This window comes from Monodelphis domestica, chromosome 6 (assembly GCF_027887165.1).
Source record: "Monodelphis domestica isolate mMonDom1 chromosome 6, mMonDom1.pri, whole genome shotgun sequence".
In the NCBI taxonomy this organism is placed as follows: Eukaryota; Metazoa; Chordata; class Mammalia; order Didelphimorphia; family Didelphidae; genus Monodelphis; species Monodelphis domestica.
The window spans coordinates 287,893,507-287,948,125 of NC_077232.1; the positions used below are offsets into that span (position 1 = coordinate 287,893,507).

The 54,619-nt window shown below is 39.2% G+C and overlaps 1 protein-coding gene across 1 annotated transcript; it reads left to right on the top strand.

The window, feature by feature from the left end:
• Positions 1-7,220: 7,220 nt before the first annotated feature.
• LOC100024418 (N-acylethanolamine-hydrolyzing acid amidase-like) lies at positions 7,221-32,225 on the top strand. The gene is made up of 11 exons (XM_007495690.2): positions 7,221-7,481; positions 8,658-8,822; positions 11,799-11,925; positions 12,949-13,039; positions 15,521-15,597; positions 19,597-19,766; positions 24,649-24,714; positions 27,371-27,437; positions 27,809-27,837; positions 31,187-31,266; positions 31,911-32,225. The coding sequence occupies exons 1-11, from the start codon at positions 7,231-7,233 to the stop codon at positions 31,916-31,918; spliced, it is 1,131 nt and encodes a 376-aa protein (XP_007495752.2). The 5' UTR covers positions 7,221-7,230; the 3' UTR covers positions 31,919-32,225.
• Positions 32,226-54,619: the final 22,394 nt, after the last annotated feature.

Here is a 54,619-nt window from a genome sequence, read left to right on the forward strand (position 1 = left end):
ATCTATGGATTGAAGGGTTTTTTTTCTGTATTCAGAAGTTTTGGGTTATTTTTTAAAAATTATGGTTTCTGATGTTGTGGTGTTCAGGTTTTATGATATGTCAGTTTCTTCTGGGGGACCTAGTATCCCTAAGTTTTCTCTCTTCATCCTGCTTTTGAGGTCAATGGTTTTGGCTTTTATAAAGATTATGTGTTCTTTTATTGTTTGATTTTTCAGCTTCAACATTTTTGCATTCTAAATATGTTAGTCTCTCTTTTGTTTCTTTGGAGAAACTGTACTGTAGACTTAGTTCTTTCTGGTCTATTTATTGTAAGAGGCAACGGTCAGAAGAAAAATAAAGTAAAGAATTCTGTCAGTTAATTAGTCTTTATTAAGCACCTACTCTGTGACCTGGCACAGTTCTAAATGTTAAGGCTACAAGGAAAATCAGAAGACAACCCTTGCCCTCCTATAACTCACATTGTAACATGCAAATAAGTGTACAAATAAGATATAGGCAGGAGAAATTAGAGATCATCAGTCAGCTGAGGTTGGCAATGAATGCTAAAACCAACAAAAAAGGAATGTGGGATCCTTTTGTTTGCATTAGTAACGGCGGAGGCAAGAAAACAGAAAAATGTGAAAAGATCTACAAAAAGGTATGAAGAGTGAAATGAGCACAATCAAGAGAACATTATACACAACAGCAGGAATGTCGTTTGAAGAATGTCTTGTACAACTCCAGAGAAAGAACTGATGAATAAAAATAAGACAGCTTTATGTATACATATATCATTTTGTTAAATGATGCCTTCTCTAAAGGGAGGGAGGAGGGACAGAGTTAACCAGAGATTTTAACAAAACAAATAATTTTTTTTACCAAGTGGCCTTCTTTATCTGAGGAGTGAGCACACATGAGTAGGACACAATTTCTGGGAACTGCCAGATACCAAGACTTGCCCATTTTTTTTCAGATCATTCAATTTTGTTGTTTCATTCTTTTATGTTGTTATAGTCAATGTATATATTCTTTTCCTGGTTTTGCTTGGTTCTCTTTATTTAAAAAATTTATATATATATATATATATATATATATATATATATATATATATGTTTTAAAGTATTTTTCCATGGTTACGTGATTCATGTTCTTTCCCTCCCTTTTCCCCTCCCCATTCCCAGAGCCAATAAGCAATTCCACTGTTTGTTATACATGTGTTATCACTCGATACCCATTTCCATATTATTCATTTTTGTAATAATCTTTTAAAACCCAAACCCCAAATCATATACCCATATGAACAAGTGATAAATCATGTTTTTCTTCTGCATTTCTGCTCCCACAGTTCTTTCTCTGGATATGGATAGTGTTCTTTCTCACAAGTCCCTCAGAATTGTCCTGGGTCATTGCATTGCTCCTAGTAGAGAAGTTCATTACATTTGATTGTACCACAGTGTTTCAAGAAAACCCCAAATGGGATCACAAAATGTCAGACAGGACTGAATCAACTGAACTGGTAAAATCTGTGCTTCATGAATATCACTTTGACAGCTCAGTGGAGGACAGATTGCAGAGAGGAGAGACTTGAGGATGCGAAAACCTTTAGGAGGCCAAAGGCGGTGGCCATGAGCATGGAGAGAGGAGGACAATTGAGTCCAATAAGGAGACAGAACCAACAAAATTTGGCAATTGATTGGCTGTGTGCAGTGAGGGAGGCTGCATCAAAGATGAATGACACAGACATTTTGAAAACCTGGGTGGCTAGGATGATGGGGCTGTCACTGCCTCCAAAGAGCCAGGCACCTGCCACACAAAGTGATCTTCAGGGAAGAAGACAGAATTGTCCTAATCACACCTGTTCAGTCACTGTGAGCTAATGCCAGCTCTTCCCCAAAGAGCCAACCGTACACATTTCAATAAGAACATTTACCCATCAGAGACCAGCAAACATTACCAAACTCTCTGGATAATTGTCTATATTTAGAAAGTGATGGAGAAAACATTAATAATGTAGAGTAAACTTAAAAGTATGTTATACGCACTTTGGGGGGAACAGGATAGTTCATATTAAATATTAGTCAGTATACTCTGAGCTTCCATAGCAGAGGGAGGGTGGTGGTGGGCGAAAGGAATAAGAGCAGACTGGGGAGTGCTGACAAAGGGCCCAAGGTCAGGAGATTCACTTTTACAGTGCATGTAGGGAGCACCCTTTCTTCTCTCCCTCCAGTTGGCTGATCATACAGCCCTTGTAATCAGGAGACACTGATCCCCCACCAAGGCTGCCTTAACCAATCATAGGTTCTTGAGGGAGAAGACTTTCTCAGTATTCCTGAGGTCCAACATAGTGCCAAGCACAAAGGAGGTGTTTAATGTTTGATAAAATGAAACCTTTGCACCCAAGGCATGAGAATCACTGGGAACAAATGGTAACAAGTGGAAAATATGCCAACGAACTGTACTGCTTACTTAATTACTTTAGCATCATTCTAGAGTTATTCCAATGCATTGTACCTGCACAAAAACTTTTGGAACACTGTATATATACATATATACATAAACAATATAAATGTAGGGAGCACCTAGGTACCTCAAGGGATAGAGAGCCAGGCCCAGAGATGAAAGGTCCTGGATTCAAATCTGGTCTCAGATACTTGCTAGCTGTGTGACCCTGGGCAAATCACTTAATGTCCATTGCCTAGCCCTTACTGCTCTTCTGCCTTGGAATCAATGCCCAGTATTCACTCTAAGACAGAAGGTAAGAGTTAATTTTTTTAATTTAAAAAATATGTATATACATATATATAATGTATATATGCACACACAATGCACATACATATATGTATAGATAGCTAGATAGATGAACAGACAGAGATAGACAGATGATACATAGACAGACAGATAGATGATAAACAGAAATAGATAAATGGACAGATAGATAATTAATTAACAGATAGGTAAATAGATAGAAAGACAGATGGATAGACTGGTGACAGATAGACAGATGATAGACTTACTTTCCATTTACACTACCTATCTTGTATTTATACACAGTTATTTGCAGATTGTCTCTTCTATTAGAATGTGAATTCCTAACCCAAAGATCCCAGCTTTTGGGACAAGAACTGACTATTTGACAAAAATTGCTGGGAAAACTGGAAAACAGTATGGGGAAAAATTAGGTTTAGATCAACATCTTACACTCTATACCAAGATAAATTCAAAATGGGAAAATGACTTAAATATAAAGAATAAAATCATAAATAAATTAGGTAAACATAGAATAATATACCTGTCAGATATGTGAGAAAGGAATTTAAGACCAAACAAGAGATAGAGAACATTACAAATGTAAAATGAATGACTTTGATTATATCAAATTAAATTTTTTTTGTAGAAACAAAACCAATGCAACCAAAATTAGAAGGAAAGCAACAAACTGGGGGGAAATGTTTTTATAACAAAACTCTCTGACAAAGGTTTAATTTCCCAAATATATAAGGAACTAATTCAAATTTACCAAAAAAAAAAAAATCAAGCTATTCCCCAATTGACAAATGGTCAAGGGACAAGGCAGTTTTCATATGAAGAAATCAAAATTATCAATAAGCACATGAAAATGTTCTAAATCCCTCCTGATTAGAGAAAGGCAAATTAAAACAACACTGAGGTACCACCTCACACCTAGCAGATTGGCCAATATGGAAGCAAAGGAAAGTAATAAATGTTGGAGGGGTTGTAACAAAATTGGGACACTAGAGTTGTGAATTGGTCCAATTATTATGGAGGGCAATTTGGAATTATGCCCAAAGGGCTTTAAAAAAATACATATTCTTTGATCCAGTCATACCACTACTGGGTTTGTACCCCAAAGAGATAATAAAGAAAAAAATACAGGTACAAAAATATGTATAGCTGCACTATTTGTGGTGGCAAAAAACTGGAAAATGAGGATGTGTTCCTCAATTGGGGAATGGTTAAATAAATTGTGGTATTTGATGATGAGGGAATACTATTGTGCTAAAAGGAATGATGATCTGGAGCAGCAGTCCCCAAACTATGCCCTCCCCCACATGCAGCCCCCTGAGGCTACGTATCTGGCCCCCACTGCACTTCTGCCAGGGGTACTTCTTTCATTGGTGGTCAGTGAGAGGAGCATTGTATGTGGTGGTGCTGCATCACTCACATACTTCTGGTGACATAGTCCTTTGCGAGGGGCTGAACCAGGCACTGCATAAAGGATTATGTGGCTGCGCAATGGAAGATGTTAGCCTGTGATCTGGGGGAGGGGATTTCACACTGTGTATACTGCTGCCTGGTTAGGGTTAGATTTTATAGTCCAACCCTCCAAAGGTCCGAGGGACCCCCTGTGTAAAAAGTTTGGGGACCCCTGATGTGGAGGATTTCTATATAAACTGGAAGAACCTCTAGGAACTGATGCAGAGTGAAATAAGCAGAACCAGGAAAACTTTGTACACAGAAAGTGAAACACTGGGTACAAACCAATGTAATGGACTTCTCTACTAACAGCAGTGCAATGATCCAGGACAATTCTGAGGGATTTATGAGAAAGAACACTGTCCACATCCAGAAAAATAGCTGTGGGAGCAGAAATACAGAAAAAAACCATGATCAATCATGTAGTTAGATGGGAATATGATTGGGGTTTTGAATTAAAAGATTACTCTATTGCAAATGTATAACCCAGTGGAACTGCTTGTCAGCTCCAGGAGGGGGGGAGGGAAGGGGGGGATCGTGAATCATGTAACCATGGAAAAATAGGCTAAATAATTAAAAAAAAAAGAATGTGAATTCCTTGGGAACTGAGGCTGTTTTCTGCCTTTTCTTTATTTTATTTTTTTTTCATTTAATAAGCATTTATTGAAAGCCTACTATGTACAAGTGACATGTTGGAGAGGCAAAGATGACTGAGAAAACATTAAAGTCTAGTCATGGAGTTATGATAATGGACACATATTTACAATATGAGTGTAGAAGTGTCATGGGAACAGTGAACTGAGTGATACAGAAACTCAACATTGGTTGAAAGCCCTTCTGGTTGAAGTACAAAATAAAAAATTTTTAAGAGATGGACTGCTTTTACCCAAAACAAGCATGGTATAGTGGGAAGAGCACTGTGCCAAAATGTTAAAGGACCTAGGTTTAAATTTTAACTCTTACTATGTGCAGGGGAGATTAATTTCCCCCATCTGTTAAATTCAGGGATTGGGTAACATTTTTCAGTAAAGTTTTGGATTTGGAGTCAGAAGTCTTGGTTTCAAATCCTGGTTCTGTCTCTTATCTGTGTAATCTTGAACAAGTCATTTCTTATCTATGGGCCTCAGTTTCCTCATTTGTAAAATGGGATTTTCTTAAGGTCTTTTCCAGATATCAGTCTATGATTGTATTATTTAGCTGCTTTCTAAGATACACTATGAATTGATATATCACTCTTGTCTCTGACAATTGTCTCTGAGCTTGCCAATCTAATTTTACTTTAGTGATTCAAAGTAAGCCCAGTCAATTGGTATTAAGGAGTCTTGATCATGTTTCCATAGGCAAGAGATCCCTGAGGTGGAAGCCCGGAGGACAAGAGTAAGCCATTGGAAGGAGCTGGAAGGAATGGTGCCATTGATCTTTTGAGACTTAAATGCAGATGGGTTATTAGTCTTGGATATTTTATATAACCAGATGACAGACTAATTTCTCTATTCTAAGCATCATGGTAAAGGGCTGTTGCCACCAGACAAGGAAGCATAAACTTCTCTGAAATTTCTACCCTTCTCTGGTTCCTTCTGTCCTCATTCCTCATTATGTTATTCACCATATCTCCACATAAACTTCAAGTGTTCCTTCCTTTTGGAAGTCTACACCTCTTCACATAGGGGGGTTTCATGGTAGTCTCTTGTATTCTGTCCTCAATTCATGAGATCATAAACATAAGATTGGAAGAGACCTTAGAAGCCAACCCCCTCATTTTCCAGATGAACAAACTTCAACACAGAGATTTTAAGTGACCTAACATGGTTATACTGCTAGTGGATTTCTGAGATGATATTTGACTTAAGGTCACCTTACCTCCAACCCTCGTGTTTTTGTCTACATCACCACTAGGTGTTTGACTGATCATGGTGGGGAAGGAAGAAGTTCTTTGGGAATAAGGAATGAGAAGCCAACACCCTACCCATGAGATTTGTTTAAAGTGGAACAATTAAGAAAAATAGCACTAGTCTTCTAATCCAGATCTGGGATACAAAAAATGATTAAAATTGCTCCTTATTTCTCTGAAATGGTATTCATAGCCTAAGGCCTTGAACTGTAAATAATTTGTTTTGGGAGCAACTGGGTAGCTCAGAGGATTGAGAACTAGGCCTAGAGATGTGAGGTCCTGGGTTCAAATATGACCTCAGACACTTCCTAGCTGTGTGACCCTGGACAAATCATTTAATCCCCATTACCTAGTCCTTCCCACTCTTCTGTCTTAGAACCAATAGATTGTATTGATTCTAAGGTGGAAGGTAAGGGTTTAAAAAAATAATTTGTTTTAAGCTTTGGTTTATTTTCTCCTCTACTAGATTGTGAACTGCTTCAGGGCAAGCTGTGAGTATTGGAGAACTGAGCATCCTATCTAGCCCCTTGCACATAATGTAGACTCAATAAATATTGAAGAAACTAAATAGTATAGTCAAGACAATACTGGTCTGCAGTCAGTGGAGCTATGATCAAACCTGGCTCTATCACTTACTAGGTGTTTCTGCCTTTTCTTTATAACTCCAGTCAGCACAATGCCTGGCCCACTACAAATGAGCTCTTACTCAATGCTTGTTGGTTGACTGACTGACTGACTGGAGGAAGCATGGTACCAGTAACCCTGGATTTGGCGTCAGAGAACTGGGTTCAGATCCTGACCCCTCCATTTTCCCTACTTCCCTCCTCTCTAAATCCTATGCTCCCATGATCTTATTCCTGGACAACAAAGCGAATTCATCCCCAGGGACTGGAGTGCGGGGATGTCTTTGGAATCTGTGGCTGGGACTTTACTTGCCGCAACCTCTGCCTAGTGCCAGGGGTGGTTGATATCGGGAATGCTCTCTCTAAGCCCTGCCTTGCTCCCAGGTGAATTAAGTCTAGTGCATGCCCCCCCCCCCCCCCCCCCCGCCTCTGCCTGCCTCCTGTGGGCGGAGCTCCTCGACGGGCTCCTACTTAGAGTTACCCAGGTTGGGAGAGGTGTCCAGAGTGGTGCAGTCTGAGCCATGAGACCATGGGATGCTGCTGCTGCTGCGGGCGGGGGGAGGAGGATGCTGGGGCTGCTGTTACTGCTGCTGTTGCTGCCGCCGCCTTCTAGCACAACCTTCCCCCTTAGGAGCCGGCCAACAGAGAGTCCGGACATGATTCCGCCACGGGTGACGGTGAACTTAGACGAAGCCCCGGAGGAGCGCTGGCTGCCGTCGCTTCAGCGCTTCGACCAAGATACCTTGAGGGCGATTTTACGGAATGTGATCCAGTGAGGCAGGCCTGCGGGTGGACTGGCGGGAAAGGTTCGGGGGTGTCAGGCCGAGGCGTTTATCTGTCGCCCCGGCAGGCCCTGGGAATTAAAGACGGTCGCTTCTGGAATTTTATTCTAGAATACTAATTCTTGAATGTATTGTGGGGGAGAGGGGCAGGGTGGCAGAGGGGGTAGTTTAGAAGTGAGGAAGAGCTAGGGTAAAACCCCTCCTGTGCCACCTTGGCTGGGGGGTTAGTAAGTCCCTTAACCCCTGGGGGCTCCAGGAAACTCTCAAACTCTCAGTTACACAGGGCGTGACTATCTGCTTCTGCAGAGAAAGTTTCCATAGGGGGAGGGAGTTCCATGCTCTCAGCCGCCCTGTAAGACAAGGGTTCTCAACTTTTTTGTGTGGATCCTGGATCTCTATGGCAGAGACAAGCCCATGAACTCCTCAGAATAATAGTTTTAAATGCCTTGAAAATAAAAAGGAAGTCGATTATATTGAAAGATTGCTAGAAAGTTCCCATTCATCTTAATGAATATCCTGTAATCTATTTGTATACCTTGAAACTCGGGCTGCTCCAAGACTATTCCCCATTTCCTATTCTTTGGGAAAGTAGGGTAGTGAGGCTAAGAAAGGAACGAGAAAAGAAACCAGGGCTTCTGCTTTTTCCATTCAGACTGTGCCGGCTTTTCAGATTTCTGACCTGGGGAACTGTTAGATTAAGGGTAGATGGTACCTGGTAAAGGAACTATAGGGCTAGGAGTGGAGAGTCGGGGTAGGAAGGAGCAGAGGCGAGGTTTTGGGCTCTTTCCGTTTTCCTGTGCTACCTACCACCCTGTTAAGTGACTGGGAGAGTTGGACTTTTCTTTTCCCTTGGGGGCCCAGAAACTGCCTGGGATTGGATAAAATTCGACTTTTGCTGCCTGCCCAAAAGAAAGAGACTCCCATATGAGGAGTCCAAAGAATTAAATCTGAGGTTGAGTGTTTTATTCATAGATGCATAAAATGTGGGTTTTTTTTGTCCTTTGACAATTTTCTGTTTCAGTGTTATCTTTATCAGGTTTAATAAGGCTTTCTTCTTTTTCATTTTCACTTTTTCTCCCTGCATCCTTCTCTCATTGTTTCAATTTGCCCTCCTTACCCAGAGAAAAATGAACAAATGTTTTGACTTTCTATTTTTTTTCCCCTAGGCATCGTATCCCGGAATGGTTTAATGTTTTTATGAAGGAGTTTGTTGATCATTTGCAGGGATCTCTACTTGAACCCTTTGTCCGTGAGATTAGGGGAATATGCAATGCACTAAATTTGAGTTTTGTAGATGGCATGCTCATCAATATGATCTATGAATCAAGTATGTGAGTATATGCTATTATTCTAGTGTTGATTAATATAGAGGCTTTTTTTTTTCTGGGATCACCCTCTGATAAAGAAATGTGTTTTCAATTTGGATCAGAGAGAGAAAACTGAAATGACTGATACTGAGAGATCTGGAATGGTTCCTCCTGGCTTGTCATTTCAGAAGCAAACACACATATAAGTATACATATGTATGCTCATTTGTCTCTCATCTTCTTTTCACTTGATTGATTCATATGGTCTGCCATTCTCAAACAAGCATTCTTCTCTTTTCTCTAGTCTTTATTTATGGTGGGCTGCCTGGAATATTTTCCCCTTCTCTTTGACAATCTATTCACTTACTATTCAATTTCAAAATTATGCCTCAGAGCAGGCAGCTGAGTTTCTCAGAGGATTTAGAGCCAGGGGTAGAGACAGAAGGTCCTGGGATCAAATCTGTTCCTTAAACACTGCCTCAATTTGTGACCTTGGGCAAGTCACTAGACCCTCATTGCCTAGCCCTTACCATTTTTCGGAACCAGTGCATAGATTCTAAGACGGAAAGTAAGGGTTTAATAAAAATTATGCCTCAGATCTATTCCTTCAAGAAATCTCTTAACTAAGCCCTCTTGAGCCAGGCACTTTGATTATATTCATATCTTCCAGCAACTAACTGTGCTAGATCCCTATCCTTAGTTATATATAGCCCTGCATTGTTTCCTAGGGCAGTGATATCAAATCTTTTAGAGACTGTGTGCCATGCCCTACTCCCAGACCCTGTGCTGTGCCATACTCCCCCCCCCCCAAATGCTGAACATGCTCTGCCTCACCTCCTTACCCCACAGAGGGGAGGGAGAAAGTGCTCCCATTGGGCTGTTGGGCAGAGGGGTGGATGATTTGAAAAAATGTCAGGCACAGTGGAGAGGGAGAGGGGAGCAGCTCCTCCCAAGTCCCTCTGCCTTTCTAATAATGAATTCAAGGTGGGGGGGGTGCCCTCAGAGAGGGCTCTGCATGCTATCTTTGGCACATGTACCATGGGTTCACTATCACTGTCCTAGGGGCTCATCCTTGTATGTTTTTCATACTCTTGGTTCTATCTTCTCCATTTGATGGTGAGTCCCTTTGAAGATAGAATCAGAGTGTTGATTTATATTGTGCCTTTTTACCAAGCTTGAAAAAGATGGTTACTAACTTATGGTGAATGAGAACAAACCAACCAAGATATTGGTATTCATTATAATTGTTCCCTCTGCAATACTCAGTGTCCAAGACCAACTATAACAGCTCACATAAACATCCTCAAAGACAAAATTAAAGCAATTTCATGAAGTCTGTGAGTCAATGAATTTATTCTGTCCCTAATTACTTGATTCAGGCAATTGGCTCTACTCTATAGACTTAAATGTCTCTCTCAAATTTGTGCCCTTCTCTTTATTCACATAGCCAACTCCCTAGTTCAGGTCCTCACCGCCTCTTGCCAGGACTATTGGTCATCACTGCTAACTGGGACTACTGCTCATCACTTTCTAATTGGTCTCCCTTTCTCAAGTCTCTCCTTTCTCAAAACCACACAGCTGCCAAATGATTTTCTGAAAGCAGAGATATAACTATGTCATTCTTCTGCTCATTAAACTTCAGTGGCTCCCTAGTACCTCTAGGATCAAATACAAATCCATCTACTTAAAATGGGTGAAATTTAAATTTAAAAGCCCCATGCAACCTAGTTCCAATCTACCTTTCCAACTGTAGTATAATATTATTTCATTTCACATGCTCTTCCACCAATCAAACTTGCTCTTCTACTGTTCCTTAAACACAATACTCCATCTCTAAATTTTATACAAGCTGTCTCTCAAGGCTAGCATGCATACCCTCATCACTTCTGTCTTTTAAACATCCTTCATTTCCTTCAAAGCCTAGTTCAAATGTAACCCCCTTTGGGAGGTTTTCCTGATTCCCCTTAGCTACTGCTAGTGTCCTATTTCAGTGATCCTAAATTAATTTCTTATTTATTTTGTATGTACCCACAAACAAATATAAATGCACTCACATTTAGTGTAACTATTCTATACACTTTTGTATATATTGTGTGAATGTATATGTATATATATATAAAATGAGATCACTATATATACACATATATACACTCAAAGATGTATGTGTATATACATATATATGAGAAAGTCATCTGATTGAGGGAAAAGACTAATCTTTGTCTATTCCCAGTGCCTAGCACATTTTAATCATTTAATAAATGATGTCAATTGATTAATTTTTTAGTATGCATCTAATATCATGTGTCCAATATAATTAATGTAAAACTGGAAGAGATCATCCTGCCAAGCACTTTCATTTTACAGATGAGAAAACTGAGGCCCAAAGAGATGAATTGATCTACTTAGGATCAGAGTGACAGAGTAAAGATTGATCTAGATTGATTCAGATTCTCTGAATTCAAATCCAATGTCCTTTCTCTTGGTTCATGCTGCCTTCCCAAAACACTTACAGTCCCTTATAGCTAAATATTATTAGTATTAATAAAAGCTAATACATATAAAACACTTTGTTAATATTATTTCATTTTATTTTGATTCTTTCAAAACTTCTATGACATAGTTACTAATTATCTCTATTTTACATGTGGGAAAACTGAGGCTAAGAAATTCAGTGATTTGCCTGTGGTCACACAATGAAGGGATTTGAACTCAACTCTTTCTGACCTCCATGTTCAAAGCTCTTCCTCTTGAAGTTCATATTAGCTTATAATAGTGAGGAAAAGTACCAAGGCAGAGTAGTAGTTAGCAGTGATGATGACAATTTATTTAAAATTCTTCAACTGTTGTCAATTGAGGTGGTGGGATGTATACTATAACATACATTTTAACTTTTTAAGAAGTAAAAAATGTTCCCATTTTGAGAATATTTAAAAATTAATTTTCCTGTTTTGCTTTCTTCTTTTCATTTGATGTCTTTCTGACTCTGCCCACATTCTTCAGGTTATGTACTTCTATTTTGGTTCAAGATGCCAATGGCCATATTTACCATGGCCGGAACTTGGATTTTGTATCTGGAACAGGCTTACGAAATATTACAGTTGATGTCCAGTTCATAAAAAATGGGCAGGTAAGGTAGAAAGGTCTGGCATGAGTTGAGGTTGATTTCAATGAAAGTGTTAACCAGGAGTATAGCCAACAGCTCCTTCTGAGGTTAAGGAACCAGATGATAAAATGAGGAGAAATTATTCAAAGACTTTTATGTGGGAGAGGGATGAGATTTGCTGTGTTTGGCAATGGATAGACACTGGAAAGAGGAAAATTTCATCTCGATGTCAAGAAAATGTTTCTGAGAATTAGAATTTCACATAAGAGTAATAAACTCTACCAGGAGCCTGAGTCTGCATAAAACTTAGGACAGTGATGGCAAACCTTTTTGAGACTGAATGCTCAAACTGCAACCCTCACACCACATGTGAGCTCCCACCCCCACCTGATCCCAGACAAAAGAGGGAGGAAGAATTCCCATTGGACTGCTGGGCAAAGGGGTAGGTGATGTGAAAAATGTCCTCAGGTATGGTGGAGAGCAGGAGCGGAGCAGCCCCCTTTGGCATCCATACCATAGGTTCACCAATACAGACTTAGGAGATGCTGAACTTCCCAAAGTTCTTCAAACAAAGTTATGATGACCATTGACCAAGTATTCTGTAGAGGATCTAGGTGTGGGGGAGTAGAGTAGGACATAGCAATTATTCTAATAGCTTTCTACCAATCTCCATTGTCTGCCTTCCTTACCAATTACTATGCCACTGGGTCCAGAAACTTTCATGAGAGGCAGTTGGTACAGTTGATCTTGGACTCAGGAAGATCTGTTTTCAAGGCTTCCTCCTACACACTTTCTAACTGTGTGGTTCTGGGGAAATCACTTCTCTTTGTAACTCAGTTTCTTCATCTATAAGATAAGAATGTTGGACTAATGGCCTCAGCTATGTTAAAAACAAGTGGAAAGTTTTATAACTGATTTGTCTTTCAGGCACAATTTGAGAGTATTTTTTTAAATTCGCATTGAGTGAAAAGAAATGCAAATGCTTTAGGTAATTAAAGCATGTATCTAAGAAGAGTTATAGACTAATAGCTTACCTCCTGATTGCAGATCGCCTACACAGGAACAACCTTTATTGGCTATGTGGGTTTATGGACTGGACAAAGTCCATACAAGTTTACAGTTACTGGCAATCAGCGACGTAAGTAAAGTAAGCGTGCACAAAAATTATAACATTATTTCATTCAAATCCCTTAGGACTATTGCTCTACTCCTAATGTCATGTGAATATATTTTCTTAAAGTCACAACTATGGTTTGATTCAATTTTTCACTAAACTTTGGGTGCTATTGTTGATGTTATTTTGGAGGTGAGACATATGGAGGTGAGAGTATAAAAAAGTACAAGGAAAATAATTTTTAGTATAGGGTACTAAAATGCATATTTCTTACTTTATAAACTTAATATCTGGTTACAATGCCTGAGACATCATGGCTCTAGCCATCAAAGAAATGGACTGTTTCTGAAGACTCCTACGTTCTTTCATAAAAAGAGAACATCATGAGCATGGTTGCTTTCAAGACTCCCTACTGTGGAGCAATAGCTTTATATGAGCTATCAGGCATTGGATAGGCTGCTCTTGGCCTCACCTCAGAGGTGTTCCAGAGATAGTGGGGAGAAGAATAAGTCAGTCAATTAATTCACAGATACTTATTAGGTAAGCCACTCACTGAGCAACAGACTAGATTATAGAAACAAGAGTCAAACTGGATTAGGTCTCTTTTCTCAATTTCAGACCATTTTGGATGGTGCCTGATATTTGGGTCTTTATATTATTCTCCCCCTAGAGTCCTTTCCAGGGAGAAGTGAGAATATACTGAGAAAGCAATTTCCTTTTTCCTATAAAGATGCTACCCCAGGAAAATATGATAACTAGTTCTTCCCTCTGGAAATAATGACAATAATGTGCTTAAAATATGAGTCCGAAGCAAATTCTTAACATCTAAGTTCTCCAATCTAGTCCAACCTACACAAAAGTGTTGCTCTATTACCTTATTATGACCCGGAGGAAAAATCTGGGTTCTCAAAAGTAGTACTAGTACAGAGTAAGTCCTGGCTGGTCATACCAAGCTTTGAGTATAGCCATCAACCCACAAACATATATTAAATACTTAGAATGTTCTAGGCACTGTGTCAAGCTCTGGGAATAAGAGACCAAAGGCAGTACCTACTCATGAGGAACTTACAATCTAATGGGGGAGACTACATGCAAACAAGTATATACAAAGCAAGCTATAGACAGGAGAAATGGGAAATAATTAACAGAGGGAAAGCATTAAAATTAGGAGGGATTGGGAAAGGTTTCTTATAGAAAGTTGTAGTTTTTTAAACCCTTACCTTTGTCTTAGAATTGTATTGGCTCCAAGGTAAAAGAGCAGAAAGAGCTAGGCAATTGGGGTTAAGTGACTTGCCCAAGGTCACACAGTGAGGAGGTATCTGAAACCAAATTGGAACCCAGGACCTCCCATCTCTAGGTGTGGTTTTCTATCCATTGAGTCATTTAGCTGCCCCTAGAAGGTTATATTTTAAAATTGGAACTTAGAGAAAGCCAGAGAGGTCAGTAGTTGGAGGGGAGGCAGGAGAGTGTTCCAGACACAGGAGGCAGCCAGAGAAAATGGGCAGAGTTGAGTGATGGAGTGTCTTGTTCATGGAATAGTCAGGAGATCAGAGTTACTAGACTGAAGGATATATGTTGGGGAGAAAGGTGTCTTCATGGTGTTCAGTTTCAAAGCTTTTGTTGTTCTTTCAGTTTCCCTTGTTATAGTCGTTGGGTGCCTATTGTTTTCCTCATTCTGTTCAGTTTGTTCTGCATTATTTCATACAAGTCATCCCAGGCCTCTATTTCTTACACAATAACATTCCATTCCATTCGATTTCATTTACTATTATTAATGATGCATCCAAATGGTGAGGAAGTCTAGGAAGCCCCAAATTCAAATAGAGTGCCGGATACTGTGTGATCTTGAGCAGGTCACTCTCTTTGCTTAATCCATTGGAGAAGGAGATGACAAACCATTCCAGTATCTTTGCTAAGAAAATCACATGGACAGTATGGTCCATGGGGTCACAAAGTGTTAGACAAGACTGAACAGCAATTTATTGCTATCTATATACACATGCACATATATGGAAAGAGGGGGGAAGAGGAAAGAGAGAGAAAGAGAGGGGAGGGGGAGAGAGAGAGAGAGAGAGGGAGGGAGACAGAGAGAGAGAGAGAGAGAGAGAGAGAGAGAGAGAGAGAGAGAGAGAGAGAGAGATGCTGTGCTTTGCCATAAGATTCACCCCTAACTTCAGACATTAGGATGGTACCACATTTACTCTCCTGAATCCTTGCTGTTGATGTCCATACTCCCCACCTTTTAGCCACTTGAAACATGGGCAACAAAATGAAGAATTCAATTCAGAGGACCTTAAAAGTGATGTTTCTTAACTGCCAGCATAGTTTCACAAAAATTTCATTTATCCATATATTTCACTAGTGTAAAATGTAACCCCCTTGAGGGGCAGAAGTGTTGATACTTTTCTTTGTGTCTCCACCACCTGGCAGTGTCTGGCAATACTGGGTTCTTGGTAAATACTCCTTGATTTATTGATCGATTATAATATTTTTCCAATTTTTCAGAGAAAGATCAATGGCAAAAGAATGCAACAGAGACTCTTTTCAAAACACATTATCCCCCTGGATGGTTTATCAGGAAAGTAAGTACATTTTCTATTCATATTACTTGTTTATTAAACTTTAAAAGTTGTCAACTTAAACACTAAATAAAATGACTTTTCCATATATGGTATATGAATATGTGAAAAGGAAGCTTGCATATGAATTCTAAAGCTTACAATTTTTTAAAAATTTAAATTAAAAAAATTTAAATTTAGCAAATACTATACTCCCTGCCATATCCTTGTCCCTTCATTTGATGACTAAGACTAGGCTTTGCCTTCTCTAAGAATTCCTGGGTTGTGATTCAGTCTCCTGATGTCTAGAGTTTTAGCCTCTGTCCACTCTTTCTGCACTAGGAATTAGTTCCATCCCTTGCTTGAACCCTGACAGACCCTAACCAAATGTTGTTGATTTCACAGACCCTCCAAATGCCTTCCATTTGCCCTGATTTAATGTTTGTTCAGAGTTCCTTTTTACACAATCCTGGACCAAATATACCTGTTTCTTGCTGATTTTATTTATTAGTGTTCCTTCTGGTGATTTTTAGACCTTTACTATAGTGTTTGTAGAGCTGGGCTCCTCTACACCCTAACCGACCATGATCTTCCCCAATCCCCTACTCCTGCCTTAGTGAAGGCATGCCATATGTGCCCTGGCATGCCAGAGGGAGCTGCTCCATTCCCCCTTTCCTCAGCATCTGAGGACATTTTTCACATGCCCTGCCCCTCTGCTCAGCAGCAAATGTGAGCACTTCCTCCCTCCACTGTCTGGGGTAATGAAGGGCAGGAGCTCATAGGCTTCTTGAAGGTGCAACTTGGGCACACAGTCTCTAAAAGGTTCACCAATGCTGCCCTAGTCTATTCACATTAGCTTTTTCTTCTGAATTGAGAGGTCATAAAATAATTTTTATAAATCATATTCATATTTTATATGACATTTTATTTGTATATATTTTTATATAATATAATTACATAATATAATTTTATAAAACATGTTTTATAGTATAAGAAAACAATAATTAGTAAGCCTTTAAGCCATACCTTTGGTATTTACAAAATGCCTAAAAGTCTTTGGGGGTAGTTTTCAAATAGCTCATTGAGGTGGTTAGATTATTATTATCATCTTAGAGCCTTAGATAGGGAAGGTATCTTCATGATAATCTATTCCAAAGCCCTTCTTTCAAATAATGGGACTGAGTCTCTGTGAGGATAGGTAACAGCTTCATAATGAAGAAACCAGACTCTGCATCCCTAGATGTCCTATTCTATTCTGCCATATTTGGAGCCTTGATTCAGTTGTGGGTGCCATATTTTCAGAGAAAAAGGAAGAAATTGGCATATGTCTGGAAGAAGAAAGGTAGATGGCCAATATCCTTGTGCTTTTTCTGTACTTTCCATATATATCCCACTCTAATGTAAGAGTTTAAATTTATGTTTTATGCTAAATATGAGAATTCTAAAGTAATATCATGGTTGCCAATTTAAAAATATTATAGCAAGTCAAAATGACTTTTAGCAGCTTTATTTACAAAGAGTTGGAAAGAGTGAAAGTGAGCAAATGTAACTAAAGAGACAGATTTTAACAATCCTACCATCCCTTCTCCAGTGGAGTGAGGCTCAGCCCATTAGGGGCCTCCCCATGTCCCTTGTCCCCCTATGGATTCAGCCAGAAGTCCTAGTGGTATCTTCAGTCAGAGTTCACCCAGCAAGCCAATGCAGGATCCAGGGAAACACTCTAGTAAGTGACTTGTGAACTCTCATACTTAATGGTAAGTAGGGATGCTTTAAGTTCTTGATTTGATTAACTAAAAATAGACAAGGGGAGAGTTAATCCTGTCTTCACACTAAAAAAGTCCACCATATTACCAAAGTATGACTATACGAAATAAATGCATAAGAGGAAATGATTATTGAAACTGCAAAAAGGATCATGGCAGGATTCTTCTTAAAAGCAAGTTCCTCTACTGTATATAAGATATAATTTGATTTGCCCCCCCCATTAGTTTAGAAATTTTCAGAAATACAAATATTCTGAATATGAAACACATATGTTAAATGCTTCCTATGTGCCAGGTTCTGTGCTAAGCTGTTGGGGACATAAAGTGAGACAGAGCCATAATCATTCCCTTCAAAAAGATCACATTCAAATAGGGGAGAAACAACACAAAGATAGTATTTGAAAGCTCTTAGCATAGTGCTTCTCACAAAATAGGCATTTAATAAATACTCATTTCCTTCCTGCCTTTTGCACACCCTGTGTGTAGAAGGCTCTCTGTCCTTTCCTCTACTTTATGGAACCTCTAGGCTTCCTTCAAAGTTCATCTTAGGTGCTAGCTACCTCTTATAGGAAATCCATCTTGATTCTCACTCCCCCCCCACGCCCTATTTTTCTTCTCTCCTCTCCTCACTTTTCTTCTTTCCTCCTCTTCTTTCTTTTCTTTTCTTTTTTTCCTTCTTTGTATCTCCATTCCATCTTGATTCTCACTTCCCCCTATCCCCCATTTTCTTCTCTCCTCTCCTCACTTTTCTTCTCTCCTCCTCTTCTTTCTTTTCTTTTCTTTTTTTCCTTCTTTGTATCTCTACAATGACCTGCAAATAATCAGCATTTAATGAATGCTGCTTGACGAATGAATAGACCTTAAGATTTAGAATGGAAGGAACCTTAGTGATTATCTAGGTTCAACACCTTCATTTTACAGTTGAGGAAACAGAAGTCTGGGGATATTAAATAATTTCCCAGCAGTGATACAGGTAGCTAGAGAAGGTGACGAGAAGAGCATATCAGTCTGATCCGTAGAGCATTCAGTTGGCATCCTTTCCAGAAGCGATAGTTCTTTTGATTGGGTTATTATGCCCAGAACAAGAAGTAGAAAGTATAATTGAGAGGAAGAATGGAGTTGAACATAGCCACAGGCAAATATCAAAATGGCAGATGGACAACTGGCTAAAGTTAGGTGAAATACAGCCTGGGGCCAGCTCCATGTGGGCTGATTTGGACTAACTTGGTGTTGTGAGCCAAGATAGTGTGTGTGACTGAATCCTTACTTCCACAATACCAGATGGGACAATTGCAAGCCAGAAAGTTGTGGTACAGATTTCAGGACATTTGGATGAACTTTGCCCTGGGTGGATTGAACTGGGTCCCAGCTGTGGGCCCTTTGGGCAAAAGAAATAGAAAAGTAAATTTTAGAATTCTAATTTGAGGAGCTCATGAGACCTCTGGGAACCTCCGGACTGACTGCTTTTAAACTTTTTGTTGTTGTTTTGTCATCCTGAACTGCTTTTTAACTACCTCCAGCCCTGCTTCTACCTTAGGCAGATATTACTGCTGAGTATGAAGACAGGAAGACCCGAGTTCAAGTTCATCCTCAAACATTTACTCTGTGTGTGACTCTGGCCAGGTCATAAATAACTTATAAGCCCTGTTTGCCTTAGCTTCCTCCCCTGGAAAATGGTGACAATAAGCAATATCCCCCTCAGTGTTTTTGTGAGCATCAGTTGAGATAATAGCTAGAAAGCATTTATCACAGTTCCTGGCACAAAATAGGTGTGGAATAAATGCTTGTTCCATTCTCCCATCCCTTCCTGAGGGTATTAGAATATGTTTTCAGTAAAAAGGACTGTTAGTCTAAACGCTCTGGTTCTGAGTAATCCATTGAACCAAAGGCCCAAGAATATCCTGTATACTCAGTCACTACTCTAAGCAGCCAACACTTCAGGGTGGTGATTCCAAAGAGAAGTACATTAACTTCCCCAGAGAATGGGCATGGACCCGAGGACTGGTATTCAGGGTACTTGTCCAAGGGGAATAAAGTGGGACAGAAGCAGGTAAGAGAGCCTAGACAAATGGAGAATTCAGTGACGCAGAAGGATACAACAATAATTTTCCCTTTATCAGTTGAAGGTTGATGCAGTGGGCCCCTGATGGTCCACTGGGCTTGCCTTCATCAGGGCCATTTATTTCTCTTTCTTCCAGGCCATCACTGAGGCACAGGCAGCCTTTCCTTCCTAATAGTTTTCATTCATCTCTTTGATTAGACCCTAGAAGAAGCCAAGGACTACAAAGATGCTGTCCGCAGACTATCAAACCAACCCCTTATTACAAATGTTTATTGTATTGTTGGAGGCATAAATGCCTGGGAAGGGGTGGTCATCTCGAGGAACAGAACTGACCCGGTGGACTTCTGGCTTCTTAATCCCAAGGGAGAGTAAGTCAAATCAAGAGCTTCCTTCTTTCTGCTTTTGTTGCCCGGCTTGGATTATTATTTATATTTAATCCTGGTAACTACGTGGAGTTTTTCCAATGTGTGTATACATTTTAATGGGTCCTCACAAACCCTAATAATTATGATAACAGATAAAATGGCAGTAACTGTGCCAGAAAATAATTGACCTATTCTGTTGGCAGGCCAACTGAGTGAGGTCAACAAGGAAAAGATCCCAGAGGATGTGGGTACCAGGATTCCTCTGATACCAGGCAAGGCAAGCAGCAGTAGCCTCAGCTGATGCCGTGCCAAGGTGTGCTCCGACAGAAAACAAAGCAAACAAAAAGCCAAACGTACTGGCTACTGGCTCATTCTCCCCCTACCCCATATCACACAATCCTTTGACACTATGTACCCTATTACCTTCTGTGGCCATTCTTGCCAAGGCCACGCATTCTACTTATCACCTTGATTCCATCTCCAGCATATTGCTCTCACTACAACCTCCCCTCAATAATCTTCATTCTCTCCCTGTCATCCTTGATCCTTCACTTTCATTTACTCCATGTATCGAAGTAGTTGCTGAATCTTGCCGTTTCTATCTTTATAATATCTTTCATGCATCTCTCTCTCTCTCTCTCTCTCTCTCTCTCTCTCTCTCTCTCTCTCTCTCTCTCTCTCTCTCTCTCTCCTCTTGCATTAGTACCACTCTAGTTTAGACCTTTATCCTCTCTTGCCTGGATTATTGACAGAACTTTTTCATTGATTTCCCTACCTTAAGGGCATCTAAAGCCCTTTTCTCCATTTCTCGTTTCCTTATACCCTTCTAAGCACCTATTTATTTCCTACATTTCTACAAGGCACTTAATGTCTCATCTCTGGGCTTTTAGAATGATGCCCCCCATTCTTTAAATGCCCTTCCTCTTCCCCTCTGCCTCTTGGAATCCCAAGCCTCAGTTCAAGTGTACCTTTCGTCTACATGAAGTTTTTCCTTTCCCCTTCAATTTCTAATGCCCTCCCTTCCAAAACAATCTTGCATAGCTGGTTATAATGTAAAGAAGGAGGCTAAATATTCCCTTCTGAATGGCTGTCACCCTTGAAAAATGAATATCACTGGACTTTTTCAGAGATTCCCTCTTTCCTTTCAGAACCCATTGGGCAGGACCAACTTTCTAAGTCTCTGGTCTTAGCTTCATCCCTACAGATCATCCTGTTTGTGCATAGGTCGAGGGGAAAAGTGCAATGACTGGTGGGAACAGCATGATTCAACCCCCCCCCCCACCTCCAACAGCCATTCTTTTAGCTCCTCAACAAAAAAGACCAAAACCAAGTCTCCCTATTTTGAGATGTTTCTAAAATAGGAAGTTAATATCAATAAGATTCTAATTTAGCTTAAGAGCTCCAGAAGTGGAGAGAAGAGGGAGGGAGAGATTAAAACACAGCCCCATAATTCAGACATCATTTATTCATCATCGCTCATTCTTTGTCAATCATGGCATCCCTTTTTTCTGCATCCTCCTTCACAAATAATAAAGTATACCACCAGGAATCATGAGGATTGGCCCTTTATTTACTCAGAAACCTCTAAGCTATTTAGACAGAAATTTTAAAATATAACTCCTCAGATTTGGAAGACTTTGGGCCTAAAATCTCTTCTGGAGGAGGAGAATAAAAATATGCTCCACCTCCATCTCAATCAGTCCCCTCTGGGGAGGGAAATTTTGAATCATTATCTGCCTCTCATCTTGGCTATCTGGCTTGGCAGAAACTCCTTTTGGGAGTGAACAACACAGTGGAGATTCTATCCTGTGCACTGCCTTCTGATTTGCTCTCTCTCTTGTAGTCTGTTGACCAGACTCTCTCACACTGATGTTAGAATTCTCTCTCCCATCTCTGGATCACATAGTCAGTATTTTATCTACTCCAGGTTCTATTCCTAAGTACAAGTCTTTCTCTTTGCAAAAATCTGGAAAGTGAAGAGGTTCCATTCTGGTTGATGGCACTTCATTGCCTATTGTTCAGTTTACAATGTTAGAACCATGATTAGGATAGATAATTTTCATATGCTTACATATGTATTTAACATTTTTCCTTCCTAGATTATGTTTCTTTGAGGGTGGGAATTGTTTGACTTTTGTCTTTTGTATCCACAACATTTAGCATACTGTGTCTGACACTTAGTAGGAGTTTAATAAACTTGTGTTGATTAACTCATGAAATTCAAACCCCATTTTCAGGTATGACCATCTTAACTAGACATTCCCTTCCCAAATTTCTTTTTTTGTGTTGATGTCCCTGCCTTCAACAGCCTATAAACAAGGACAAAAATACTGTTCCTGTTTCAAAGATTTTCATTTTTTTCACTAAGATTTAATAATTTTGAGTATACTTTTGAGATCCTTAGCATGTTGTTTGTGCCCGAATTACAAGAATGGACGAGTAGTTATTTGATTGACAAGCTTTGGGAGGGTATTTATCATGTCCTAGATACTTGCAGGAAGAAGAAAAAAGATCTTTGTTGCTGATGCTAAGTGCATAGAAAGCTTCTTCAGTAACCTGTCAGGAGGATCACATCACCGCCATTTATCTCTGCTTCCATTGACATTCATTAGATGACTTCTTCCTTAACTTTGTGGCATCTGATCTGGAGGATAAGCTATTTCCTCAGCAGAGGATGCTCCTCCCTCCTATTTGAGAAGAGCCTTGAATTTATTACTTTGCCCCAAAGACTTACTGGTCCTCCTCTCTTTCTTCTCTGTGTGGATTTCTACCTCATGACCTCTTGTCAGAGGTCAGGATTCCCTTCATGCTCTTCAGGTCATTTATCTTATTTGTTTTAACATTAACATCCTTCCATCTTTAGCAGACATGGCACTACCTACTCAGCAATGCTTATATTTAGTTGGTCAGCACACCAATGTCGTGAGGAACTGGCAATTGGAAAGGGGAACTGAGAGTCCAAAAGACAAATGATGGCAGCCACATGCAAGCCAAATCTCTTAGTTTCTTTAAGAAGGTTGACTTTGGAGAGGTTTGGAAAGTAGGAATGCCTTGGTTGGAGAAATTCAGTGACTTTATCCAAGTACTAAATGCCTGGGATATCAATTGATGACTGATCTTGATATCAAGTGAGGGAGAAAGCTGATGGTTAGAGCTGGAAGGAGCGGGCATTCATACGCATAGAGTCTGCATGCCTGAGGGAGTACATCTGATGGGAAAAAAATTGCCTATTTTGCTCTTGGCTAGGAGCCACCAAGAACCAAGATTTTCTGGGTTTTGCCACTCCTCAATCTTAGGAAGGTGGAGCTAGATGTGAGGCTGAGAGTCAGGGACTGGGGAAGATGGGATGTGAGTTTGCATATGAATGGTGAGCCTTCTTTTGCCACTTCTTGATTAAATGATTTGTAAAAGTAATAAATACTCTTAATAAGGCAAGCAAGTGACATTGTATGAAAGGATAAAAGAAGAGTGACCAGTGGATGAGGCCTAGAGCTAAGTACTTGGAGTTGTGGAGGCATCCAAACTAGAAGTAAGAGGCTCACCTCCCAAGGGGCCAAGAAGGGAAGGAAGGAGATAGAGAAGGAAGGAAATATAAAGCTATTAAGCACCTACTATGTGCTAAGCACCTTATAAATATTTCATTTAATCCTCACAACTATGGAATGTAGGAGTTATTGTTTGCCCCATTTTATGGTTGAAGAAACTGATGTAGGAAAAAGTTAAGTGATTTGCCCAAAGTTACAAGTTAAGTAAATGTCTGAGACTACATTTGAATTCAGGTCTTCCTGACTCCTGGCTCATCACTCTAGCTACCGTATCACCCAATTAAGGAGTAATTGACAACCAGTTATCCTGATATTTGGACAGAAAAGGAAACTGCAGGTTGGTCTGGTTGATATAATATTCTGCTGTTGGAAGATTACATTTTATAAAAATGGAATACAGTTCGCCCTCAAAAACCAGAGAATGAAGAGGCACTTCTTCAGTCCTTTTACCTTCTCTCCTAGGAGAAAAACCAGCCTGTGTCATGTGTGTAGATAAGTCACTTCAATTTGGTTCAGCAGTCATTTATTAAAGCACCTACCATTTGCAAGTATTTGTGATAAGTTCTGAGGATACAAAGAAAAAGAAAATGAAATCTTCCTGGACCTGAAAGAGCTCACATTTCCCTGGGGGACAGGGAGCTTGAGAAGGGAGCTTAGGTATGTAATGTGTATTCAGGAAGTAAATACAAGGTAATTTTAGAAGAGAAAAGCTGCCATCAACTTTGGGGGACACAAAAGTCTTCCTAGAGAAAATAGCACATGGGTAAATCCTCAAGGGAGGTGGTGAGGAGATGCATCCCAGGCAAAGGGCACAGTTCACGCAAAGATATAAAGGAAAGAGATGGAATTTTGACAGTGGAAATTGAATAGGGAATTTATGAGTATGCAAACCCTGGTTATTTGCATGATATATAGGTGGAGAGAAGGATGACCGTACCACTTGGCCCATCATCTTTTTTCCTTGAGATACTAGACTTTTTATACTCCCAAATGAAGTTTGTTACTAGTGACTTCAGATTGCTTTGTAGAACTAAGCAAAATAATGTTTTGAAATTGATTTAGATAATATAATTATTTTTATCTTATTTGTATGGCTCAGCCATGACAATAAACATTGAATAGATTTCTGATTATTTCTTTTCCATTATTTCTGCCAAGAGTATTTTAAAGTTGTATTTCTGTAAGCCTTGAGTGTGTATAGATTTTTTAAATAATTTTGTTGATTTTGAATGGAATTTATTTTTTATTTCTTCCTAGTTTTTATTAGTACTGTATAACAATTCTGATAAGCATCTACAATAACTCAGGTTGTTTTATTATTATTATTTCTTTTGTTGTAGGTGGTTCCTTGTGCAGATAAATTGTGACCACTGGGTGAAATGCCCTCGAACAACTGAGTTCCGAAAGTATGCTTCTATTGGGCCTTTTTTATTGAATTGTCTTTTTATGGTTAAAACAATGTTCTAGGGGGCAGCTGGGTAACTCAGTGGATTGAGAACTAGCCCTAGAGATGGGAGGTCCTAGGTTCAAATCTGGCCTCAGACACTTCCCAGCTGTGTGACCCTGGGCAAGTCACTTGACCCCCATTGCCTAGCCCTTACCATTCTTCTGCCTTGGAGCTAATACACCGTATTGACTCCAAGATGGAAGGTAAGGGTTTAAAAAAAAACAACAATGTTCTAAATGGCAGAGCCAGTATTAGTACCAGACCAGAATGAGAAATTTGCCTAGGGAAAAAAAAGCAAATAAGGAACAGGTAGGTGGTTGAGTGGTTAAAGAGCCAGCCCTAGAGATTCAAACCTGGCCTCAGACACTTGATAACTCTGTGAGCTTGAGCAGGTCACATAACTCCAAATGCATAGCCCTTACCACTCTTCCACCTTGGAACCAGTACTTAGTATAGGTTCTAAGATGGTAAATAAGGGTTTTTTAAAACAGTGAATAAAGAACAGATTGCCCATTGAGTGTTATTTTGCCAATGCACAGATATTAGATAGGAAGAGATTAAACAGAATAACATTTGTGAAATTGCGTGTAGCTTTTACTGATCCCAAGTTAATCTCTGTTGCAAAAATGAATATTTTTTAAATAAGTATTCCACTATCATACTTCATAGAATGTCATTTTCTCTGAACAGTTCTAATTTTCAGTTCCCTGAAGGTCAATAGAAAGACATCTGACAAATTTAAGCAGGCCAGTGGACATTATCAATAATGACTTGTTCCTAAGAAATGAATTAAAAGATATTGTCAAGGAAATATGTGCCCAGAAAAGGAGATGGTGCAGTCATAGCAAGAGTGGAAGCAGCATTGTTATGTTATAAAGGGCATTATAGTCAGAGAATTTGAGTTCATGCTTTGTCCCTGCTGCCTACTACGTAGATGACCCGAGTCATATCACTTTTAACTTAATCTGTTTCTTCATCTACAAAATAAGGGGTCAGTTCATCTCCAAAGTAACTTTGAGCTCTGTTTATACTAAATGATTATTACACAAATTAAACAGAATCTTAAAAGAACCAAAGGAAAGTCTCTCACAGTCAACTGTCTGCCACAGTCTTGTCAGTCTTTCAGTCTTGTCAAACCCTGCCAATTTTATCTCAGAAATGTGTCCCAAATTAATTCTTACATTTTTCTTCCCACTATTGTGACCATAACCTTTTTAGACCCTCAATATTTGTTGTCTGGGCTATTTTAATAGCCTCTAATTGGCCTGCTTCCCTTTAAAATTCTCTCTTCTTCTAATGCATCTTGCATACTACTTCTAAAGTATGTATGGTGTATGGGGTGCTCAGGGAGGGGTAGTATCTCTGGTATGGAGGGCTTGTCATGCCCTCTTAGGGCAGCTCTCCAGCCTCTGACCCTCACCTGACACCCAGCTCTCACTTGTGGCTCCCAGTAGCTGCTAGCATACGGCAGCGGCCACACCCCGGGCAACAGCTTCGCCAGGCCGGCTAAACCTTGTGAGGGTAGCCATCGGGTCATCGACCCCTGGTGAACCAGGGCTTTGCTCACCCAGCATGTGAAGACTGCTTCGGCTGAACAGACGGAAGAAACCAACAAGAAGGTTCAACGGCTGAGAGGGCAACGCAGTGAAGCACTGTGGAGTGCTTAGGGCATGTTGGAGCACAAAAGACAACACAGCCATCCAATGCAGCTGAGGAAGTCTCCAGGTGTAACGGCTTTTCATGCCACTGGACCCAGGCTTCCAACACCGAGAGAGTGGGACTGTCTCTGTGCATCGACTTTTCCACTTAAATCTCCTTCACACACAAGTGTCTTTGTGCACACTCATCTATCATAGATGAAAACACACAAAGAAAATCGTCATCCTCGGTTACCGAGAGACTACTACTAACTTCCTCCCTCAGAACTCTGAGATAGCTATAGTGTCAGGGAAGAGAATCCTCCAGGGTAATAGATCTATTTTCCTTTAATAATGACTTAACCAACTAAAAATGGCTTAGAATATCCCCCTGAGGCCCTCAGGAGTGTTATCTTGGTGGAAGAAATAAATGTGCAGCTTTCTGGGTTTGCTGTCAGCATCAGTAAAAGAATTTATCAGCAGAACCACTTGGAAAGTTGGATAATAGTTTGTGTAAACCAAACAGCTCTTGTGTCCCATTTGGACTTTATGTTGCTAGATCCATGTTGGTGAACCTATGGCACATGTGCTTGGGGGGGGGGGGGTTGCTCCCTTTCCCTTTCTACTAGCACCTGAGGAAATTTCTCACTTCAGTCCTGCCTCTTCCCAGCAGCCCAGTGGAAGCGTTTTCTCCCTCCTCTGTCTGGGGTAAGGCAGGGAGCTTACATGCAGCATAAGGGTTACAGTTTGGGCATTTCATCTCTAAAGGTTTGGCATCACCATGCTAGACCAGTTAGGGGGACCCTGCATTTCTCCATCATTATTTTTCATTCATGATACTAGACCTATTTAGGACTCATTGTCTATTCCAGGGAATGGGAAAGAATTCACCAGTATAGCAGTTGTGACTTAGATATTTGGGATGGTATCTCAGGGATTTCTAAAATGACATATAACTTCCATTGGTTTTCCCCACAGAATACCTGCCTCAAAGGCTTTTAATGAAGCCGGACCGGAAAATATCAATCTGTATAAACTTTATGAGGTAACTGCTTGTTTTCCATTGAAGCACTTAGCTTTTGTACACACTATTTGGTATATTTATAACAAAATTGAAATGAATGACAAGAATTTAAAAGTAGAACTAGCAGATCAAATGTGATTACCAGAGAGTCAGATGGAGCTGTTAGTGTGAAATTTTTATGTGATTAAAAAAATTCTGGGTTTTCTTTTTAAGAAAGTTGGCTGACATTTTCTGAATTTGGATTTGTACCTTCAGTCATAAAAAAACTATATTTGATTCCTTTATTTTTCCATTATTAGACATTTCTCTAAGTCTTGTCAATTTTGCCTATCAGTGTTTAAAAAACTGTTTTTAATCATTCAAGTAACAGAATTTTTAATTTTTTTATGCAGATTTTGAGCTTATGTCCAATTCTGAGTGAGTAAGTACCATATAATGGAATTATGTTTTGCATGACTGCACATGTATAATTTATATCTAATTACTTACAAGGGATGGAGGAGGGAGAGAATTTGGAACTCAAAATCATTTTTAAAATTAAAACTTGTTTTTAAATGTAATTGAAAAAAGTAAAAATAAGTGAGTATCATATAAGTGAAACCAGATTGTTTCTTCATCTCCAAGTAGGGAACATATTTGTCTTTTCCTTAGGGAAGCGGGGGGAGTGGGGCACCAGAAATTTGCAGAAAAACAAATTTGTGTTTGATATCTGTGGACATGACTTGTATTTCAACAATAGTGGAATTGAGAGCTAGGCCTGGAAACAGGGGGTCCTGCGTTCAAATGTGTCCTCAGACACTTTTTAACTGTGTTAAGGCAAGTCACTTAATAGCAATTGTCTAGCCCTTATCACTCCTCTGCCTTGGAAATGATAATGAGTATCCATTTTAAGATAGCAGGTGAAGGTTAAAAAAAAAAAGAATGTATTGAGCATCTTCTTTGAGAAAGAAAATGAAACATAATAGATAGAAAGCCAGTTTCAGCTTTGATACATATTAGCTGTTTGATCCTGGGCAAGTCACTTAAGCTCTTCAAATTCTAAGCAACTCTCTAAGGTGATGCTGACCTGCATCAATAGAGTTTCCTCATTTTGGAATTCCTTATACCAATCAAATCAAAGGTCAATTTTTAAAAATGAGTGGGATAATAAGTGGCACAATGGCTAGAACTCCAGGCCTGGAGTTGGGAGGTCCTAGGTTCAAATCTGAGCTCAGACACTTCCTAGCTTTATGACTCTGGGCAAGTCACTTTACCCCATTTGCCTAGCCAGTGCCACTCTTCTGTCTTACAATTGATACAAAAAAATAGATAAGGCATTAAGAGAAGTTCTCAAGGTACAAAGATAAATCCAAAACATGTCTTACCCTCAGAAAACTTTCATTGTCCTGGAAGATAGAACTTCTACACCGATAAGGAGGTACAGAGAAAATCCAAAATAATTTCTGCGATGGGAAGTTTAACAATAGGGAGAGGAGGGGGAAGAACAGGGGCTGAGATTAGAGCTCCTATGGGTGGTGGTCCCTGATCTAGGTCTTAAAGGAAACCTGTAATCCTGGCAGATGGAGAGGAAGAAGAAAAGCATTCTAGCCATAGGAGACTTCAGGGGAGCAGAGGATTGAATGTCATCAATGGGAACAAATTCATTAGTTTGACCTGAACAAAATGCATGCATGAATTCGAGTAAGGTGACATAAATTTGGAAAGGGAAACTGAAGCTAGTTTGACAGAGCTTCAAATGCCAGACTAAGAAGTTTGCATTTTAAGAGAGAGGTGCTGCCACCGAGTCTATTTCAGGAGGCTTTCTCTGTCTCTGTCTCTGTCTCTCGGAATATATATGTAGAAAGAGAGTGAATGGTGTGTGTGTGTGTGTGTGTGTGTGTGTGTGTGTGTGAGAGAGAGAGAGAGAGAGAGAAAGAGAGAATATGTGAATGTGGGTCTGTGTTTTTGTATATCTGTATGTATGTGTGTGACTGTGGTGTGAATGTGCATGTGCATGTACCTTAGCTTCTTTTATTCAATAATTCAGTTTTCAATGGTTTGGGAATTTTTCTTTGGCTTGGCTATTTGTTTGAAAATTGTTAGGAAAAAGATCCTAATTTCTTTCTGCCTCCCTCTATTCCTTCCTTTCTCCATCCCTTCCTCTCTCTCTCTCCCTTCCTTCCTTCCTTCCTTCCTTCCTTCCTTCCTTCCTTCCTTCCTTCCTTCCTTCCTTCCTTCCTTCCTTCCTTCCTTCCTTCCTTCCTTCCTTCCTTCCTTCCTTCCTTCCTTCCTTCCTTCCTTCCTTCCTTCCTTCCTTCCTTCCTTCCTTCCTTCCTTCCTTCCTTCCTTCCTTCCTTTTCTTTTTTCATTTTTTTTGGCCTGGATTTCTGCTAGTTTTGCTTCCTTCTAACATTTCTTTTTCCTTTTTCTTTTTTTTTAAGGAGAGGGTCTGAAGAAAATCTCACTTAAGACCTCCTTCTCCCATCTTCCCAGAACTTTACTAATGTATTTATCGTGCATTATTGTTTATAACCCTTTTGTGTGTGTGCCTTCTTGTAATTCTCTGTAAACTTAATGAGAACAGGGACTATGTCATATATCTACTGTAAATGGTATCTCTTTCAGCACCTAGCACCATGTCCTACTCATATTAGGAATTCAATAACAACCACAACAATAAGCATTTACAGAGAAATTTCATACTTTGTAAATTCACATTATGTAAAAATTTCTAAAAGAATTCTCATCAAAAAGAAATTATGTTAGAGGGCAGCAGGGTGGCTCAGTGATTGAGAGCCAGGCACAGAGATGGGAGGTCCTGGGTTCAAATGTGACCTCAGACTCTTCCTAGCTCTGTGACCCTGGACAAGTCACTTAACCCCCATTGCCTAGCCCTTACCACTCTTCTGCCTTGGAATCAACGCACAGTATTGATTCTAAGATAGAAAGTAAGGGTTAAAAAAACAACAACAACTATGTTAACTTTCCTATACAATACTGTGCTCTCTGTTTTGGCTCCTATCTCTTTGTCCCCCCCTTCCATCCTCCATCCACCCCCTAAAAAAACAAAACCCTTCAAGTGAAGACAGAAAAAAGGACTGGCAAAGAGACCTCCTGAGACCTCCATTGTAAAGAAAGGAGACCTTTGCCCCTTTCCATCTCTACCCTTGCTGGTGTCTGTGACTGCTCACCTGTCCCCTGCCACCTCAGGAGTTGCCTGTGTCCAGCTGCCACATGTCTGCCCCCAGGGTGCTTTTCCCCTCAGTTCTGGCCAGGTCCCCTGCTCCCCGACTCCATGTTCTCCACCTTGACCTCCACTTCTTCTTTCTCCTACTCTCACTTCTCTGTCCCGAGCCCCTATGTATAAGGCCCCCTCTCTCCACAGGGCCTCCTTCCTTTCTTGGTCCTTCTCTCCTTCCCTTACGCACAGAGTGCAAATCTGAATTATGTAAAAATTGTGTTATGGAGGAGACTGCACAATGGTCCCATCTATGTAAAGTGAAAACTGCCATCACAAATATTGTCTCTGTTGATCCTCACAACTCTGGGAGCTGAGTGCTATTTTTGCATTTACTTTATAAATGAAGAAACCGAGACAGGTAGAGGTTAAGTGACTTACTCAGGGTAACACAGCCAGTAAGTGTCTAGTGTGGGATTTGAATTCAGGTCTTTCTGATTCCAGGGCAAATATTCTATCCAACAGCAAACACAATTGATCTCTCCCTTTGCTTGACCACGAAAGATAATTTGCATCTATAACTCTCTCTTCTTAATTTTTTTGTTCTTTTCAGTATAACCGTTTATACAACAGTAATGAGTGCAGCAAACCCAGACGAGTACATGACTCGAGTCAGAACCCCAAGTAAACTGTGTAAGTAAAAGCAGGAAAGGATTCAGCTGAACCATGAAGATTTGGTTGATAGAAGTACCAGCTGTTCCATTGGTTTAGTTTTGTCCCTTCATAGAAAGAAAGTTGTGAAAGTACGACTGTTCATGGAGGCGTTCCTGCTTCCTGCTCCCTACCCATAACCTGCTGTGGTCAACATCCCAGTGGTGAGCCTTCCCACCCCAAATACCTAGCTATGGTGGTTGAAGTTTGATGTTATGGGGTCCTGAGGAAAATATAATGGACATTTCTTATTTTTAATTGGCGAACAGACATAAAAACAATCACACCCACGATAAGAAGTTTCTTAATCTTTTGGTCTTTTTGCAAACTGACTCTTGCAAATTGTTAAGTTAGGAGAAATGGGCCTTCCTTGCCCATTGGTCCTTCCTTGCCCATTGGTCCTTCCTTGCCCAATGGTCCTTCAAAATCTAGCTCAGATTGAATTTTTTTTAATACTTTAAAATACTAAAACTGTATCCAATTAAACATATTGCTATTTACTAAACTATTGAAATGCCAAAATGACGTTTGATCTAAGTGAATTAACTGCAGAAAGTTCATTTACTTTTTCATCCCTAACAAGGGGAATAAAATTTATAATTTCAATAAAAATTTTGTCTCCAAAGGTGTATGAAACAAATGGGCACCATCCACTCTTTTGTGGAAGGGATCTCTCTCCAACAGAATCTTCACCTGGGGTCCATGATAGCATTACAGGGAAAGGACAGAAAGAGAGGTGGCGTCCAGCCGGGCAAAAAATGAGCAAGACTGGCCAACCTCACTCGAGTTTTACCTATTTACCCATTATCCCAATGAGTAGATGACCCTGAAAGACTACTATTTTCATGATTATTGCCATGACCCAACTCTACAAGTTTTTCCTTTTGTGATTACAAAGGAATAATAAACCAAAATTGACATTTGTCATTATTGTTCAGTTATCTCAGTTGTGTCTGACTCTTCATGATGCTGCTTGAGGTTTTCTCAGAAGAGACATTAAAACAGTTTGCCATTTCCTTCTACAGATCATTTTATAGATGAGGAAACCAAGTCAGAATTAAGTGACTTGCCCAGGGTCACCCAGATAATATGTCTGAACTCAGGAAGATGAATCTTCCTGACTCCAGGTCCAGTGATCTATGCACAATGGCACCACCTCACTGCCTAACTGGCATTCACTTAGCTCTTTTAAGGCTGACAAAACACAAATACATCATCTCATTTGAATTGTATAATAGTCAGGTGAGATAAACTCCATTATACACATTTTACACATGAGGAAACTGAGACTTAGAAAGGTCCAAGATTTGTATTCAAGTCTTCCTGACTCCAATTTCAAGGTTCTATCCATCAGGCCATGCTGCCTCTCTATTCCTCTAAAATGAGTTAGTGAGGAAGTAAATTGCTTTGGGAAGATTGTAACCAAAATCTATGGGCTTCAAGAAAAATTGGAGGTTTGAAACCTAAAAGAAATCTTCCCCAAATATTCTGGATAATCCTCACGTGACCTTTCATGGAGGTTTTCTGTACAACTGGCCTTTCTAATCTTTTAATAAACATTCCATTGATTTCATTTGTTTTTAATTTAATAATAAATTTAAAATTCATGAAAAATTTAATTAATTTTCATTTATTTCAGAATTCTGTTGTACCTTAATCCATACTTTTAAAAATACCATTATCTTCTGTCTTAGAATTGATATTAAGTGTCAGTTCAAAGGCAGAAGAACGATGAGCAAGATAATTATAGTTAAGGGTGTGAATCTTAAAACTGCTCAGACTCTACCTTAGAACATTTGGTTAAGGTTATTCCCTTATTGTAACAAATGAAGGTACTTGATCAGGAATGTTTTGGGAATTTTAAAATTACTCCATCCTGCTCAGACCGTGTCTTAGGGGAAGATAAAGTCGTAAACTCCTTACTGAACAATGAAAAAGTCCCTAACTCATACTTATAGTAAAGCTAGAACCTTAAGCTAGGTCTATTTTTAGACCTAATACAAGAGTGCTAAGTACCTATAAAGGTTAAATTAATCACTAAAAGGTCAAGCAACTTACAAAGTGCAAGCTTAGCAAAGAGATGTGAAATACTCAGAAGATATAATCTAATCAGAAAAGGTGATAACAAAAGAAGATGTGAACTAAGAATGGTCAGTCCTGGGGAAAACGTCTACTGTGATTGGTAGATGTGAAAATTTAGGGGAGGTGACATAAGAGAAATTTCTCTTTAAAAAGGAGCTGGGGGCAGCTGGGTAGCACAGTGGATTGAGAGCCAGGCCTAGAGATGGGAGGTCCTAGGTTCAAATCTGGCCTCAGACACTTCCCAGCTGTGTGACCCTGGGCAAGTCACTTGACCCCCATTGCCTAGCCCTTACCACTCTTCTGCCTTGGAGCCAATACACAGTATTGACTCCAAGATGGAAGGTAAGGGTTTTAAAAAAAAAAGGAGCTGGCTCTCTCTGAACTGAGGGGTAGTTTGGAGTTAGTTTGGAGGAGCTCGCTCTCTGAACTTAGTTGGAATTTGGAGTTAGTTGGAGGAGCTGGGTCTCTGAACTCAGTTCAAGAGTTGAGGATTTCAGTGAAGGCCTGGAGTTTTGCTTGGGACAATCTTGTGGTGAGTGATTAAAGACTGACTAGTCTCTCTTAAGGCTTCATACTTCATACTATTTACTCTCTACTCTCTCTCTCCCTTTCCTTAGTTCCTTCATTTGTATTAATTAAAATCTCCATAAAACCCAGCTGACTTGGGTATTTTCATATTTGGGAATTTTCCCCATGGCGACCACTTATTTTTTTTATTTAAATTAAGACCCTAAAAATTATCTTTATAGTTTTGGCAATTCACAGTCTTGAAACCCATATTTTCACGGTCACAAGTGACTCACCCAAAGTCACATGGTATTGTAAGGGTATTCTAACCCTTACTAGATTATTGGTATGGTGTGTTTTTACCAATAATATATCCTATATGGATATGCTGTTAAGTTATGACTATTGAGATAAGATGGTTCTCAGAGCAGTCTCAAGAATTCTGGCTTAGCCAGGAGTGTAAATAAATATATTTATTGTGATAAAAAAAAGACTAAGGAAAGAGATAGAAAGAAGAAATGTAGATAAGAATTCTTATAATTATCCTAAGCTATTAAATCTTATCTAACCACTCAGTAATGACTCACAAGAGTTTCTTCAGTCCCCAACAAAATTGGGATGCATTCTCTTCCTACGCTATCTATTTTCCCAAAAAACCTTTATCTATCCTATCTAAAATTTTACCTTATTAAAAAAAGAGTAAGTTAGGTTTTTCTTCTTAGCTGTATAGTTGAAAAAAAAAACAACTCAGAATCTCCAAGTTCTTCTTCCACACTCACAGCAAACCAGCTGGGCTTGAAATGAAAATTAACCCAGTGATCTTCTCCACTGATTTTGGTCTGCTAGATGAAATTTTATGTAGGAAGCAGTTGAGAAATTTCCTGCTCTAGCTGAGCTTCTCTCAGGATCTCCTATCCACACAGGAACAAACCCAAGAGTGCTGCCAAATCAGTTGGATAACTGTAACTCAAAGAATTCTGGGAAAAATAATCTTACCCACAATCCATCTCTGAGATTCAATTTAAAGAAGCCTAATTTACATCTTCCCTATGCATTTATCCATAATTTATGCTATGTAACTATTTCTTGATAGCCTCTTAATTAACAAATATCCTACTACAATAGCTAGGAAGTGTCTGAGGTCAGATTTGAACCCAAGAGACCTCCTTGTGCTATCCACTGAGCCACCTAGCTGCTCCTTTCAGTTCAAATATGAAAATATCACTTAGCATAGGACCTGGCATATAGTAGACTTCTGATAAGTGTTTATTGCCTACTTTTGGAAAATAACTTTTAACCAATTTTCACATCAACTAATATTAATAATGATGATGATGATGAGAGGAGCCATTTATGTAGCACTTAAAATGTATATATATGCATATACACACATACTATATATAACTCATATGATATACACTGTTCCCTGTATGCAATCTAGAATTAATTACCTAGTATATTTACAACCCTATCCTAGGTCTTCTGTATTTGGAGTTCAGTACATGCTTTTTAAGGAAATTCATTTGTGTAGCAAGTCATCAACTTACAAAGATTGATGTTGCCTTTATAGTCCTAATTGTAAAGTGCAGACACATGATTGTCACGAAATTATTTGAGAAAATTAGGAGTTGAGCGGACCACAGAACCTCCAGTGGGAAAAAATGACAAAAACCCTTCACTTGATTTGAGATTACATCCTGTTTACATTATACAGCAATCTGAACAACAACAGCAACAGTTGAAGTTAATGTAAAATTTATAAGCACTGCCGGATCATTTCATAGAATTATGCTTTGGATCTGATAATGCCTCCCTTTCACTGATTAGGATACAGATAAATACACCTTACTGTAGGTAAGATCACAGAATTTATAAACTCCATCAGATTTAGGAAAATATCTTAAGTAAAATTCATCCTTGCTTTCATTTTTATCCACCTTTCAGAGGGGGGTGGGTACCTCATTCTTCTAACTACTTTAATGTTATTTAATATGTTGTGTGTACTGTAAATTCCCCAAAACAATGCTTGTATGTTTCCACATAAGCTATTCTCTATGTAGTAATGAAGTGTTTATACTAATGTCAACCTGTAGGAAGCTCTGGGTCTCTGCCCTGTTCTTTTTTTTTTTTTTTTTAATAAAGTTTGTTGGAAAGGGTAAACAAGCATTCCTATGAGTAACCTGTTCTTATACTACCCTGTTCTTATAAGCAGTTTTTAACCACAACCACCATGAATACCACCACCACCACCACCACCACCACCACCACCACCATCACTACCAAGGTCAGCTCCTGGAAATCTCTGCTCTGACCAACAGTTGCCAACTGCCCCCAAGAAGACCTTTGCCTACTCAAGCAGTTTCTAACTGCCCCATTCCCAGACAGAGACAGTTCCAAGGACACTTCTTCAACATTTCCTTCCTAGAGTTCTGCTCTTCTGCGTACCTAGATTATACTCCTTTCTGTTTCCCATGACTATCCCCTATAAGAATCCCTTTCTCCCTTCTTTCCCCAGACATCCTGGTCTAAGTAATGTGTGGGAAGACCACCATCTTCTGACACTCACAGTATGGTAGACACTCTTTTATTATTTCATTCTCCCAAGAATGGGCACACACAAGTCATAATAATAAGTGTTACAATCAGAGAGCACAAATTATATGGGCTCACAGTTCTTTTTTATTGGTCCTGACACAAATATGATCTCTCCCCTCTTTCACCATTGGCTGGTTATTTGTGTGTGAAGATCAGATTAACTCTCCCCTCACCCACTTTTAGATTTAATCACCAGAAGTATATATATCCCACTTATCCTTAAATATGGGGATGTCTGTGACTCACATGTGCTACAGTGTGTGACAAATCAAAATCAACTGACTGACCCTGGGAAGTCCTAAACAAAGCTAAAACTACAATTGGTCCACATAAAGTGGAGGGGATGTACAGGAAGTGATGCAAAGAAGCATCTTTAAAAGCAGTGGCAACTTCCTGTGAAATCAGTGCTTTGGAGTTCAGAGTTCAAGTTGGAAGCTGGTGAAGGATCTGCTTCGTGGACCCGAGACTCTGAAATTTGGTGAGATTGTTCTTGAATCTCTCCCTTTGAACTACCCCGTGGGTGAGTGAAAAGACTGGCTCCTTTTCCTGGCTTTTCTGGAGGGACTAGCCTCTGGAGAGGCCCCTTTTCTTGGAGGAGACCTTGTGCCTAGAACCCTTGTTTAATTTACCTCTGGGACCCTCTTTGCTGGGGCCCCTGAAGCCCTGCCTGGCTCACACCAGGCCAAAGTAATTATCTTCGCTCTCTCTCCTTACTTTCATTCTTTCTCCTTTTGTAAATAAACTACCATAAAAAGTCATCCTGACTTGAGTAATATATTTTTGGCAACCACATTTTTATACATTTAATACAACCTTTAATTTTTAACATTTACACTTGAGAATCACAATCTTATCTTGAAAACTAGCTAACTATAATATGCAACTTATAAAACCAATTATCCTAATTATTCAAGAGAGATTTAACCAATCAAAACAAGGATTGTTTCAATCCTATCTATCTGACATTCTATATAGCCTTTTAACCAATCAAAGGAGGAGAAGGTTATATACTGTTCATTCGGGGAAAACAAAACTTGTCTTGTTTTTCTCCTCAGCCAGATGTACTTCCCTGAGAGGAGTCCATACTGTGCTCTATTCCTCACAGTAAAATAGTGGCTTGTCTAGAATTGCAATTCCTCCACTTTATTTACTGATCACCTAGTTGGTCTGGGTTTGTACAGGTTAACATTAGGTAAACAAAGCCTTATTCTGAAGTATATCAGGTATCACTTTTAAATTCAGACTATAGTAAAAATAAACTCCAATTGAATCAAATTTGGATATTTATTCCCAAATGGCAACATTTTAGATGCTGTAGGATTTACATATACAGAGAATACCTGATAGGTGAATCAAAACTATAGAAGAAGGGCAGCTAGGTGGGTCAGTAAATTGGGAGCCGGGCCTAGAGAAAGGAGGTCTTGGGTTCAAAACTGACCTTAGACACTTCCAAGCTATGTGACGCTACACACTTAACTTCCATTGTCACTTAACCTCCAATATCTAGCCCTTTCCACTCTTCTGCCTTGGAATTAATACAGAGTAATTGACTCTAAAATGGAAAGTAAAGTTTAAAAAAATTACAGAAGAATGCTGGCTATGGCAAACTTAATTTGTATCTTTTATTCAACCTAACTAATAACACTGTAATAATTTTCAGAAATGATGATCAAATAATGCTTTATAACAATTAAATGTATAACAAACTTTTCTGCCCAGTATCTCATGTGAGAGCCATAGAACCTGGCTTGCTAAATTAACAAACAATGAGATTTTACCTGTCTATACTGAAGTAAGTAATTATCTGTTTTAAAACACAACCAATTGAATCTCTGAAAGGCGTATAGCATTTTGGAAACCTAAGAATAATTTTACAGTATTTGATGTATAATTTATCAAAATAAAATGACATTCCCTTCCTATACCCCTTTAAATTGTCAACAAGGTTTAAACAAACCTTCTTTAACTCCTTACTTCATAATTTAATAATATCCCTGAGATGATATCCTTTTCACAAATCTAGGAACATAATTTATTACCAAACAGATATCCAACTGGATACAAATTAAGTCATTCCAAACCATTAGTTTTTATATTTGATAGAGATCACTTATAAGACCCTTATAGAGCCTTCTGGATTCAGTTATATTTTATGCAAAAGTCCAATGACACAATTCCTGTCAAATATTAGCTAAAAATATAAAAAGCATTCTCATTCCCTGGGCAGTGTTGGTAAAAATACCTTTTAGAGCTGGTATAACATCTAACATAAAACAAATGAGGAGATCTAGTGTCTTTCTGGATGATGTTGGTTCCCCTGTGTCTGTCTTGTGCCAAACAGGAGAGAAAACATACAAATACCATCTGGTTCCTAGCAGGGACTGATTAACAAAAGCAAATTTAAGTTTTGGGTTTTTTTAGCAGCAGCAGCAAGCAGTTTGGATGGATTTAGTACTTCATACTGCCTAGCATTTTTGCACAATCTATTATAAAAGACATTAAGAGGTCCTTCTGGAAATAAATCCCCCATATTTGGGGATGCATAAGTGACATGTTGTGGAGGAATTTGAGGTGATCAGGGACAGGCTTCCCTTTGCAAGAATGCAAGGCTCCAAAACTTAGCTTAAAAACAAAAGAGAAATTTATTCATTTGGAATTCATGGTGAACTGGCCAGGAGACAGTGTGGAGGTGGAGCACTGCCTCCTAGAGGAGAGGTGTTCTGGGCTTCATATACCTTTTTGAACCACAGGGTCTCCGTGTCTAGAGAAAGGATGATGACATGTCACTGCATCTCTGGAACCCAAGACGGGTCATATGGTTATGTCCTATGCCCCAAAGTCAAAAGGAGGTGGACTGTCCAGTTTAGAGATAATCAGATATCTGGGATATAAAGTAGATGTTTATCAGGAGCGAGCTGGGAGGTACCTATCTGTGCTCATCAAGAATGAAGGGAGAGGCCAGAGAGTCTCAAAGTCACCGTCAGAGCATTTCAGGAATACAAGGAAGAAGTGCGTGTTTTATGTGCTCTACACAATCTGGGGTGTTAGGGTATCTGGGAAAGCCTGTACCCCCTTATCAAACATAATCTACAAACTTTAGTTTGGGGACCCAATCACACCTAAAATTGTAATTTCTAATATTTAAGATCAATTTTCAATTCAAGTTTTAAGAAAAATATAGCTTCCTAAAAACAAGTGAAAATTAACCCAGAATTTACCTTCCAGAAAGCCTTCTCTGAGTAAATGAATTTAAATTTCACTGATTTCACTTTCAAATTGTGGTTGTTCAGTTATTTCAGTCTTGTTTGACTCCTCATGCCCCTGTTAGGGTTTTCTTGGCAGAGTTACTGGAGTGGTTTGTCATTGCCTTCTCCAGTTCATTTTATAGATGAGGATACCGGGGCAAACGGGGTTAAGTGACTTGTCCAGGACTACACAACTAATAATTTGTTTGAGCTCAGGAGGACAATTCTTCTTGATTCCAAGTCCACTAAACCCAATCCACTGAGTCACCAACCTGCCCTAGCTTTCAAGTTAAGGCTAATTTGCATTTTAAGCTCCAATTAAAGGCCTTAACAATAAAAGAAATGAGGTTCTGGAGCCATTAGACATCCTAGGAGTTTTCTTTTGTCTTCTTTTAAATAAATTTGGGGAAGAGAAGCACAGAAAAAGACTATAGGCACTTATATTTCAAATGACTTATCTCCCCTTATTTCTCATCCTTTTTCCTTCTTAAAATGAATTCTACAGAGGGATACTCACAAAATATTTCAACATTTGTGAAAACATTCAAGTGACAATTTGGAAATTCACAGTAAAGACACTTAGAAAACTTTACAGAAAGGCTCCCATTCTTTGGCGAGGTAAAAAAAAAAGTTAGTGTACAAGAGACAGGCAGACCCGGAGGAGCATTTGCCAACAAGGTTTTTCCTTCTTATCTCCATGTGCATCATTTTCTACACACTCACAAGCACAAATAAATACAGGAACTTCTGTGGAGTGTCTCCCACAAGTCTACATTGTGTAGCAAACATGATGCTATTCCTATTCTGGGCACTAGATGTCTCCAGAGACCATATAATAGAGACAGAAACAGTACTAGCGCTCCTAAAAAAATGTTTTAGGCTTTATTTTGGTTGTATGCGCTGGCGTAGCCAGGCCAGGCAGAGTTCCTTTAACTGGGGAGGTACAACTGACACGAAGCGGCAGGAATTCCAGAAAGAGGAAGAAAAATAGAAGAAGCCCGAACAGAAGTTGGAAAAGTGCTGTCCCTGGTACTCCAGCTTGAGGAGCTTTACATAGCAAAAACCATCAGCCATTGGCACCAAGCGGATATCAGCTGCAGACCGGGGGAACAATACCAATAACTACATCAAAGAAACAAGGGCCAGTTTTAACACGGGCTAGCCAAATTCTTGTTCCAGGAAAGCTCCTGCTTTTATGGCTATGTGACTTTTGATAAGGAAGTAGGGAAGAGGTGAGAACAAAGATTCTTGGGGACTGGCGGTCCGGAAGTCCGAGATCAATAGTAAAAGATTCTACCTAGAGAGTTCCTCTTTGTAGCGGTGGATGTTTGATATGCTAAATCCAGATGCTTGTAATGCTAATTAGGAAGGCTAGGTTGAGCACCAGCTGTAGAGGCTGAGGGTTGATTGTGTATTCAGCCAGATTGCCAAAGAATTTAGAATTGTTTCGCAAACCCTTTCTTTTTGAGAATTAGGACTCTAACCCTTGAGTGATTCCGATATGGCTACTACAAGAAAAATGCCTTTGAAACAATATTTTGTCTTTACTGAATCTTAGCTTTTGTCAGGAGACCCTGTGTGGAAATACTATTCTCTCTCATAGTTCTTCAGTCCTTGCAATTTTTTGAGGTTGCCCCATTTTCCCTCACCTAGGAGGATGAACTTCCCTGCCCTTTAATAGGAAGCACCCCTCTCGATTTAATTATCCAGAATTCTTTTGAAGAGATTTTCAAGGTTAATCATTCTCTTGACTTAAAACTAAGAGCCCTTTCAGAGGAAAGAAATCCTCTAAGGCAGTGATGGCAAAACTTATAGATACCAAGTGCCCAAACTGCAATCCTCTTGCCACATGTGAGCCCCTGCCTTACCCCAGATAGGGGAGGGGGGAAGTACTCCCACTGGGTTACTGGCCACAGGGGCAGGTGATGTTGTTGTGGGGTAGGAGGGGTATCCTTTGCAAGAATGCAAGACTCTGAAACTTAGCTTAAAAATAAAAAGAGAAGTTGATTAATTTAGTAGGTAATGTTCAATCTGGCCAGGAGGGCAGCATAGATGGGAAGCTGTCTCCTAGAGGACATCAAATATGGTGTCTTTATACTCTTTACAGTAGCGAAGATGTGACTCTAGAGTGGTATGCACTGAGGCACAGGGGAGGGTGGGGGAGATTTACCTGAAGACATAGGGGGTGACCCTCATAGTTTAGGGGACAGACAAGTCCTGTTGCTCTAACTCAGTCAGCTGCGGGTGTTGAGAGGGCTTGTTTTTGGGGTGGGCGAAGCAGGAGTATCAGGTAGTGAGGAAGGCGGGTGTATAAAAGAATATTATGATTAGGAATGGGTTGGGAGACAGGAGTGACCTCAGGCTCTGAGCCTGGAGAGTAAGGTGGGGGGTTGGGAGCTGAGGGTTGATGAGAGGAAACAGGGGAACCTGGAGGAGGGGGTCCTGAAGTGGATGTCCATTCTGTAGAGGCTGAGGAGGAGGGAGGCTTTGGTTATACCTCAGCCAACAGAGAAGTTCTCATCTCATCCTCCCTCAAGGAGGCTGGTCTTTGAAGGCTCTATCATTCTAGAACAACCTCCTGAGAACTTTCCCCACTAGGGGGTCAGTAAGGGCATGGTAAGGAACATTCTACAGGTCTTTCTAAGTCCTGGGTTCTGACTAAGCTTAATGAATGCTAATTTATATGGAATAGCTGTCCATTCCCCTTCCCTCTGCAAACCAAATTCAACAGGTGGATAGTATTCTAATTTAGGGTGCCTTGGATGTGCCAAGCCTCTTGCTTATCAAGGGTGTAACATGGCCATTGAACATTACAAAAAGAGATTCCTTTCTCTTTTCCCAGAGTCAATTTTTTCCAATGTTTAAGTATGCACCCCAAAGGGCAATCTCAGGGTACACTCTGTCTCTGTCCCATGTAGATGCAGAAAGGCCAATTCTTCACCAAGGATCAACAACTATTTATCCACAGAGGTTGCCCAACTTTTAACACTCAGCACTAAGGCAAGTCTCCTCTAAATGAGAACATCTTCTAATATTGCAAGAGGGGATGGTAGATCCCAAATCCAGCAGCCCAACTGAACTCTTGGGCCAATGGAAAGGAGAGCAAAAGAGGTCCCACAAAGATGTCACCTCCCAAAATGGGGGACTTCATGGTTCCAAGAAAGGCCCCTTCCTACCTGAAAAGCCATGTCCTTGTCCAAGGTACAGGAACAGTTTTCAGGAGAGCCAAACATGTTGGGAACCAAAATGTTGTGGTGGGGGGGGGCTTGAGGTGAACCCCCTGGGTTTTGGAAGAATACCCTTTGCAAGAATGCACAACTCTGCCTCAATTTCTTCATCTGTGGATGGGAATAACAATAGCACCTGTCTCCCAGGATTGTTGTGGAGAATCAATGAGATGATATTCATGAAATGTTCTGCAAACCTTAAAGTGGTGTATATGCATGCTAATATTTTTTCTTATTTCTTATTAATATTGACAGTCACAGAAGAAAATCAATGGTGTCATTATCTCTTTCAAGGTACTTTATATACAAGAGAAATACCTTGTTGTCTGAGAGTTCAGGGGGACATTTTCTCTTTGCATTCCAGTGTCAACAAACAATAAACACAGTGGAATTTTATATTTCTTGTCATTTTCATTCACTCGTGTGATGGTAAAATCTGGGGATATCATCCTTAAAAGCCTGTTGAGTTCCCTCTTCATATCTTCTTCAAGGATGCCCTTTATGTATGTATATATAAATTATTCTCATAACATTTATATATAAAGGGGGACATCAGAGTATGGAGTGTTAGCCAATTATTTAATCCTGGTAATACTAAGATCTGAAATTTTTCAGCACCTTTTATATCTTCCCCTCTTTTAGATTCCTTAAGAATTGATATCTCAAGAATTATAGGTACAAAAACATTTATAACAGCTTTTGTGGTGGCAAAGAATTGGAAATTGAGGAATGCTTATCAAAGTAGGAATGGCTAAAAAAGTTGTGGAATACAATTGTGAAGAAATATTATTGTGCAATGAGAATTAACGAGCAGGATGACTTCAGAGAAACCTGAAACGACTTACATGAACTAATGCAAAGTGAAATGAGCACAACCAGGAGAGCATTGTACACATTAGCAGCAATATTGTACAATGATCATCTGTGAGTAACTTAATATTCTCAGCAATACAATGATCTGAGACAACTCCAAAGGACTTATGATGAAAAATGCTCTCCACCTCCAGAGAAAGAACTGATGGAATCTGAAAGCATTTTGAAGATTGAAGCATGTTTTAAAAATTCTTTATTATTCTTGGGGATTTGGTTTATTTGTCTGTTTGGTCTGCATTTTCTTTTGCAACATGGATAACATGGAAATGTTTTATGACTGCACAGGTATAATCAGTTTCAAATAACTTGCCTTCTCAATGAGGAGGGAGGAGAGCAAGGGAGAGAATTTGGAACTCAAAATTTTTTAAATGTTAAAAAAATTACTTATATAAATTGAGGGGGGGAAAGTAAATATATATTTAAAAAAAAAGAATTGGTACCTCAAGACTCTCAAAATTGTATCACCTATCATATGGCCTGCCTTTGTGTATCCTTGTCCAGTGTCTGCTTTGGTCCTTTGCATCTTCTTTTCCAAATCTTTGTTGTTGTTGTTGTTGTTGTTGTTGTTGTTGTTGTTGTTGTTGTTGTTTAATGTCATTTCCACTTCCTCAGGCAATACATCTGGGATGATGGGTCTGACCTGTGGCAACTCCATTATTGTTGGTGATAATAATTTTGATTTTTTTTAACCTTGTAGGTCTTGTATATGTCTCATCTGCTTATTGGCTTCCTTCCAGTTACTTCCTTAATAACCTTGGGTTGAGTTTTTGTTGTTGTGAAGTCTCCCACTCAGCTTTCTTTAAATCTTTTCCCCTTGACTGCTTATGAGAGACTATCCTCCATGATTTTGGCTACTTTTCTCTGTACAGATGTGTATTTTACACCTTTTGGGGGGCTTGACTGTTATCTCTGTTGACTTGGCAAGCAAGGAGAGCAAGTGTTTGCTGATTAAGACAGTTTGTAGCTTCTTTTGGTATGTCCATTATGGCAATTAATTTATACCAATTAAGCTCCTATATGCAATTATTATCATCAGTGTCAATGATTTCCTTTCTATCTTGTCTCAAAATCATGGGAGAATAGAACCAATTAACCAGCAAGCCTATATTAACTATATAAAATGTGCCAGTCGCTGTGTTGACTTTGAAGATCTAAAGCCAAGAATGAAACAATCCCTGACATCAAGGAGTTTAAATTTTGTAAGGGGAGACAATATGTGCATTTCTATGGTTTTGTATATGTAGCTTATGCAAATATACATGTATTTGTATGTATCTCATATAGCCGAAAAATATACAAGATAATTTTGGTGAAGAAGACAATATGAGCTTGGGGAGAAATCAGGATAGGCATAATGAGTTGAACTTTGAAGATAATTAGGGATTCTCCCAGACAGAGATGAAGAGAGAGTGCATTGCAGACATGGGAGACAGGCTTTGCAAAGGCACAGAGATCCACATGGAGGATTTTCTTTGTGAGACACACAGAGCATCATGACCCTCAAGCTCATGTCTAGAATGATATGATAATGAGTAATATAGAACAGCCTGGGTTGGATGTTCTGACACATAAAAATAATTGTTTTCTTCTCAGTTACTGAATCCAACCTAATTTAATATACACTATGCTAAATGCTGGGGATACAATTTAAAAAAAGACAAAGAGCCTATAGTCTTTTTTAAAAATTATTTTTAATTGAAAATATTTTATTTTCCCAATTACATGTAATAATAATTTTCAACATGTGTTTTCCAGAATTATATGATCCAAACCTTCTCCTTCCCTCTCTCACTTGGAGAAGGTAAGCAATTTGATCTGGGCCATACGTGTATTATCATGCAAAACACACTTCAATATTGGTCATTGTTGTAAAAACACTCATATAAAACCAAAACCCCCAAATAAAACTGTAGCTATACTAATGTGAAAGATAGTATGGTGTAATCCTCATCCATCTGACTCCAACAGTTCTTTCTCTGGAGGTGGACAGCATTCCCCATCATAAGTCCTTCAGAATTGTCCCAGATCATTGCATTGCTGAAAGGAGCCAAGTTTTCACGGTTGATCATTATACAGTATTTCCACTACTGTGTACAATGTTCTCCCAGTTCTACTTAATTCACTCTGCATCAGTTCATGTAGATCTTGCCAGCTTTTCTGAAATCATCTTGCTTATAATTTCTCATAGCACAATAGTATTCCATCACCCATATGTACCATAATGTGTTCAGTCGTTCCCCAATTGATGGACATCCTTTCAGTATCCAATTCTTTGCTAGCACAAAAAAAGAGATGCTATGGATATTTTTGTTCAAATAGGTCCTTTCCCCCTTTTTATGATCTCTTTGGGATACCGACCTAACAATAGTATTACAAGATCAAAGGAACCTGCAGTCTAATTGAGGAAGACAACATATAAAAGGAGGGAGCAAAAGTTGGGATCAGGATGGGGGGAATTCTAGAAGGTACCCAGAATCTTGTCCTATGGAGTTGATAATAGGCAGAACAGTAGCTACAAAGTGGAGTGAATCAAAGTTTTTGTTCAAAGATGGCTTCAGCTTTTTGCTTTGGTTGTTCTGCTTCTTGAATATTCTCATCTCCCTTTTTATGATATGTGGTAGAGTAGAGAGCTGCCAGAATCTATTCTTTAATCCAATGAAGAAAATCTGCTTCTGTCAGGCAGATAAAAAGCCCAAGTAAGAGTCATTGGTTTCCTCTTGTTCTCCTTGGAATCTTCTCATGGCTTTGGATGCCAAGAATAAGGACATAGATCAAAATATGACTTTCAAGGACAGCAGCTGCTATACCCATTAAAGGCTTAAAAGTCCTTCCAAGAAAGTTTCTGGGAGTCCCAACATAAAACCAATGTGAACCCAATTTTCAGGGTTTGTCTCAGCATTCCAATTCTTGACTTCTTGGGACTAGAGGCTAAAAGAGATTGTTAGGGCACATTTTGGGTATGTATTCCCTTTCTCTTTTGCCCATAGACATATGAAGAAGAGCCAAGGAAGAAGGGAGCATAATTCCATCTATCCTGGGCTAGGACTTCTAAGTATCTCAGTCTCCCAAAAGCCATGTGAAAATCTTAGTCTGTGCCATGTGTTATAGACAGTTCATTTATACCATAGCAGAAGGAATACTTAGGATCTTCTTCTGGATATTATTGCTATCAGGTTTCCAAAGCATCCAAGTTGTTAGTTCTTGGGATTCTCAAAGAGAAGTAGTGTGAAAATAGCAGCAGGCACAGGTGGAGGCTCCAGATCAATCCATGCACTGATCTGTCTGCAAGCATCCAATTAGTGCCTACTGTATACCAGGCAGTATACTAGACTCTGGGGATTCAAATACAAAGAATGAAAGTTTCTACTACTGAGGAGCTTACATTACTGCTCACTGAGTTTCAATGTTCATTCTTGTCCCAAGAGATAAAATAATTTCTACAATTTGGAGGATATCAGAAACCTATATAGATATAGATATATACACACAGCATGAATATGAAGTTTAAAAAGAAGAATCATGCATACTATTTCCTTTAGGACCCAGGAGACCAATATAGACCAAATAGAGGCTTTAAAAATATGTTTATTGCCTTTTGTGTTTATGTCATAGTCATTTATGGGAGAAAACCCTCCCCCACCAATAGCAGGTGCTAAATACATGTTTGTTATTGTTGAATTTGTTTAAATGTAGCAGCTTAAAGGGATAGGCTGAATATTAAGGAGAGTTAAAGCAGGAGTTATCCTAATAGAGATCTTTATCTCTATTATCCAATCTAGGACAGTATTGGCTCAGGAAGAGATGATGTGGGGAAGGTCTAATTCTGCCCTGTGCAGATTGAATGAGATCAAGTCTTCAAGTCAGACTAGGATATCATGGAAAAAAAGACAGGACTCCATAAATATCTGATTCAACTATAGGCTTAAATCGCACTGTATACACTATCAGGTGTGCACACAAATTCAAAAGATGGAAGAATGTGTGCTCATCTACTTTACTGCCCCCCTGGGCTTTAGGCTTCATTCTAATCCTAAGAGATGAAGCAATGCCCATCATAACCCCAGGGCACAAGCCCTGCCCAGAATGGCAAGTGGATTCTGAGTGGTTCACATGTTGGATCTGATGCTGTTTTATCCTCAAGAAGACAAGGGAGCTGGAGAACCCTTTACAAAGTTATCAATCTAGACTGACTGATCACTTTTAAATAAAACAATTCTGAGTCAACCAGCTAGAGCTGGTAACATCTTTTGGTAACTGTGATATGATCCATCATTCTGAATGTTTCTATCTGTGTGTAACTTCATGTCCCTTTAGAAGAAGGGATCTATCTATTCTACCCAGAATGCAAGACTCTTAGAATAGACAGAGATAAGAAAAACTTTTTTAATTTTATAAAATTGAATTCTCTATATATTATCTCTAGTACCCCAGGGAACTTTCTAAGATTGTAAATTAGAGAAGAGTAGTAGACTCACCTTGGTAGAGAAAAATGTTCACTCTCATCAGGAGCTCTTTAAACCCATGAAATCACAAATCCAGATTTCTTGCACTTTCTCTCTCTCTCTCTCTCTCTCTCTCTCTCTCTCTCTCTCTCTCTCTCTCTCTCTCTCTCTCTCTCTCTCTCTCTCTCTCTCTCCCTCTCTCTCTTCCTCTCTCTTCCTTTCTTCATTTCTTTCTCTTTCCATGATATATGATGTGATGAAGAATCTTGGCCTGAATTTCTCTGGATTTCATTTTCTTCTCTGTAAACTGAAAAAGGCAAGGCAAATATAGTCAGGATTTTAATATAAATGTATATATGTGTATACACACAAAACATATATGTATATACACACATATGCATACATATATGTATATATTAAATATATACATACACACATATATACATACATATATATATAGAGAGAGAGAGACAGAGAGACAGAGAGAGAGACAGAGAGAAAGAGAGACAGAGAGAGACAGAGACAGAGAGAGAGAGAGAGACAGAGAGAGACAGAGAGAGACAGAGAGAGAGAGAGAGAGAGAGAGAGAGAGAGAGAGAGAGAGAGAGAGAGAGAGAGAGAGAGAGAACCTGGAAGACCTAGGTTTGAGTTTTGTCTCTGACACATATGAGCTACGTGACCATGAACAAGTCATTCAATATCGGTGCTCAAGAGAATCTACATTACAGGTGTGAAAGGGAATTCTTTATTTTCTTTGACTAGAGTTAATCAATTAAGAAACCCCTACTTAACACTTCATTAGCCATCACTTATTTAGAGAGCTCCATCCTTTTAACTCAAACAGTCAGAAACTTGTGAAACCTTTGATAAGAGGTTACACCCTCAGAGGAAGAAAGGTGGATCCCACAGACATTGCCCCCCTGGCAAGGCAATTTGAAAGCTGAGATTGGCCCCTGTAAAGAGAGGAAGGGATAGGAAATTATGTGAATAAAGGTCTATAAAATGTCCTGAACTTCCTGGCCAGGGAACCTTCAGCTTGGATCTTTGGCTTGGGGTTTCTCCTGTTAATTGGCTTTTGGAGGTGGCTTTAGACTTGACCTTCAGCTTGGACCTTTGACCTTGGCTCTTGGACTGCTTCTTAGAGGACTGCTCCTGGATCTTCTCCTTTGGACTTAAGTGTTGGAGGACCTTTGCCTTGGGATTTGGCCTTTGGTCTTCTCCTTTGTTCATCTTAGGTGAATGAGTAGTTGGCCTTTCTTTCCTGGCTTCTGGAGAGATCGGTTCTAGAGATTCCTGCTTTGACTTTGGAAAAGGCTGTGTTGGTGCAACTCTAGCTTAAGACACCACCAGATGTGGGGAAGCCCCTATTGGGGCTTACTTTATTGGAGAAGGGCTAGTAGGCTTGTTAAAACTTGTCTCTTTAGCTACCTTTTCCCATTTTTCACTGTTTCTACGTTTTTGTAAATAAAGCTATTAAAAGTCATTTTTGACTTAAGTTATAATATCTCTGAATTGGTGACCACAATATTACTATAGAATTCTCATATTTAATATAAAACCTAAATTTATATTCTTACACAGGTGAATTGCCAATCTGCTTTCCATAGTAGGAGTTCCTCATACTGATAAAATCAAAGACCCTGATCAAAAAGATGGAAGGGGTTAAATGTCTCTAAAGCCTTTAACCCTGTAATAATAATCACAAAATTACAGAATCTGAGAGTTAAAAGGGATCTCAGAAGCCATGTAGTCCAACTCCTACATGAAAGGAATCCTAGTTATAACATACCCAATAATAGATTATCCAGTCTCTGCTTAAGGAACCTCCAAGGAAGGTTCACCACTTCTTCAGATAGCCCATTCTGTTTTTGGATGGCTCTAATTTTTTTTAAAAAAGTTTTCCTGACTTCAGAGATTCCTAAATTTCCATCTTTTCAACTTCTACAGGTTCTTCCTGTGGGGCCAAATGGACAGGTCCTTCACATGATAGTCCTTCAAATACCAGAATAAAGCTGTCCTTTCCTCCCTGGATCTTTTCTTGAGGCTAAACATTCCCAGATCCTTCAGCTTATCTTTATATGTCAGGGAAGCAAAGTCCTTCATCATTCTGGTTGTCTTCCTCTGGGCCCAGAGAGGAGAAGTGACTTCTCGTATTGATTCTAAGGTGGACAAGCAATAAGGGCTAGGCAATAGGGTCCATTGTCCATGGTCACATAGCTAGGAAGATTCTGAGACCATATTTGAATCCAGGACCTCTGATCTCTGGACCTGGCTCTCAAACCACTGAGCCACCAAGCTGCCTCATGATATCAGAGAATTCATCATCCCTTTGCTGCTCATCTTCCTCCACCACCATTGTCCTCTAAATGTCTGCCCACTCTTCCCATGGATGCTCTGTGCTTTTTTAGGAAAGCAAACCTCTCTAACTTATCCCATATACATCTGATTTAGACATAGTTATTTTCATGTTGTCTCTTTGATTATACTGGGAACTCTTGAGAGCAGGTGCTATCTTGGATGCCCAACAATTAGCCCTATGCCTTTGCTGTTGTTGAGTCTTTTCAGTTGTATTTGATTCTTATTACCCTATTTTAGGTTTTCTTGGCAAAGATACTGAAGTAGTTTGCCATTTCTTCTCATTTGACAGATGAAGAAACCAAGCCAAAGAGAGTTAAAAGATTTTCCCAGGGTCACATAGCTAGTAAGTATCAGAGGCTGTATTTGAACTCCTGTAATTACTTATAACAATAGCTAGCATTTATAGAGTGTTTTAAGGTTTGCAAAGCACTTTACAAATATTATCTCAGTTAGTCTTTACAACCACCCTAGAAGGTAGGTACTATACTATCATTCCTATTTTAGAGATAACAAAAATGAGGCAGAGGTCAAGAGACATGCTCAGAGTCACACAGCTAGTAAATGTCTTGGCTTGGAGACGGGTTTGGAATTCAAGTCTTCTGGACTCCAAAGTCCAGCATTGGAAGTGATCAGTCTCTATAAAATTCAGAAAGAATATTCAATTTAATTACAGAAAAATTCCATTTGAATTTTAGCTGATGGAACCCAAAAAAGAAATTCTCCCCAGCCCCCAGTTCTGTTCTTCTATCTGGAAAATAGTTGGTTTGGCTGGGGATCTTTCAGGATCCATAGGGAGGAACTGTCCTTGCTAATTGCTGGGAAACCATCACAGCTAGGACTCTAAGGTCCTCTTAGTGCTTGTTTCTCATTAGGATTATTTCTGTGCTCATGCCAAGCTGGGCTCCACCCCTTGCCCCTTCCTTTTCCACATCCTCTCCAGTCTTGTCAGCACTTTGCTATTTCTGGGCTAAGAAGCTCAGGCTTAAGAGACATCTCTCTGAGTCAGTAATAAAAGTTCTTAACCTGGGAAAGCAGAAAGACTTAGACCTGAAGAAGGGAGGGGAGTGGGAAGCAAGAGAAAACCTTGATGGGAATTAGCCTTGGTCCTGAAATGGGGAGCCCCCTAGTCTGCATCCCCCATTCAATCTTCCTAGTATGACCTAATCTCTTTCAGAGCTACTTGTGTCTGGTGTCACATGGGGGATCCCTTAAAGCCTCTCAGGACAATTGTAAATAAATCTCAGATTTACACTTTGCCTAGGGCAGAAGGGGATTCCGGGACAGAACATCAATGAATGCTTTCCACAAATAGCCACAGTGAAGACTAATAGTTCTTCTTCTTTTTCTTTTTTTTTTTTTGGGGGGGGGGTAAGAGTTACAGTGTTTGGAATGAATCCACCTACCCCAGGGACTGTCAGCATGGCTCTATCCCTGGTCCTGGATATTGATCCCTTTTGGGCTTCTAGCAAGGATTTTCCATAAACATAAACGCCTGGGAAAGGTAAGGTCCCTGCTTCTTTCTAGAACAGAGGTTTTTAACCTTTGTGGTATCATGGACTCCTTGGGCAGCCTGCTCAAACCTGGCTCCCTTGTCAAATAATGTCTTTTTGTGATTGAACTTTTAGTTAGAAGGTCATAAAATCAAAATGTAATTTCCCCCCATCTTAGCTCACAACCTCATTGTAATCCATCCATAGATCACGTTCTCCAGGTTAATGATTCTTGCTTTAAAGAATTAAGATGTCTCCTTTAAGCAGTATGATAAAGCCTATGGAACCCTTTCTCAGAATAATGTTGTGGGTTTTTTTAACTAATTAAAGGGAATTCTAACTTTCAATTAGAGGCTAGCAAAATAAATACACAATTTCCACACCCCCCCCCAATAAGAGTTCACCCTGGTCCTGCAATCTATCCACACACTATATCCTTAAAGTTAAAAACTTTTCTAAGGTCTTTTTCTAAAGACTCTGCTCTAAAGAAATAAGACGGAGATCTAAACAAATAAGTGGAGAAATATGAGAACTATTCTACAAAGGTAAAATTTTTTCCTTAACTCTTTTAGGCTCACAAGTTATCAAGAGAAGAGTAAGCCAGTCATCCATGAACTATTTTTTAAAAAGTCTTACCTTTCTTCTTGGAATTAATATTATGTATTGGTTCTAAGACAGAAGAGTGATGACTAGGCAATGGGGGTTAAGTGACTTGCCCAGGGTCCCACAGCTAGGAAGTATCTGAGGTCACATTTGAACCCAGGACTTCCCTAGCCATCTCTATCCACCTAGCAGACCCTGATTCGTGGGCTATTTTATTTGTATCCATAGCACTTAGTTTGGCACATGATATGTATTTAATAAATGCTTGTTAACTTGACTTCTAGGATTCTTTCCAAATCTTAAATGTTATGATTTGCTGAGTCTCTCCAATGAAATAATTTTCCTTGTTCAGCTTTAACTAATTCTGTAATTTCCTGGCATTCATCTTCTAATTTCATACTCTCTCTTACAGTTGAAGTACACTCTAAAAAATAGGTTGGACTTTTCTGAAAGTTAAAAAAAAATTTTTTAAGTTCTATGAGGTGGCCATTCTATATCATGTGACTCATTATTTTTCTTGTTCATGGATAGAAGTTTGTTCTCTAATATTTTGAAGCACCTTGGACATTGCAATTCTTCATTCATTGCTTATACACATTATTTGCAGTCTATACTGCTCTATACTGAACAAATCTGAAAATTATAAGAAATCTGGAATTAAAATTTGAAACAATGGTTAATAAAATCTTTCTCTTGTTAAAGAAATGAATAAACAAAATTAGGCAAGGGATCAAAGTCTCCTTTTATACTGTCTAAGTCTGGAAAGGACTTTGGAGACTATCTAGTTCCAACTTTTCAATGTATACATGGAGACACAAGGCCACAGAGATGAAATTGTTTACTCAGTGCTACAAAGATCACAATTGACCAAGCCAGGTTTTGAATTCAGATCTTCTATGCTCCACTGCCAGGGATCTAGCTACTGACTTCTGTGGTCTTTTGCCTCAGATTCAGAATTAACTCACTATGATAAATGGAGTTTTAATTAGTGAGGAAGAAGGAATGAGAGACAACCTCTCCATATTTGGTATTCATAGGTGTCTGTTATCCACCCCCGAGTTCAAAGAACAATAAATCAATCAGGCAATCACTTGATCTTTAATATAGAAATGATAAAATAAAAACTGGTTCTTTGAAAAAGACAAATAAAATTGATTAACCAATTTGATTTTTTGAAAGAGGGCAGAAAATCAAATACAAAAAATTCAAAACCAATGAAGGAAAATCACTATAACATCTGAAGAAATAGAAAGAATGATCAGGGCTCACCAAGCACGAACAAAAATGAGAACACATACCCAAAATAAAAGAATACCATCAAAAGTATAAAATACCCAAACTAACATAAAAAACAATGAAAACTGTAAATAGCCAAATCTGAGAAAAAAATAGAACCAGCAGCTAAGAAACTACCAGAGAAAAAAACTCCTGCTCCCAATGCACTCATGGGAGAATTTCATCAAACTCTAAAAAGAATAATTAACATCAAAACTACACAAATCAATCTCAAAAACTGAGAAAGCATAGATTCCTTTTGTGAGATAAATACAGTCCTAAAAGTGAAACATGGAAGGATAAATCAAAGAATGCTAGACCAATACAATTCATGGATAGACATTCAAAAATTTTTCAACAAAATCTTGCAAGATGACAGCAATTTATTCAAGAAATCATTCTTTATGATCACAAGTTAGATTTGTACCAGTGATGCAGGGTGGTTCAACAATTGGAAAACAATTAACTTGGTTAATCATATTCAAAACAATCAAGAAATTTTTATTAGGTGCCTAGAAACTGCCAAGCACTAGGGATGAAATACACCCTGTCCTTGAAGAGTTACAGTCTACTGGGGTAGGGGGAAAGGAAGAGGAAAGGGACTAAATATTTGTCTAAGGACTTTACAATTATTATTT

Coding starts and splice junctions, on each gene's coding strand:
- LOC100024418 (XM_007495690.2), top strand. CDS start 7,231: ATGAGACCATGGGATGCTGCTGCTGCTGCGGGCGGGGGGAGGAGGATG. Junction 24,715..27,370: donor CGAACAACTGAGTTCCGAAA/GTATGCTTCTAT, acceptor TTTTCCCCACAG/AATACCTGCCTCAAAGGCTT. Junction 27,438..27,808: donor ATCTGTATAAACTTTATGAG/GTAACTGCTTGT, acceptor TTTTTTATGCAG/ATTTTGAGCTTATGTCCAAT.